The following is a 72,089-nucleotide window of genomic DNA, read 5'->3' as shown; positions in this document are numbered from 1 at the left end:
CTTAAAATTTACAGTTGAATCAATGAAAGTAACTAGAAATCAATGTTTTAATAATTTACGTGGCAACATTTTCGAGGTTAAATAACTGCCTTTAACATAGAATATGCAAACCGATTCATCACAACAGTAGACACTTCCATAATGTGATATCAATTCAATTTTGTCATGATTCATAAACTTAGATATTACTTATATATATATACTTAAACATATACTAGAGATATTGCAAGTCATTATATTGTTGTAACAACTCTACTTTAAACATCAGTCTTGAATTTAGTATGTAATGTTTCACTTAAATGCTTCCTAGAGAGATTCTGGGTTGCGTAAATCCAAGAATTTAAGTGACTACTTGACAGCCTGAAAATCAGATGAATATTTCTCAAGTCTTTCTTAAAAAGTGCAGTCATTGGTGCAGGACTTACTGCTGGAATAAAACATTACCTTTAGGATGCAATGAAGCCATGAAGGGATATAAGTGACCAGCTAGCACATCCTGACAAGCTTTTATGATCATTTTCTGATGCACTTTGGCAATGGCCTTCAAAGTGGGGTATGCAAAGTGACACTTGGGGGTGTGCCTAAAGAAGTATGCTCATGATCACTTGAGAGTGTATGATTGTACTACAGGTTTTTAGAAAAGGGATCATTATAAATATTTCCATCATTGTGTGATTTTGCTCCTGAAAATGATGTAAATGTAGTCTAGAACCAATTTACCAACCTTCCTAGTATTAAAACAGAGTTTTAATGGGCCATGAACCCATTTGCTGAAAATGTAAAAATAGATTATCTTTTAACTGCAGCTCAAAAACAGTTAATTGGCACGAGAAAGAACAATGTTACAGTCAGATTTTAAAGAAAAAATATCTTCCTAATTGGTGACGTGATTTTTTTGAAAACCTTGGTCCTAGATGTCTGTATGAAGTAGCATTTTTATCAGCTGACAACAATTTAAACCAAATACAGATCTAAATTAGAACCAAAACTGTATGCACGAAGGGCATGAAACCAGACTTTTCTGATATTACTAACAAATACAATCACATTGCTGACATTAAATATAATTTTAAATATAGATTTGTAATTTAATTTAAATGTTTGTATGTTGTTTAAAACTAATAAATAGATTTTTGACTACATTTACACACACACATACATTATATTTTGTTATATTACATGGGGTACAACTTATAATTATTTTCATCTTATTATTACACATTCAAAAAAGTTTAGAGATTGTTTCACTAAGGGTTTCATTAAAAGACTTCTCACATTATTGTAAAGCCATTACTATCTTGAAACAAAATCAGTCTGCAGAATGGATCCACAGCCTTATGTTATCACTGCCACAACTTGTTCCTTCTGTGACTCTGATGCAGTAGGAAACAGGATCTATCTGATCACATGACTCACACTGATTCACACCTTGAAGACATGGTATTTCTAGCACTATGCAGATGGGCCATTGGCAGTGGCATGATAGCCCATTGGCTAATGCTAGAAACATTAGCTTCTGTTATGTGGGGCCTCCAGTAAGTACTGTTCTTTTTATCTTTGGTATTGGATTTGGTTTAGTGTTGCACTTCATTTATTCTGTACCAGCCTGGACATTCTTCAGTCATCAGTGATGCGTGAACTGCTGTTATTTGTTGTTTGGACATCCATTAGCAGATACTTGTAGCAGACTCCTAATACAGTCCTCCTTTAGAATTTTAAATTTGTTGCCACCTCAGAGATATCTGTTTTATGGAAGTAATTTATTCATATCAAGACTTAACTTAGAGTACTTGATTAAATAATTTTTTTCAATTGTATTACTGTTTCAGAAAGTTCAGATGTTTATTTACTCTCACTTTTATTTGGTTTTGGGTATAACGTATGACTAAACTTATTTTTCTTAAAGGTTATTTTTTATCGACGGACCAGCTTCACTGCTTCGTTTTTAATTATTTTATTTAGAAAAACATCATATACAAATATTTACAGTGAAGCAAAATACAATTTAATTGTGAGCTTCGGTTACAAGTAATTGCTCACGTCAGACCGGTTAGATTTCTTCTTCAAGTCTGTTGCCTCAATCGTAGGAGGCGATGATTTGGCGAGATTCGTTGGCGTAAAAATGCGCCAACATCCCGCCCGGCCTTGCTATGTTCACATGCAAGAACTTAACATAAATTTAATTATGAAATACCAGTATTAAAGTTTCAGTTACTCATGTAAACAATAAAATATGTATAGAAAAATATAAAATAAGTAAACAAAACATGAATACAAAATTATTGAGAAAAATAATTTTCAATATAATTACTAACAACTGAGTAACATAATTCACAACTTGCTAAACTTCAATAGGCAATACAGCTATTTTATTAATTGTCCTTTTAAAGTTCCCTGTTTTGGTACGAACTTTTACAACACGGACTTTTCCATCAGAACCGTGGTACAATGATGTTATTCGCCCTAAAAGCCAATTGTTAATTGGCAGAAAATCTTCTTTAATCAAAACCATTTGGCCGATCATTAGATCATTTTTTTCAACCATCCATTTTGATCTAGATTGTAAAGTATTCAAGTAATCAGACTTCCATCTTTTCCAAATAAGTTGTATAGTTTTTGTAGTTTTTTGCCAACGACTTAAGCGGTTTTCCTTTAAATCCGTTAAAAACGGCTCAGAAATTGCTATTATAGGTCGCCCTATCAAGAAATGACCTGGCGTCAGAACTTCGAAACTTTCTGAATCACTAGAAAGAGGAGTAAGCGGTCGCGAATTTAATATTCCTTCTATCTGAATGACAATCGTTTCGAATTCTTCGTAAGTGAAATGAAAATTGCCAATCGTACGTTTAAGATGGTACTTCACCGATTTTATCCCAGCTTCCCAAAGTCCACCGAAGTGAGGCGATTTGGGTGGAATAAAATTCCAATCTATATTTTCTTGCGAAAAATGATTAGCTAATTCTTTGTCTGGGAAATTAATGAGCTTATAAAATTTTTTCAATTTTGAATTCGCTCCAACAAAGTTAGTAGCATTGTCGGTATAAATTTTGAAACATTTGCCACGTCTACTTGTAAAACGTTTAAGTGTTGCAATTAAAGCATCGGAAGTCAAATCTGTTAATGTCTCAAGATGGATGGCTTTTGTTGCGAAACATATAAAAATACAAATATACAATTTATTCAGAATACCTTTACGTTGATTTTTAAATTTCACTAAATAAGGGCCACATAAATCAATACCTGTAATAGAAAATGGAGCTGAAACATTAACTCTTTCACTAGGCAAATTACCCATAATTTGTGAAGAAAGAGTGGGCTTACATTTAAAGCACGTTACACATTGATGTACTGTTTTACGTGCGAGACTACGGCCACCTAAAGGCCAAAATTTCAAGCGCACTGCATTTAGCAGACCTTGTGGTCCAACATGAAATAATTTCCTGTGTAAACTTTCAAAATAAATTTTACTTAATCTTGAACCCTTAGGTAAAATAGGAGGATGTCTTTGAGAATATGGCACTGCAGCATTCTTCAGCCTTCCTCCTACACGTACTATTCCTTTGTCATCAAAAAACGGAAATAAATTCGAAATATTACTTGGCAGTTTCTTTCCTTCAAGGAGAACTCGTTGTTCATGCTTAATCAACACTTCTTCAGCTTCTCTTACCTCCTCCACTGACAGTGGTCCTGTGTTTTTTACCTTATTCCTGCAATTGAAAATAAACCTGAAAATATAAGACAAAACATGGTTAATTTTATAATAATTGTTTGAAAGTTCTAAGAGGTCGTCCACAATAAAATGTTGAGAGCTGTCATTTAGCAGGGCTGTCTCTTTACAAGTCTCATCTTCAAAAGGAATTTTCCTTTCTCGCCGCAAAGTTTCTTTTTCGACTTGTTCTATGGTTTCAATCTCAGGAATAAATGGTTGCAAGTTCTTGAAACTGTCAGGCTGCATCAAGAATTCTGGACCTGTCCACCATCTAGAATCTGTCACCAAGGGATCAGCATTCATTCCACGTGAGAGAAGATCGGCAGGATTTTCTTTACCTGCACAGTGATGAAAAGAGTTGGGATCTGTCAAGCTGGTGATTTCGTTCACTCGGTTTGCCACAAATTGCTTCCATCGGGTTTTTGCACCCTTTATCCAAAAAAGTGCAATCTTGGAATCTGTCCAATGGTATTCAACAGAAGATCTTTGCAGATTCACGATTCTCTTTACCTTAGAACTAAGACGAGCTGCAACTAAAGCACCCAATAGTTCTAATCTTGGTAAGGTTACACCGTTTAATGGAGCTACACGACTTTTTGAAGTTAGGAGTTTCACCGATATTCCACTGAGTGTCTTCACCTTCAAATATATGGCAGCGCCATATGCCTTTTTACTTGCGTCGCAAAAACTGTGTATTTCAACAGTATCTTCCTTTGATGCAGAATCATTGACCAACCTAGGTATTTTCAAATTTTCTAAGTGATGAAGTTCAGCACACCACTTCTTCCATTCCTTTTCAATTTCCTTTGGTAAAGGTTCATCCCACTGAATTTTTTCATTCCCGAGATCTTGGATGAGGCATTTAACTCGAATGGTGAAAGGCGAAATTAATCCTAAAGGATCAAATATCTTCCCTATTGCTTGAAGTAAGAAGCGTTTCGTATTTTTGTCCATAGAAAGAAATTCCAAAAGATTTTTAGTATCCATAGTTAAATAATCTTCGTGCGTCTTCCAAGAAAGTCCCAAGATTTTAGTTTGGTGTGCGCCCAAGCTGAGAGTAGCGTCTGCAGGATAGGTATCGACTTCTTCATTCTTCCATTGCTCCATTAATTCAGCATTATTGCTAATCAACTTCCTGAGGACCATTCCAGCCTCTTCCATAATTTTCTTGGCATTTTTAGATACTTCAAGTGCTTCTTCAAAATCCTCACTTCCAGAAATGAGATCATCTACATAAAAACACTGGTTTAAAATTTCAACAGTTTCGGGAAAATCTTCCTTGTATCTTTTAATATGATGTCTAATAGTAGCTGCTAACAGGAATGGGCTCGAACTGACCCCGAAATTTACTCGATTGAAACGGTAAATCTGTAAATTGGGCCTTTTATCAACACTTGGATCATCACTACTCCAAAGAAAACGAACTGCATCCTTATGTTCATCAGAGAGGCATATCTGCTGAAAAGCTTGTTTAACATCTGAACAAAATGCAATTTTGTTCAATTTGAAATTAATTAGTAAATCCAAAAGATTTGGATTTAAGTTAACCCCTGGCCACAAGCAGTCATTTAAAGAAAGTTCATTATTTTGATGACTACCCGCATCAAAGACGATCCTAGTTTTCGACGTTAAACTACTTTCTTTCCGCATAGCCTGATGAGGCAAATAATATATAGGCTTGTTTAAAGCATTTTCTTTTGTATCAGGATTTACGATGCTGATTATGCCTTCTTTTAAATAATCACAAATAATTTCACGGTATTGTTGATGTAACTCAGGATCATGACTAAATCTTCTCCACAAATTCTGAAAACGCTGCCGCGCCAAGGAATAATTATCAGATAATTCTTCATAATGTTTCCTAAAAGGTAGTTGTACTACATAACGTCCATTTTTAAATTCACCGGTGTCATTAAAAATTTCCATTGCCTGATCCTTTTCATGCAAAACTGGATCATCACGAATACCAAGTCCCTCTAAATCAAAGAAAAGTTTTAAAGTATTTTGAAGAGAGTCATTTTGCACAAGAAAACAATGTCCCTGATAAGAAGGTTGTATTTCGTTAAGCTTCCCGCATGCGATCCATCCGAATTCAGACTCTTTAAACAATAAATCATCATTTATTTTATACGTATTATTTTTCAAAACCTTAAAAAATAAATCAGCACTTATAAGGGCATGTACCTCTGAAGCTTCATAAAATGATTTATCAGCTAAATTTAAAAATTGTGGAATTTCTACTTTCGAAATATCTAACGTAGTACACGGAGTTAGTCCTGTTATCTTATTTACAATCAAGAATTCAACTGGTTCATGAAAGGTACATTCTTCATTTGAAATAAATGTATTCACTTTCCATTTAATATTTTGAATTGATCCATTAAGACATGTAACAGGCATTTTAATTTTCTCCCTTTTTATTCCTAAGCATTCACTTATTTTATCTGTAAGAACACATATATTAGATGCGCTGTCTAAAATCGCACGGATTTTTATTCTTCGATTATTGGCGTCACGGACATAAATCTCTGCAGTAGAAAAAAGTACACTTTTTCTTTTTTGTTTATTCTTGTTACTTAAAACACTCAACGCTTTCAATTCTGAGTCACCTTTTTCAGCGGCGGCATCGAGCTCAATTTTGTTTTGTCTAAGTGGCGTCACCGAGCGACAAGGAGTCTTCGAATGACCTTCATTATCCATGCATATTAATTTATTGTGTTTTTCCCCGCAAGCGCATTTAAATTTCGAGAGACACTGACTTTTCTTATGATTTTGCTTTAGACATAATTCGCAGAGTTTATGTGAACGAATTAATTTTAATCTTTCATGAACACTTAACTTTAAGAATGTATCGCAAAGGAAAATAGGATGAAGGCTCCTACACACAACACAGTTTTTACTTTTATTTTCATTTGTCAAAAGAACCTTCGATTTATGGGAAGGAGTGGAATTCTTATTTATATTAACCCTACTTCCGGGTGTAATATTTCTATTTATAGATAACAAAACTGATTCACGCTGTTCCAAAAATCTAATAAACTCGTCAAATGTTGGAACTACTTTCGATTTGTGAGATAATTCAAAATTTTTTCTAGATTCTTTATCTAGTTTTTGAAGAAGAATATTTATTAGAAAAACATCACATAACTTGTTCTGTTCATATTTTAATACTTTCAAAGCGCGTAAATTCTTTTGTATACAATCAATCATACTTCTGATATCTTTCGCATTTTCGGATTGAATCTTTTCAAAATTTAAAATATTCTGCACATGAATGTCAACAATCAGACGTTCATTATCATAGCGAGATTCTAAAGCATTGTACAAAGATTCAAAATTATCAAAGTTACTACCTAAATGCTTAGCATCATTAGTAAGACAAGATCTTAGATAATACAATTTCTGTGAATGACTCAGCTGAACATTATTTGTAATTAAATCATCAAATTGAGTTTTAAATGAACTAAATTCTTCATATTTTCCTGAAAATTCAGGCAAAACTAACGCTGGGATTTTAGTTTTAATTTGAAAATTTTCATCTACATTACTTTCAGTAACATTTACTGCTTTTGCAGAATTTAACTTATTGTAAGAATTAATGAGAATTTCAATTCTTACCTCCAATTTTTCCAGACGATCATCACATTGGTTTAAGTCGTCATCAATTTTGGTCAGATCATCATCTTTCATTTCACTTTGTGCGTAGCACGCACTTCGTAGTTCATCAACTTTCTTTTGAAGAACTTGAATGTTTTTTAGTTTAACTTTAAGTTCAACTAAGTCCACATCATTATTTGCAGTTTGCACAAAAGTTTCGAATCTAGTTATTTTCCCCTTTAGGGATGCTTTGCTTTTCATTAATATCCATATCGCTGAAGTAGGCTCCAGGGTCGACGGAGCCAGATGACTAAACTTATTTTTCTTAAAGGTTATTTTTTATCGACGGACCAGCTTCACTGCTTCGTTTTTAATTATTTTATTTAGAAAAACATCATATACAAATATTTACAGTGAAGCAAAATACAATTTAATTGTGAGCTTCGGTTACAAGTAATTGCTCACGTCAGACCGGTTAGATTTCTTCTTCAAGTCTGTTGCCTCAATCGTAGGAGGCGATGATTTGGCGAGATTCGTTGGCGTAAAAATGCGCCAACAACGTATTTAAGTTTGCTTTGTATCATATATATCCTAATGATAGGGTCATTCAGCATAATAAATTATATTGGTAAATTTGTGGTAATTAATAAAAATCTGTTAATGAGTTTTTGGCTTCATCTGTATTATACGAATTTGTTATTATAATTAGTAACATGATTATTACTATTTAGGAAGTCTTTTATGCATTTATGTTTTTACATGTTCATACTATTTTAACTTTTGATCTGCATGTTCAGTGATGCATTTAGATGGATTTAGGCGATTTTCTTAATTTAAAGATAAGTTATACAGTTCTGATACTGTGATTTAAATGTTTTCTGTATTGTTTTTTGTAAGAATACTGTAATTTTCTTTTTATGTCAATAATTTTTAAAATCTTAACTACAAAGTATCATTTTTAATTATATTAGTATGTCGAATTTGTAATTAATTTCTAAGCATCACTGATGTGCTATTGTTGTATTTTATTATCAGTTTATTTGTATTATAAATAATTAACTGTTTAAAGGTATATACTGTATATATGTATTAAAGAGTGCAGTAATTTTGTTTAAAGAGTATTTATTTGCATGTTGAGAAGTGAGAGGAAGAAAAATCAAAAGTTTAAATTTCACATACTATGTTAAAGTATACTATCAATATATTTAGCTTAGTTTAATTAACCAAAAGATATTGATAATGCATAATGTTGCTTAACTGAAATTTTTAACATATTTTAAATATGTTGAATTTTGTTGTCTTGAAAGGTTTTTGATGCTTGGTCTCTCATTTAATGTTTTAAAGTTAAGTTGACCCAATAAAAAGTCTGTTATTATAAATTGTAATAAGTTAAAATTTTTACTTTTTTTATGTATGGGATATGAAAAGTTTTAGTGATGCAGTAAGAACAATAGTAGAATGGTCTCTGTCGAGTTAGTCATCGTTACCATAACAATTTTTTTATGAAATCTATTGTTACTTTTAATATTTAGTAAGAGATTCATACCAACTTCAGTTAAAAAATTTATCAAATTTTTTTTAGTCTTAATATGGCTGCATAGGGCTTTTCATGTTTCTTTTCTTGCCAAAAATTTTTCCAACATACTTGCTTAAAAAAAAGGAAGTTATTGGAAGGTTAAAAAAAAAAAAAGGCTTATTTTATTACTGTTAAAGTAGATTGTAGTTCATTACTATCCTGTATAATCAGTTTAATGGAGAGATGTTCTAAAAGCCCTACATACTAGAGAGTTTGTGGATCCGTATAGGAAGTACACATTTATTACGATCCACTTTTTTTTATCTTCTAAAAAAAGAGGAGGGGAAGTTTGTTTGCCTTTTGTATACACAACCTGACAGAAAAAAAAAAAAAAAAAAAAAAAAAAAATGTCGCATAATAAAGATGTGAACACAGTGATGTATGCGTGCTAGTTGTGCAAAAGATTTATATTGCACTCAATTATCTCCTCTGGTTGGGCATTGTAATTGTAGCATACGACTTGAATGTTCCTCCTCGATCACCTATATTTGTTATTACACAAGAAAAACTTAGGCCATCACAACTTTTTGAAATATGTTTTCCTAAAGTTTTCTGCTGAAATTATGTAAAAAATTAAACCAAAATATGGTTTAAATGTTGAGATATTTAAAAAAAATATTAGTTGATGTAATTCAAAAGGGAGCATGCAAAGTATATTAACAGTGTAGTCTTAACGCCATTCAGAAGAAAGGAATAAAGCACATTTGCATGGGTAAATTTCCCTTCTGATGGTGGGTACTAGCCATTTCAGGCTTTGGTCATTATTAAGGCTAGAAGCTGTAGTCATTTTGTTATGGAGGCACCTAATAGGTGGCCACCATTACCTCCTATGAAGGACCAGACAATTTACATCCTTTGTATATGTAAAGGAGATTTGCTTGACTACTATGTAGGATATTGTATGGTTTGGAAAACTTGGTAAGCAAGTCTTGTGGCCTAAAGGATAAAGACCTTCAAAAATTGAATGTAGTTCATATTGAAGTATAGAACTGTATAGACTGAAATTTGCACCAAATTTTGTTCTTTGTGATAACTTTTATTTTGTAATTTTATATTTCATGATCAGTATTTTCCTAAACAAGTGCCTTCGATTTGAACACACTGTCACAGCTTCGAGGCGTATGTGTTTTTGCTTTCGCTGTGCGTGGAGATGAATAAAGTGTGTTAATGCTTTTAAGGTTTTGATGTCCGCAGTATCATCAAACGGATGTATTCGCGAGATTTTTCATCTCAGGTCGTCATCCCGTCGGTTGTTCCGTGCGCCGAAGGAAGGAAGTGCAATGCGGTCGGTCACAGTAGGAGACATTAGTCCCAGAAAAGAAATGTGGAATGTCATCCGAATGTCAGAAAAGAAATGTGGAATGTCATCTGTATGTCAGAAAAGAAATGTGTGTAACCAGAGTCGTAGACAGACATCAGAGTGCAAAGATCGTCCGATCAAATGCTATGCTGTAGCATAGCCACACTCCATGAATGGCAGTATTTTGAGAAGAGTACAGAGAGTTTTGGATGCTCCGATATCAACGCGGAAAATTTCGTGCCGATTGTTTATAGAGTGTTTGTAGTCCAACTGTCCATTGCGAAGGCTCATGCCATCGTTGTAATTGCTTGGATTGGTTTTGTACCAGAGCTGCGTGGAATGGAGTAGTGTAGTGTTAGCGACGAATCCCGTTTCTGTCCCACTGTTGATAATCATTGAGTGAAAGTGAAGGCAATACGCCACTGGATAAATTTCTCTGCCATTTTAAAGCACCTCGCAATCCATCATTATGAAATGATCGTTTAGGATGGTATTAGCGCTAATAGTTACTTAACTTTAATGCACATTAGGAGCACATGAAGACGACGTTGTCACATGCGATGATGAGGTACTATGGCTTGTGATACTACCAGATTTTCAAATCTTAAACGCAAACGTTTGGCTAATAACATCCAGTCACCTACATCTCAGCTTAAGATTTTTTCAAACTGTGCAATTAATTTCTTGGCTAGCCTGATCACCTGTTCTCTCAACCAACTGAGACTCAGTGGGGCACGATTGACCATTGTTTGAATACTCTTCCACTGACATGAAATAAAGATGAATTGCGATCTAGGATTAGCAATGCATGGTATGTGATGCCCCAAAATAATATCTTACACTTGTGGAATCAATGTTAGAAATGTATCAACTCAAAATGGAGGTTCCACTTCTAACTTATCACCCTATATTTGAGCCTTTGGAACTTGCTCTATATATGAAAACTATGTCGTATTCTAGACCTATCTGGCTATAAGTGGAGCCAGTTTTGTTTATTTATTTATTTTTCAAACATTTCTACATATTGTGGCATTTTCATTTGTCAGGTGGTGTGTATCTGCATGTATTTATGAGCGGAGGCATTTCTTGAGTTTGCACCTTTTCAAACAAAAATATGTATGGTTTGTTTGCTGTGATTTTTTTTAAAGAAATGTATCCTATTCACTACGATTCGAGACTAGAAGAACATTATTTTTTGAACAAATAAAGATGTAATATTTAGTGTTTAGTCTTTTCCTTTTTAACAAAATATGTTGATATATTTTTTGTTGAAGATCTTGTATATTTGTGGGATAAATGTTGTATAATATTAGTTCTATGAAATTTATTGTTAAGAAAAGGTAATTTATATATATTTACATATATATGTATTTGTTGTATTCTTATCACACTAGTCATCAAAGTTAAAGGATGATGTTGGAAATAAAACGTAACTGATACTTAATAAAAAATTATTAATAGAAATTTGTACCAAAGCATTAGTTAACAGAAATTTAAAATGTTTGACAGTGTATTATTCGAAAAAAAAAAAAAAAAAGAAAAGAAAAGAAATTAAAACCAAACTTATGCAAACTGGAAAAGGAAAATTAGGTCAGCTCTTGTGGAAAGCATTTTTCTTTATGGTGTATGGTCACCTCAGACAGATATGCATACTTTACATCTTGATTTTCAAAGACTTTACCGAAGTGTTGATCAAGTCTAATGGAATTGCACAAATGTTTTCTAAAAGTTCACTTTCCCACTTCTGAAGGGTCCGGGGAGGAATTTGGTGCGCTGGAATTCAGCGCCTTGAATCATTCCACAAATGCCCAATTGGGTTCAAGTCAGGCGAGCAAGGTAGCCAATCCATTCGAGTGATATCTTCTGTTTGCGAGTATTCTGATACTACGTATGCTCAGTGAAGCCATGCATTGTTATCCCTTAGCGAAAACTCTGGGCCAACAGCACCCCTAAACAATCTAAGTTGGGGGTTCCAATACCTCATCTAAATATCTCCAAGCGGTCACAGAACGTCCGTGAAAGATACGCAGCTGGTGCGGCCGTTTGTCATGATTCCTCCCCAAACCATTAAACCGCGATCGCGGAAAGGGGATATTTTTACTGATAAGGGAAGGCAAGTTGCGTGTTCATTCTTCTTTCCAAATCAAAACGTTCCTAAAATCACCCTTCAGATTATATCTGAACTCATCAGTAAACAATACTCGGGCCAAGTTCTCTTGAATCCATTGAGCATGACGACGGCACTAGTTTAAACGCGACCCTCTGGACGCTGGAGCGAGTGGCAGAGTCGTAGCTAAGGTTTTCAGCGCCCAGGGACAACTGAAGATTTCGCGCCCCCTACTGCTTGCCAAGGATGGAAAACATTTAATTCTAAAATGTCGTAACATCAGTTTGGCGCACCTTGGATTCTGCGCCTGGGGACAGATGCCCCCCTCTAGCAACGCCCCTGGCGAGTGGAGTATTCCATTGGTTTTCTCGCATGCAATCCAATCTCAATAAGCCTTCGTTTAACAGTAGAACGGCTAATTCGAGTTCCTGTGGCAGCCTAAAAGTCTAAAACCAAATCCCTTGTAGTCGCTTCGCGGTTTCTTCGAGCCGACAAAAGAAAACGGTCTTCTGATACAGTTGTTGCTCTTGATCGCCATTGACCAGGCTGTTTATTAACTGATCTAGAGCGTAGATCTAAGCGGCTCCAAACTCTTGATGTGACACTCTGAGGGATATTCAAATCTTGACCAACCTGCATTTGTGTTTGACCTCCCATGGTTCTACCAATTATTCGCCACTTTTGACCTTCACTTAACTGATGCCTTAGAGTCATAACTACTGAATACTGATCACTCTCAGAAATTACATTAACTTTAAACAACACTACAGACCGGAATTCCAGCATGCGCCCATTGCGCACCACATTTTCAGCCAGAGTTTAAATTTCTGGCGCTGACATATGTGCGGAAGTGCAGTTTTGTGTTCAATTGTATTTAATTAGCATAAATAATTACAACGTGGAACATCGGGTGCAACATTCAATTAGTGAGCATATTTTTTGTCATTATCTTTTAATTTTGATGGCCAATATAGAATTTTTAATAAGGTGCAGTTGTAGACAATTATGTGCCAAATAATTTTAGTACTTTTAAGAAAATTTTTCGATTTTAAAAATTGTTTTGAAATATAAAAAAGAGACTCATATTAGATTATGAGCATTTTTATTGCCTTTTGAACTTTTGAATTTATAATTATTCTCGCCATGTTCGTGTTAAATAATATATATATGTGTACCGTATGTACTGTGTGATCGGTATTTTTTGTACAATTCTCCATGAAAATGTTATTTATTACTGAAATCTTCTAATTCATGTTGTATTTGCGAACAAATGGAATAATGTTGTTTTAATTGCGAACCTTTCGGTACAGTAAAAACAAATCAAGTATATGTGTGTAAATGCTTCTAACCTAGTTTTATTTAAAAACAAGTAACTTTTGTCAAATTAACCATATTTAATTTTAATGTTAATTATAAATTCTTGTGACTGGAATCAGTAACAATTAGAAGTCTTAAATGTTAGCTTCAGTAAAATTAGAAGTTGTGATTGGAATTAGTAGCAGTTAGAAGAATTAAATGTTTCTGGTAAATAACTTGAAAAAATACAAATGTTTTACGTTATCAGTGATTACATTTTTGTATTCTGAGCCATGTTTTTGTGCCAAAGAAAACAAGAAAATTCTGAACTACAGAGCTTTCTTTGAGATATGTACAAATATCGTTAAATATTTGTGTTGCCATTTAATAAGAAGTATTAATGCATGATGAATTATATGTACCATTTCTATCTTATTTTCAATGTTGTGGAATACTTTTAAATAAAATGTTTAGTTTTTTATAAGTTTTGTGCAAGTTTTTTAGAGTTACATTCATAAGTTATATGTAACAAAATACATTTATTTTTTGACACTTTAATATTTCTTATTTTTATTTGAAAATATCAATTAGCAAAATTACTTTTTTTTGACATCATCTTTTATAAAACCTGCTTGTTTCGAAAAACGTATTCGAAACGTTTTTGGTAAATAATTATAATTAATTAAATTTTTGAACATAAATTTACATGAGTATTTGGACACTTAGAACAAGCAGTTTAATAAAAATGAAAATAACAGAGCATCCAATAGGTCGATAGATATCCTTTGGCTAATACTGTATTTTTAATCCGGTTTGACATAGATTAAACTAAACTTTCGGTCAAGAATGTACCGTTCTTCCATAACATTTGCATTTAATACAGCTTTCGAAAAAATGTTCTGTTATTAATTCTGTTTTCCAACTCATTCCACACATGCTCGTTAGGATTTAAGTTTGAAGAATAGGGAGCAATTTCGATAACTTTAGAACAACTGAATAAGAACCATGAACGAATATTTAGGGTTTGATCATTATCCTAGCAGAGCTTGAATGTATTTTGTATTCCAAGTTTTCTTGCTGGAAACTTCAGGTTTTCAAATAATGTTTATATATTTATGCTGATCTGCACTGTTTTCTATATAAATTTCTCATCTCACAGATGGCAGCGAAGCATGTTTGAACAATTATGCTTCTATCTTCATACTTAACAGTAGCAATAGGTTTATCGGATTCAGTTTTTCATTTGGCTTACATCTCACAGAATTCGTCCATCGGACCTAAATATGTTTTGTCTCGTCTGCATATATAACATTATTTCAATATGATAAATCTTTGCTTAATCTGGATTTTGCGAACGCCAGTCATTTATATTTTAACAACTTGTTTTCTTGAATAATTTTTTGCTGATCGCACATCGTATCCATGGGGCCTAAAGACTTTTCTAATAATTTCAGAGTGAACTTTTACAGCAAGCCATTTTTCTAAATGCGCTGCAAGTTTACAGCATTAAGTTTTTGGATTTTTCATAGGATAAATCTTGGATTCTTTTGTGGTAGCTTAAAATGTGGTCCAAATTTCAGTGCATTTCGAACAATTACATTCAATTTCCATCGTTTAATTACATCAAAGATAATGGAAGGCCTTGTTTCGAGGGCTTTTTGAATGCTTTTATGGTCTTAAGAATCGCAAATAGTTAAATTTCAAATAGAACTTATTCGTTAATTTGTAACGTCTTGCCATGTTTATATATTTTGCTAAACACCTATTTCCAAAAGCAGAATATAATTCTTGTGATGTATTTTTATTTAAAGCAAAAAAAAAAAAAAAAAAAAGAACGTGAAAGAAACATCTTGAAATACATATCAACTGAACTTTCAAGTGTCCAAATTATTACGTGAGTTCCTAATTAACACTTTTAGAGCAAATTATTTTATTGAAAAGAATATTTTGATGATATTTAATTTTTAATATGCAAGTCTAAAAAAAAAAGGGTTTACGTTTCAGTATTTAGTACATTATCGATGCAAAATAATTTCAAAAGCTATGAGTGTCCGAAAACAAATATGAGCCACTGTAACTTGTAGATTGTAAACGCATATCATCGGTAAGACGCAGAAACACCAAATTACCTCCATTAATCTTCCACATTATAATTAATTAAAGTTTTGAACATAAATTTACATGAGTATTTGGACACTTAGAACAAGCAGTTTAATAAAAATGAAAATAACAGAGCATCCAATAAGTCGATAGATATCCTTTGGCTAAAACTGTATTTTTAATCCGGTTTGACATGGATTAAACTAAACTTTCGGTCAAGAATGTACCGTTCTTCCATAACATTTGCATTTAATACAGCTTTCGAAAAAATGTTCTGTTATTAATTCTGTTTTCCAACTCATTCCACACATGCTCGTTAGGATTTAAGTTCGAAGAATAGGGAGCAATTTCGATAACTTTAGAACAACTGAATAAGAACCATGAACGAATATTTAGGGTTTGATCATTATCCTAGCAGAGCTTGAATGTATTTTGTATTCCAAGTTTTCTTGCTGGAAACTTCAGGTTTTCAAATAATGTTTATATATTTATGCTGATCTGCATTGTTTTCTATATAAATTTCTCATCTCAGAGATGGCAGCGAAGCATGTTTGAACAATTATGCTTCTAACTTCATACTTAACAGTAGCAATAGGTTTATCGGATTCAGTTTTTCATTTGGCTTACATCTCACAGAATTCGTCCATCGGACCTAAATATGTTTTGTCTCGTCTGCATATATAACATTATTTCAATATGATAAATCTTTGCTTAATCTGGATTTTGCGAACGCCAGTCATTTATATTTTATCAACTTGTTTTCTTGAATAATTTTTTGCTGATCGCACATCATATCCATGGGGCCTAAAGACTTTTCTAATAATTTCAGAGTGAACTTTTACAGCAAGCCATTTTTCTAAATGCGCTGCAAGTTTACAGCATTAAGTTTTTGGTTTTATTGGATTTTTCATAGGATAAATCTTGGATTCTTTTGTGGTAGCTTAAAATGTGGTCCAAATTTCAGTGAATTTCGAACAATTACATTCAATTTCCATCGTTTAATTACATCAAAGATAATGGAAGGCTTTGTTCGAGGACTTTTTGAATGCTTTTATGGTCTTAAGAATCGCAAATAGTTAAATTTCAAATAGAACTTATTCGTTAATTTGTAACGTCTTGCCATGTTTATATATTTTGCTAAACACCTATTTCCAAAAGCAGAATATAATTCTTGTGATGTATTTTTATTTAAATAAATAAAAAATAAAAAAAAAAAGTGAAAGAAACATCTTGAAATACAACTTTCAAGTGTCCAAATTATTATGTGAGTTCCTAATTAACACTTTTAGAGCAAATTATTTTATTGAAAAGAATATTTTGATGATATTTAATTTTTAATATGAAAGTCTTAAAAAAAAAGGAGTTTATGTTTCAGTGTTTCGTACATGATGTATGCAAAATAAATTAAAAAAAATATAAGTGTCCGAAAACAAATATGAGCCACTGTAACTTGCAGACTGTAAACGCATATCATCGGTAACACGCTGAAACACCAAATTACCTCCGTTAATCTCCACATTAAACGAATTGGTAGGCTTTAAAAATAAAAATATTTCGAGTTAGGATTTTTGCGCAACTATTCTCTTCTCGCGTAGCTGCTTTATGTCACGCGTAATGTGGACATGTGTCAGTTTCACTTAAAAATCCCTCTATAAGGTTTCCCTAGCCCTAAGTAGATAGCCCCCGTGTGCTTTGCCGTAATCTACATTACCTAAGCTAATTTCTCATTGTGATAACTCTTGAAATGTTCCCTTGATATGTTGTTGATCCTCTAGCATCTAGCGGCGAAGTTATTACCCACGTGTTTTCAGTCGAATATAAAGCAAATATTTCGAAGTGCTGAAGTTTTCTTTAGCCACTATTATATTTATAACATATTTCTAAAATGCCTGCGTTTAAAAATAAAGAAAAAAAAGCTCATTTTATATGTAACGGAAGCATGCCGACTTGAGTCTTAAAATAAAATGAATTTTAACTTACATCTGCTTTATTTAAATTTATTTTGATAACTAACCAATAATTTGGAAAACTTTCTCATGCTGAAATGATAATTAATGAAAAGGCTAGCATTTTGCTGGACCCGAGTTCGAGATTTACATGTTATTCTTGTTACTACATGTTTATAAATGCGCTAAAAATTGGCTTATGGTATGGATTATGGGTTATGAAAGAAAAGTAGGAATTATCAATACAAGTATTTTCCGTTTGTGCCGAGTCAAAAGTGGAATGTGTCCTTTTATTCATATCGATGTTTGTTGTTAGGTATCAACGGCAAATATCCATATGAATTTGACTATGGGTTTCTTCTGTTTTTGTTTTTGAGGGAATCTTTTTTGAGATACTATATCAAGAGTCTCCATATGGTAAAATTAAAGATGTACCTTTTAACATACTGGCAATAATTAATACGGCCTTCACTTGTAGTAGGCATTATTAAGTTACTTGTTGTTGTTACTAATCTCACATTTTGATTTTAAGTTATCTGTTAAATTATTTTCAAACCAACAAGCTCTTGAAAGAATTCTTGAATTAATGCCGATAGAAATTAATTGAAAAACTCAATACAAAACAAATCAAGAAATTGTCCGTTTATGCCAAAGATAGAAAAGGAAAATAATATAAATAGGTAGATAAACCCACCTGCTAATAAAACAGGCTTTTTATCTTCAGTCCTCTTCCTCTGTAACATAAATTTGATTTAAAACGCTTTCCAAAGTGCATTATTATTTTAGTCAAAAAAATAGTGTGAATGAAAATATATGAAAAATGAACGTGAATATAAATGTGAATGAAAATATAAATGATATATCTCTTTCCGTTTATGAAAAATCATGAAATAGAAAGAGATACTCGGTTTCGAGATTAGTTACCATCGCATTTAAATTATCAAATTATGGGATCTAAAATACCAATTGCAAAAGTTTATTAAAAGTATTTAAATTAATTTTACTTTAAATTTTATGTAATAATACCTCCTTATTGTTTAACTTGTACTTGAGTTTAACTGTCATTTAAAATAATTTGTTCTAGAAAATTATAATATATTTGTATTAATTACATATTGTAAACAGATATTTTCGAGAACTGCTAAGTTCTTTGAGATTTCTTGATTAGCTTAGTTTGCTGTGATTATCCCTACCTGAAGCCGAGTAAGAAAGTTACTGAACATTGGTAGTTCGACCCAGAATCAAATCTCTGTGAACAGACTGGCTGTGTAAGAGTTTTCGTGATTTTCTCACGTGTAACGTGAACACAAACCACTTTCCGTAAAAAAGTCCTTCCTGAAGACATCCCGCCACTCTGGCTGTTAGCTTTCGCATATTTAATTATGATCTAAATAACCCAGTTCTTTTAAATTTCACAACATGAAAAATAACTGAATTCAAGTTTTAGAATAATTATTTGATTAACTGCTTAGGTTTTTCATTAAAGAATTACTTAAAATAGATTTTTGAATGTAAATTACAAATCCATTCTTCAGTGAAAGAGCATGAACGAATAAATATTAAATATTCTGAGGCATAAAATACATAGAATTGTTTCATTTGTAGGAGTTAGAAGGTAATAGAAGAAGAGAGAAAAATATCAAAATTAGAACTGTAACTGAATATGCAGGATGTCCCTTAAATGTTGCGACAAACTTCTGTGGGAGGTAGGGCACATCGTAAGGATTAAGAATTGCATAGAAACCCATGACCAGAAACATCATTGTACGCCGTCAGGGGGTGCTGTACAGAAGTGTGCTAGTGAAAAGTGAGGATTGTCTCATTCGAGCAGTAGGCACTATACGAAGAACATGGAGCGCTATATGAACGGAGAGCTTGCAGACATGCACTTAGTATATGTAATAGCTGAGAGTAACGGACAGCCGTTGTCCCCATTTATCGAGAACGCTTCCCTGACAGACATCAACGACACCACAGTTTGTTTGCACGTCTGCATCAATATTTGTGCGACTACGGGCCATTAAGAAGTGGCAGGACAAGTGAGGGCAGGCCACGAGCGACTCACTTGGTCGTTAGAGAAGAAAGTGCGTTGGATACGGTGGAGACTAATCCAAGGACCAACAATGCCTCTCAATTAAGAGTGTCTCGTGCTAGAATCCAGCGTGTCTTTAACGCCGAGTTCTTCCACGCCTTTCGTTTCCAAAGGGTTCAGTTACTGTTCCTCGATAACCATCCTGAACGTGTGCGTTTTCCACACAGGTTTCTGCAAGAAAATGCCCGTGAAGTTAATTTTCTAGCTTATGTCTTGTTCACAGATGAGGCCACATTCAATAGGGATGGCTTATTCAATCACCACAATCAGCATTAAAAAAAAACCCATGGTGTGTGGCATCACGCGGCGCAGCAAAGCTTCAAAATTAATGCGTGGGCGGGTTTGGTCTGCGACTGCTCATTTGGGCTGTACCTTTTACCATCCAGGTTGAATGCCGCGAATTAACTGATCTTTCCGGAGCAGGTTTATCCCGGCTTTCCTGACAAGCCCTCAAGTGCGAGACGAAATATGTGGTTCCAACATGATGATGGGCCTGCTCATTTTGAACCGGATATTCCTAGCCATTTGAATATATCATTTCCGAATCGATGAACTAGGCGTGGTGAATCAGCTCCCTGGTCCACACGCATACCTTATTTATCGAGCCTTGGATTCGTTTTAATTCTTTTTGTGGGAAGCCATCAAAAGTGTCGTGTATCACGATCCTGTTGTGTCTGAAATGGATCTCGTGGCAAGACTCGCCTGAGCAGCAGCTACAATCAAAGAAACTCCCGCTGTGTTTGAACATGTCCGGCAGTCAATGGTCCATCGGTCTCAGGCATGTTTGGCGTCTGATGGGGCAAACTTCGAGCATCTGTTGTAACATTCAAGGTAGCGTACACCATTTGTATTCATGTCCAATGTTTCAAATTACTCACTCTCTGGTTTCTTTTCCCATCTTCTACCTCTTTTACCACTTACCCTTGACATTTCCGGGCATGGGTTTCCATGCAATTCGTAATCCTTATGATACGCCCTACCTCCCAAAGAAGTTTGTCACAACATTTACGGGTCACCTTGTAAAGAGTAAAACTTTAAAACTGTTAATAAGTTGATCTATGTTTACCAAATTTTACCTTATAAACCTATCTTTTCTTTATCCATTTAAGGTGTCCGACTACGTTCTAATAGTCAATTCGGATCAAATCTTTCAAAAAAAAAAAAAAAATTATTACTTGATTTTAAAAGAGTGTTAAGCCTCCCATACCTACATTTATTTTGTCTCTGCGGTCGTTAAAAGCAGAATCATGGCTGCTCTTCTACGCCGCGAACCGGAAGTTTCTGTCAAGAACCCGGAAATTGATGTCTAAAGGTATATAGACTATTCTAAATAACTTTAAAATGAGAATTTTACATTTTATTACTTTGATGATGTTCAAAAGATGATTTCGATTTTTTCTATTTGTTATTAAGTTATTTTGAACAAAATTAGTTTTGTAAATTTTTTTTCATACTTGGCAACACTTTCTTTTCCTTTCCCTTTTGCTCGTGTTTGCTTTATATTAAACCTACTTTTTTTTTTTTTTTTTTTTTGAAAAACTTGATTTTTTTTTTTAAACTTTTCTGTTGCGAAAAAAGCTAACGTATTACTATAGTAATTTTATGAAACTTTTCACAACCATTCTGTGAAATATTGTAAATTAAATGGACTAAAATTTTATTTTTATGTATATATCCATTATTTTTCAGACATCCATTACTTTCCTATAAATGAAAAGAGAAAAAGTTCTTGACAAAAGGCTAGTGCATGCATTCAGTCAGACATTTTACTTTATCTCTTAGTTTTAATACCTTAACAAATATAAGTGACAAAAAGTAAAATTAAAATATTGATAAATATTTTTTCGGGAACATATCTAGTGATCCTGAAATTTAACTGGTATTTAACGCAAAAATGTAAAAAAATAAAATAAATAAATAAATAAATAAAAATATATATTTTGATAGTATATTTATCACCCGTTTCTGTCATTTGAAATAGTACACTTTTAAATAACACGAATAATAGATTTTAAAGGTTGGGTTAGGTTAGGTTATTTAATTACGGCGAAGCCTCGAGGGCTATCTGCCTAAGGGAAGGAATGCCTTCGTCGAGAACTTTCTAAGGGAAACTGGCTCGTATACACGTTACACATGGGGAAAACCACGAAAACACCCATGCAGCCAGCCCGTTCGCCGGATTCGAACCTCGGTCCGAACTACCAGTGTTCAGCGACTTTACCGCTCGGTCGCTGGGGGGCAGATTTTAAAGACTTCATCGAATTTACTCCTTAATCGATTGTTTCTTTTATCTATGCAAATTTCATTTGTTTCTTTTCATGTTTCTTTCCCAAAATATAGTCAGTTTCCGATTTACCGCGGCTGGATTAGCTAGGCCTTATCTTAAAAAGGAGGAAAAATCAGGTTTTTTCTGCAGAAACATTAGCGTCAAACAAAACTGTCTATGGAAAATACTCACACACATGCATACACACTCACAAAATTGGGAAAAAGGGTAAAATGCATGGAATAACATCAGTGATAGCAGACGACCTCACAATATGTGGGAGTAATATAATTTAATTGTACATAATGCGGAATTCATAAATAAAATTTGTTTATTATATATTCCATATTTGTAAAGCTTAAAATTTGACGTTCTTACGCGAGTTTGTACTTAATTACACTATCCAATGTCTCTTGTAAATATTGCTCTTTACTATTTTCATATAATGGCGCGAATAATGAATTCATTAATGAATAACTTAATGACACGAAACTTAAAGTTTTCATCTGTTAATGATGTTTAATCTTCTGTTATTCACCCTGGGTTCTCTTTGTTTTGAATAGTGATTTAATTTATGTAACTAAATTAACTTCACCGGATTGAACTACTTGAAAATACAGTAATTTTGTTAATTATAAAAGTATGGGTTATTCCTCTTTTTTGTGGTTTTTTTTTAACTGCAGTCGAGTTAACCTTGCTTTTATGCTAACCTAAACTTTGTTTACGGCATTATCCCGTCAAATCGAAAGTTGGTTGTGCTTGACAAAGTGCACTGAATCAGTTGGAAATTCTGCAGTAGAAAAACCTCGATTCTTATGAAAAAGACAGCAAATCATTTATTGGAAAAAATCGCTTTGATTCATTCTTGCGAGTTTTAAGAAGGGAAGATTTCCTTTTCACCTTACTAATTTCAAACTATTTCCAACTGCTTACCGTTTTAAAGATAATGAGATACTTCATATCCGACTATCAGTGTGCGTCCGTACTTGTGCGCTTTTGGGGGGCGGAGTTTAATTGCCCGCGCTCCTCCCCATCATCTCACGTGACGTAATAGGCACCTGAATCCACAATATTGTCAGGTCTGTCCGAATTTAAATGCCCCATCCGCATCCTTTTGCTGTTGCACCTATGATGTCGTGCTGGACGCTGAGCTATGTATTTACTTTGTGACAGGTGAGAAGTGTATGGGTAAAAAGAGTACAACTAACTGACTGGGAAATAAATACTTCTTGAATGTCCATAATGTGAACAGTAGAAAACAGAGAAAGCTCCATCTCTAAGTGTCCCAGAGGGGAGTGAAGCTTAAGAAGAGTAGCAGGAAGAATCTTATGACAATTTTGTTTGCCACCAAGAGTTGTAAATAAGTTTCAGACAAGTGCTTCCATTTCAGGTGAGTTGATGTGTGAGAATAACTTGATCTTATAACGAAACATTTTAATGCGATGCAAAGGAACTAACGACGAATATAAAATCGGGGAATATGAGCGAAATATAAATAAGTAAACACATAAAGAACAAATAAAATTGTTTAAAACCCAGTGTGGTAAAAGGCACAATTTTTAACATGAGAAAGAAATATATGTATTTACCCCCATTTAATTCACTCCATTGCCCCCCCCCAAATCTTTTTAAGCTAAATCAGGGTTGATGCTTAATTTAGCAAGTGAATATCATGCAAGCATACAAGCATGAACGAAAAATGAAGTTAAAAATAAACATATTTTTAATTTTTGTTTTAAAACTCAATTACAATAATGCAAAACGAATGACAGGGAAAACAATCATAAATGTACATAAGATTCAAGGTAACAAAATTTAAAAAGTAAAAAGATTCTTATTTAAAAATAATGTTCAATAACATCAATTTGTAAACATTAATTAGTCAGAATTTTATTCATTATGAAATGTTATGCGCAGTAGAGTTAGCATGAATTAATTAAAATTATGATGATTATCTTTAACGTTGGCTAGAAAATAAATATTTTACTGTTTTTTTCAGGACTTTCATTAATGTTATAAAATAATTCTAAAGCTTAATTTTAAAAGCTTAAGAAAAAAATGTCTGCGTATAACTTTTTAAGCATTAATAAATGATATTTATGACAATATTTAACAACATAGATAAATTAATTGGTATTTAAGTTTTATAATTACTTTATAATTCTTTTTGTATATCTTTTTAGAAGTTAAAAAAAGAATTAAAGAAAATTGTGTTGACTTAGTTTTTAAAATTAAATTTTTTATAATATAGCATAGCCAATGTACTTTTAATTAAAATTTTGTCACGTGCGTTCGAGTAGTTCATATGATACATAAATTTATTTAATTCAGTTACAGTGCCTAACAGATGTATAACAAGTATGATGTATTTACTTTTTACCCTTTAAATATACTGAGAAATTTGAAATTATATTTAACCATCAAATATATTTCTAAGGGATACATACAAACACACATCTTTAATATGTGATGCACGCTGGTAAACTTAACAAAAGAAATAATATAATCAATTAAATTTATAAAATTCAAAATGTGCTACCTTTATTTCCTCTTTTTGTAGCTTGTAAACCTGTAGTTTAAGTTAAAATTAAAACCTTTTTTTTGTAACTTGTAGTTTAACTTAAGATTAAAACCTTTTTTGTAACCTGAGGTTTACGTTAAAATTTATATCTATTTCCAATAATTAAAGTTAAAAACAATATCATTGGATGAAGAGATTATAATATATTATAATAGAATATATTAACATGACGCTTTTGCAGCAAAATAAAAATAATTTAGTTCTTTTTTATTTACCAAACTTGAGAATGCTTCTGCCATTGATTTGAAGATTTTCGAAGCTTTATTTTTCTGCAAAATTTCGGTCTTCTGCTTAAAAGATTTCTAAAATTATTAAACACCATATTTTCGTCGTGCTCGTTTTTCCCAGATAAAGGAGTTGGTCTTGTAGATTTCATAAAAAATTACTCTTATAAGAGTTTTTCATGAGTTTTCTAAGTTTTCGTTTTCAAGATATAAATGGAAATCGTCTTGCAAAATTAAGTGCTTGAAAGATTCCTATAAAGTTGTTTATGTTTTCTCCGATTCAAATTAATCTACTAGATTATTTGTTTTTCATCACTCACTGTTCTGCACTGTGTTTATTTTCTTCTGTAATAAGAACCAGAACTGAAAACTCAGAAACAATTTTGTGTTGATGAGATTGGCATCGTTATCAATAAATTCGTACTGAATCTAATTCTTCATTTCTTATAAGAGATGCAAATGAAAGGTCTTGTGGCTTACCAATCCCTTTTTGAAGACAGCAGTGTAATTTTCTTCCTTAATTTATTGAAATCTGCAGTATTAATATTCCTTATTTTACAAGATATTTCTTATTTGTATCGAAATTTGTTTGCCCTTGCATTAATTCTTGAATTATTGTTTTATGCTGTAGATTAAAAAGTATGTTTCTAGAAAAACAAAATCTTAAGGCACAGTTACAATTCAAGATTTGTAATACGCAGATATAAAATATAGCATGCTAATTTATGCAATCGAAATTATATGCTGCAGATATTGTTATTACCATTTTAATGTTTGTCAGGTTTGCAATTTTTCTATGTCCATTAGGGCATTACTGGCGCTAAACCAGTATATATTGGAAGGAAAATACATAAACAGAAAGTCGGAGGGCTGATCGTTTCATCTCCGAAATCAGCAAACTCTCTTCGAACTCACAGACTTGGTTAATACTCATTACATTTATGTTCATTTATTGTCTAATTATCTGTTTGTGATTATACAATGCCATAATTTATTGAACTGATTAATCCAAGAGAGCTAATTGAGGTATATAAATTAACAACAAAGTTAATGAAAATCTACACATTTCTACAGTTACCAATAATTATAAATTTCAATATCTTTTTGTTTAATCTAAATTTTATTTTAAATCTAAATTTTATTTTAAATCCAGAAAACAATTATTTTACCATTTACTGTCAACTAAGTTACAAAGTTATTTCATATACTAAAAAGGCATTTCAGAAAGTCTCGAAATAGCATAACTTAGTTGGTTTCTTTAATTTCACATCATTATTAATTTTTTAAAAATTGTATAGTCATTTTCTAAATTTAAGAATTTGCCATTTTTATTTATCTACTTATATGCATGCTGACAAGAATATTTGAAAATATATCCACTTAACTTTCTTTAATGTGAGTAAATTATTCAAGTTTGTGGTCTTGGGTATATATGCATAATTTAAAATATGTGTTCAATTGACTGATTTGATATATCAAAATGCATTCAGTTATCAATCCTTCTGATTTCATATAAGCCATTCATGTGTTAAACTCGTAGTATAATAATTAGCAGCAATAAAACAAACTAGTTTTAAGATAAAATATGCCGAGAACACTATGTGTCTGTTACGACTAATCATTGTTAGGCTATATTATTACTTGGTATGTAGCAAATTACAGAAATAGTTTAATGTATAGTGCTTTATATTGTAAAAAATCATAAAAGAGAGTGCATGATGTTATTATAACAAGCTGAGTAGATGAAATTCAAATAATTAAAAAAAAAAAAGCATGCTTATGTAAACAGACTGATTAGATTATTCTATTTATTTATTATTCTGCTCATTAGATTACTCAAGTGGAAGTAGTCTGGTTGAACAAAGTCATTTGTTGATTGAAATAAGTAAAAGACAAAAGTGCTAAATTACTAAGACGTAAAATTACTAAAATGCAAACATTAACGAGTTAGAAGAACCGTTAGAAGCTATGGCAATGTTCGGATAATTATTTTTGGCCATCTTATTACTTCATTCAAGCTGTCAGGTGTAAAATAATGAGTATTAAGATTACGCGGAAACGCAAAATCGGTAGTATGTCGATTTTCTTAGGTTTAAGCACAAATTTCACCCCATAATAACATAGAATTTAATCTGAAGACGTTTCTGCAAGTCTTCGGGTTATTTGAAGAAACCAAAGAGCATGTTTGGCAACAAGAGAATCTCAGGGAGCTTTAGGTTTTACAGAAACAGTGATAGGCAATCATTTTATAGTAAAATTGCAATTGCAGAAAAAATGGGCACAATTTATCCAAATGGTTTAATATTTTTAAAAATTTATTCCGTAAAATGTGACGTGTTTTATTTTTTTTTTTTGCCAAATTTTCCAGAATGCATTTCTTCATCCCTCTTATATCATTTAGGATCATATATAATAGAACTAGATTTTAGTGCTGGTGCCGACTTTTAAACAAGCAAAGAGATCTTCTACAAGCTGTTTAACGAAATGTAGTATTAAATCCCAATAAAGAAAAGATTTAATCTTAAAACTGAGCATTAAAAAATATCTCAGCATAAAAAAAGTCATTCCTCGCATTGAAATAGCATTGCTACTACAGTAATGCTTGAAGATTTTTACTCCTTTCCTGTCAGAGGCATGAAAGAAACGTATTCCGAGATCCAACTGTCATCTGTCTCCCAAATATTACAACTTCTACATCAAACACTACAACTTCTACTGCATTCCACCACGGTAATAACAACGCTTTGAAGAAGTTGTATTAAGCTCTAACGAAAATGCAATCGAAGATAAATTTTCGCTTATTTGTACGAATTTTACGGTAGAAAGGTAAAGGTAATTTACGGTAAACATCTCAAATTCTTTTCTACTGAACTGCTATTGGTATTAATTTGCTTTCTGCCGTACAGTTATTAGTACGTATTAGTGCTACTTTTACTACAATTACTACTACTCTATGACTATGTGAATGTAAATTTCATTGTAAAGAATTTAAATATTTTATTACGCATTACTCTTATAATTGTTTGCTAAGAAGTAATACATGTTAAGCAAATTTTAACTTAACATGTTAATCAAGATTTTTAAAAATATAATTTATTACTTAATTAAATTAGTTTTTAATTAATAATATCACATTTAGTTAAATATAAGATATAAGAGCATAGGGCGGACCGTGAAAACCTGGTGATTTTGAAATTCAAACTAACAACATGAAATGTAACACAAAATTTAATTATTTAATATTTGTTATTCTATCAAACAGCAGGAAATATATGCTATTCATTATAATATTACCATACCTCTCTCTTTTCAGCTTCTAATTTTTTAAACAAAATGTTTTTCAAATATTCTTCCTCTATTCTCCCAATTTTTTCCCGTAATATAGATTGGCAGTATAGTTCACTTTTTGTAAGGCTATCCGAGAAGATGTGTAAAGTCTAAAAATATCAATATTGCTGAATACAAGGTAATATTACTTAATGTACGCTTATTAAGGGTATGCTCAACTGCAGCGATATTAATCAATCTGATTGAAAGAGCGATGCAAAACCTGTATTACAAAGCGGAAAATTGTTGCACAAAAGAAGGAAAAACATTTAAAACATGTTTTGTTAAAAATAGCCTGAACAGTAGAATGGCACTATAATAATAAATAGCAATGCACACCATGTTTTATGTAAAATGAGTAAATACTGAAGATACATTTCACGGTGCTGGTTTCGATTTTAAGGAGCACGGGGCCAGCTATGTAAGAGGGACGTTAAAATATAAGGTGTACCGTAAATATTGCGACAAACTTCTTCTAGGGGAGATAGGGCACATCATAAGGATTAAGAATTGCATAGGGACCCATGCCCAGAAATGTCAGGGGTAAGTGGCAGCAGAGGTAGAAGATTGGAAAAGAAGCAAGAGTGATTAATTTGAAACATTTATTGGACATGACTACAAAATGGTGTACGACAGCTTGAATGTTACAACAGATGCTCGAAGCTTGCACCATCAGACGCTAAACATGCCTGAGACGAACGGACCATTTGAATGCCACGAATTATTTGATCGTTATGGAGCCCGTTCTTCCCGACTTGCTTGACTATGTTCCACCATATGTGAGGCGCAATGTGTGATTCCAACATGATGGGACGTCTTCTCATTTTGGACTGGATATTCGTAGCCATTTGAACAGATCATTCCCTCATCAATGGTTTGGGCATGGTGGACCGGTTCCCTGGCCTCCACGCTCACCGGATTTATCGAGCCTTGATTTCTTTTTGTGGGGAGCCATCAAAAGTGTCATGTATAACGATCCTGTTGTGTCTTAAATGGATCTCGTGGCAAGACTCGCCTACGCAGCTGCTACAATCAAAGAAACTCCCGGTACATTTGAATATGTTTGGTAATCAATGGTACGTCGCAGGAGACACCATTTTCGAAACAAGTAGTGAGGGGGATGAAAAATAGATCCCTTTTAATAATGTTGAGCGAAAATGATTTTGGGGAAAGTGGAATGAACTACCTTTAGCAAATCCAAAAGTCGGTCGTCATCCAAAGAGGGTCACTCTCTGTGTCTGGTAAGATTGGAACAGGATACTGCATTATGAGCTTTTATCAAATAACAAGACGATAAATTCCGAGAAGAATTGTTCCTAATTAGAGGAATTAAAGACAGCAATTGAGCAAAAACGTCCAGAAATAGTGAAACAGAAGGGCATCGCGTTTCATCAGGACAATATATGGCCTCGTGTATATTTGATAACTCGACAAAAGTTGTAAGAGCTCTGTTGGGATGTTCTACTCCTTCCACCATATTCACCAGAACTCGTGCCCTCAGATTTACGTCTATTTAGACCATTACAAAATTCCTTTAATGGGAAACCTTCAACTCTTTTTATCGAAATAAAAAAATCATGCGGAAAAGGTTTTCGCTGAAGAACCTAATAGACTTTTCAAGTTGGACGAATTTTCAAGTTGTCTGAAAGATGGAAAAAGACTGTAAAACAGAATGGCACCCATATAATTTAATAAATATATATTAAAATTTAAATCTCCTGCGTTTCAATTTTCCTTCAAAATTGACATTAACTCTCCAGAAAACCCAGTACTATAATGGAAAACATTTAGCTAATGCCATTACAAATAGTCTGACTAGATTTGAAAACACGAGAAGTCAAGACTAAGACAATGCTTCATCTATGTCTGGATATTCAAAGAATGTAATTCAAAAGTATACAAACGAAAGTATGAGAACTATTTCCTTACTATTGCACTGTGCTTCTCATTTCCTCAATTTGGTTATTTCTGATGCGTATCACATTAAGTATACTTATAACCGCAAAAGAGTGATAGAAAAATATTATTGTTTTACCAAAACTTCAAGAAGTACCATTTTGCAACAAAGCATATCAAATTTGTACCCATCTCTAAGAAGAGAACTGAAAAACTTTGTACCACTCTTTGGATAAAGAGACACGAATCTATTATGATTGTGTTAGAATCGCCAAAACATTTGGTTCATGGGTTAGAAATGATGCAGAAATGGCATGATAAGGACTTATTTTCTGAGGCACGCTTGAATTGTTTCTGTTTTTGTGACTGCATTGTTTTCATATACGCTGCCATTAACTAAGATTATGTATCGATAGAGTTCACTGAAGTAATTCAATTATATGGGTGATATTTTAAGGGAACATTAAAAAACTCGTGAAAATCAAGAAAAGGTTTTCTACTCAAATTATTCAGACTCAGCTGCAGCTCTGAAGCAAGTAAACGAAGAAGAATTTGAAATTTCTCTTCTGCGACTGGCAATGGATTCGAATATAAATTTTTAATTAAATCTTAGATGCTGAGATCTTGTATTTAAAAGAAATGTTAAATTCGTTAAGTATTTTAATTTCACAAAAGAATAAATTTTCTTTAATTTGAATGGGAAGGAAAATGTTAGAATACTTTGAAATGCATATTCTTTTGGGCTGTGAGATTGTAGTATTAAATTCCAATTATCAATTTTGATAAAGAAAATTGCATCAAGCGCAAAATAGTTTAACTTTGATAGAAGCTTTAAATGTCTGCAGTAGAGGGATTGACCCTAATGTTTACAAACTTTTGAAAATCTTAGCAACATTACTAGTTACTACCTGCGTTGCAGAAAGATCGTTTTTTATGCTAAAATATCTAACATCTTAGAAGCTCGAATCCCGCGAACGGGCTGGCTGCATGGGCGTTTTTTTGTAGTTTTCCTCATGTGTAACGTGTGTACGAGCCATATTCCCCTAGAAAGTCCTCCATGAAGGCATCCCTCGAGGCTTTGCCGTAATCACACAAATCAAACCAATCTAACATATTATTTACAAAATATTTTAGTACATGTACGAAATATTTAGAAAGTACATGTGGAACAAGTAAATGGATTGCGTTTGTTGTAAGTGATAATACGATTTTCCCAAATCCATCTCAGTTTTGAAAGAGGGCACCCATGGAGGTAAGAAAGGAAGGAGTGGCCAAATCGGCATTAGAAGTGAAGCACTGCTCCGAAGCTTCGGTCACTAGATGGGGTGTTTTTTGTTTACATTCAGGAGCTCGCTTGACAGCGCTTTAATACTATTTCGACACACGACAGTTCAATACAAATTGAAAAACGGGACACTTCCGCATAAATGAAACATTCCTAGTATGATGGATAATAGCAATTTGTATAGTTTAGCGACATTTACGCAAAAATCACATATTGGTTATTTTTCGATAACTAACAATAGCGATTTTGATTATGAATTTGTTTCATAAAATTCTAAGCTGTTGAACTATAAAAATATAGATTTTAGCAAAAAAGTTATGCTTAAGGAATGAAAAATACCTCACCGTACTTTTAAAATTGTATAAATTTTTCGGTACCCTTAATACAGTATTCGCTACTTTTATTTTAAGTTCCAGACGCCAAAATCTTTTAAATAAAATTAATTTTTTTCACATTCACATATTATTGTAACATGTACTTTTTAAAATTAGTGTAAATTACTTTACTGGAAAAATATAGTGAATGCATAGAAATTAAAGATTTGCACATGCCGGAAATGAAAAATATGAAATATGTATGCGTATTTATGCATGTGCTTCCAAAAAGCATGTATCTGCTTTTAACAAAATACGTAACTATGTATTAAATTATTTATAAATGTATTTGAAATGAAGGCTTTATTCATTCATAAATAACTATGGAAGTTACGTAACTATGTATTAAATTATTTATAAATGTATTTGAAATGAAGGCTTTATTCATTCATAAATAACTATGGAAGTTACTGTGAAGAAATCTAATTATTAAATGTATCTAAATTTATAATGATTATAAAAATTATCTAAATATATAATAACCTTAACACTGAATTGTAAACATAAACTGACATCCTGTTGACAAATACATTATAAAACTATTTAAGCAAGAAGTGTTCGTACTGGAAAGTAATCTGTTAAAAGGTATTGTAAAGCAATTTCTATGAGATGCGTATTTAAGAAAGTAATAAAGAAGAGTTTTGGAATATGTATTGTTGAAATTAAGGGTAAAAAAATCTAATAAGTATAATTAAAAGAATTCTTCCCCTTACATTTTATAATAAGTCAGTTACAAGTTTTAAATAATATTTAAAAAATAATCCTTACTTTATTCTTTTTCAGAAATATACTGAGAGAAAGTTAAGTACTATTTAAAGTATTTCGCTATTCAATTAAAAGGTGCTCCAATTTGAAATGGACCGAATAGAGCAGTAATTATAAACTGACTTATAGTTTTCGATTTAAAAGATGCCTGAGAAGCTAAAAAATCATGTCATATTTGAGAAAGTATTTTAGGAAGAAGCTCTATAAATAGAAGAGAAATAATGCATAATTTTCATATTACAATAAACTTTGATCTTAATTTTTGTAATCCTTAACCGAATCAAATCGAATTACCTTAAATTTTTTTCCTAATGTAATTAACGAAAACTTGTGAAAATATTTCAAATTAAACCATTCTGAGCAAACTGTTCTGCGAAAAGTATAGCATTTAATTCCGTTCAGAATGAAATGTTGTTTAAAAATGTAGTCTTTTCATATACCAGGACTCTGAAGTATTGTAGAAAAATAAAATATATACATTTATATGCATATTTAGGACGTAATTATAAAATATTTACATCCGATCGTGTCCCGATCCATTGAACTCAATGGTAAATTACACAATGTTTTGGTCACCAAAGAAGAGATCGCCAGTGCTTCAAATCAGGGTATGGGGAAACCGCTTTAGGGCCACTCCATCTAACTTCCTCAACAACCTCGAGAGGACTTTCGGCTCGGAGTCGCTAACCACTATCGCGGTTGTGAGATCGAATGAACATTAGTAAATTAGTTGACGTAAATTAGAAAACTGGTTATAGGAATATTTTTGGTCTGATAAAGTAATGTTAAATATTTTTGTATTGTTGATTAGTTTTTTAAATTAAACTTTGATCATTAATAGCATAGTAATACAGATGCAATTGAATGAATGTCATGTATTATACTTAAATAACCTTATATAATTTCAAATATATGATTTTTAAATTGAATTACATTTTTAAAAGGCAAAATTATGAATGAGAAAAATTGCGAACGATAGTTTTGCTGTTATGATGGTTATTGCAGCCCCCAAAATTAAATTCTAAGTAACAAAATTAAATTCTTATTAAATTTTAAGCAAATTATATATTTAAAGTTGAATCTTTCACAGCAGAAAATTTATTATTGTTCTGAATTCTTCTACAACAGCGTGAGCCAATGTTTATGTTTATGATATTAGTAATTTTAAAGAGAGAGAGAGAGGAGTTATAAAAATATTTCAAACAAGGGACGATAACCCAAAAACGTTTCGAAAACAGTGGTTTATGCAAAATTTGAATCTTATGAAATTAAAAATAAATACAATCAGCTCCCATTTAATCGAGCTGTGAATGAACCATCTCTGTCTACGAAATGATAAAAAAGGTTTAGATTCTTTATTGTGAAACGAATGGAAAAAGTACTATCACAGATCATTAGCATAATAGACAACTGTCTATGGATGTAGTAAGAAACAGAAAAGTGCTAGGTATAAAAGCAGTGATAGCAGATGATGTCATAGTATTTGGAGTTACTTTTAATCGCAAGCCGTATATAATTTAACTATAAGTAATTTGGAATATATATACATTTATAAACTAAAGTAAACTCTACTCAAACATAAAATTCGGTCAAGTATATAATCATTAATCTTCTGTTATGTCTTGGCTTCTATTGAAATATAAGAGTAGCACCGAAGAAAACATTGTTCTTTTTTCCTTATACAGGTTTTAACTTAATTAACCAAATGAGCATATTCTACAGATTAAACTGCTTGCAAATACGAGTAAATTGTTAAAAGCGTTGCGATTTCTAGCAAATCGCTTAAAAATGCAAATAAAAACACTGCTGTTTTGTTTTGAATGCTGATTTTAATTTATTTAACCTATGGGTTCGTGCAGATGTCTTTAGTAACTGTTCCAGGTAGCAGAAGCTACCTGGAACAGTTACTAAACAGTCTAAGACTGAAAAGTATCTGTACATTAATTTATTAAGCAATTAAATTTTTTAATTTACTTTTCAATATTATTTTTAGAAAATTAGCAACTGAACATCTGTCTTGCATAAAACTTTTAGTAAATAAATAAATAAAATTACTCATTTTACATTTATGAGTTTCGACGTCAATGAGATCAGATCAGTAATCTTCAAACTTTGTCAACTCAGAAAACGAATAAAATTATAATGTGTTTTGCCATTTTTTTAAATACTTGTGTAGAACCCCTCCTATCTATAGTAAAGATATTAATTCTATCTATAGTTAAAGATTTAAAATAAAAAAAAAATTAAAAAAAACATTAAAGAGCATTAAATGAATTTATCAATGTTGAGTGCTTTTATTTCAGAAATGAAAGTCATAATTGATCATCTAAATTCTCGAATTCTATGAATGATTAAAAATTCGATTAATGCTATTTAAAAGACTCGCAGATTTTCCTCGTTCAGATCTTTCAAATTGTTACCTAAAAATCGCTAAACGTTTTAATCCGATACTTAAGGAAGATAAATTTTATTAACGTCCAATAAGTGTTTACTGAAAATTAAAAAAAAAAAAAAAAAAAAAAAAAAAAAAAAAAAATTTCAAATTTCAAATTTGGTTTTCCACATGCTCATATTCGTTGGAGGATTACGTTATTCAAAATTCGATGACTCTATGTACCGTTGTTTTATCACAATACGAGAAATATACATACATTTATGCAGATTTTTCATTATTTAATTTCTTCAAATATAATGCAGGACTCTAACATTTTGTGGCAACAGTTTGAAAAGTGAACCGACATTTATGAGTCCGACGCAAAATGCCAAAACGAAACTAATAGTCCTTCGGGATTCAAATCCCTTTGGACTAAAAATTAAAAAAAAAAAAAAAAAAAAAAAAAAAAAAAAAAAAAAAAACTGAAATGTTTCAGATTTTAAATTACGTCCAAAGGGGCGTTTTTTAACATTTTGTGTGTTACCTTTCTTTATTAAATATCATGTTCCTCGCACTTAAACCATATGATCCAGTGCAACAGCAATATCGCAAAATAGTTTTAAAACGAGCATATCTTTAGAATTTCCGATACAGAGACTCACGCGCTGGAGATAAAAATGTTTTTTCTGCACAACGTTGCCATTGCTCGCTTTGAAATCCTTGAGTTTGTTAATCAAAAATTCGTCAAAGTTTCAAAAAATAGGAAATCGATCATAAAACAAATTTTAAATTTCAAATTTGGTCTTCCACATGCTCATATTCGTTGGAGGATTACGTTATTCAAAATTCGATGACTCTATGTACCGTTGTTTTATCACAATACGAGAAATATACATACATTTATGCAGATTTTTCATTATTTAATTTCTTCAAATATAATGCAGGACTCTAACATTTTGTGGCAACAGTTTGAAAAGTGAACCGACATTTATGAGTCCGACGCAAAATGCCAAAACGAAACTAATAGTCCTTCGGGATTCAAATCCCTTTGGACTAATAATAATAATAATAATAATAATAATAATAATAATAATAATAATAATAATAATAATAATAAAAGCGTTTCTTGCAATTTTAGAAAACATTAATTAATAGTATGATCTCGTGGTGGCTTACAGTGCCAGATCTTTAAATTTGAGGAGAGAATTTGGTGTTCTATATTTATGGTCATTCAAATTAACTAAATGTTTATTCATTTAATTCTTGGTTTTGGAGAATATGAATCACTAGTATTACCTCGTGGCGGCTTACTGTGCCAGATTTTTAATTTTATGCACAAAATTTGACGTTCTGTATTTATGTTCATTTATATTAACACCTGAAATAATTTTCTCTTTTCCTCTGTAGTTGTTTAGATTCATATAGCTGTAATAAAACTTGAACTTTTTCCCTCATATTTTATTAAATTATATTGAGCAAATGAACCTCAAAATAGGAGAGCTTTAATTATGTATTTCATTTACTGAACTTCATTTGTGTTTTTTAATTAAATGTAGGTGCGTTTGTGAAAATTCTATTCAGTTTTTAATGTTAAGTCATTTTTCCTTCTTCGTTTTGTTCTTATTTGAAGGATTCAATAGATTTCGAGAAAATTCTAGTATTTTGATTCAGAAAATTTAGTTTTCATTCTATGTCTAATTATTTCGTTATAATTTTATTCATAAAATACATCCAGTTAAAATTATTTTATGAAACGATAGAAATGAAAAGATTATTTAATTAATTATTATGTTTTTCGTTTCAGATAGTATTAAAAAATTCTTTCGAATTTAGGCTTTAGAGTAAGGAACACATCGCAAAGCCTGAATGAATATGCATTTAGAACAGTCAACTGTGCTATGAACCAGTTGTTAAATTATTATCTGTGCTTAAAATTTATTTACATACGTAAAACAATCTCCATGGGTATAAAGAAGTTAAATTATTTGAGTCTTACCACTTGCTGCTAAACACAGTTGAAGCGTTAAACAGTAATTTTAAACGTATAAATCTGGTTGTGATCAATCTCAGTCATGATTTTAACAGTATGAGCATTTAAAATATTTCTATTAACATTTAATTTCTAAATTAAAACTGCATGTATATTTTGAATATTAAATAGATAACTTTCCTTTTATTTATCTCTTATGGTCTTTTTTTAACCATTTAAAGTTTTATGTTTCTGATATTCTCTTTGCAACTTCATTTGTTAAATACTACGAAATAATTTATGAGCTATTTTTATATTGATTTATGAGCTATTTTGATACTTTTCCGTTTTGCTGGCGCAGGCGATAAAGTCGCCAGTAATGGTACAATTGATGCCAAACAGAATATCCTAGCTGGTAACCTTTTACGCCTCACTTTCAAAATAATTCGCAGCCATTTCTTATTAGATTGATTGTTTCTTTCAATACTGGCATACAATTATATAGAATTTATACCAGATAGTTCAATTTCATACCCTAAGGTTATTCCCGGTAATTAAGTCAATTAGGATGCAATCACACCGCTCACCCGAAGGCGAAAATATAGAAAAGGCAAAGGGTTAAATTCATCAATTCCAATAAGAATGCACTAGTGAAGTAAAGCACTGCGGTTTTAAATAATGTCTCAGTAAGCTATTCGTACGAATTGAAATAATTCTTGCATTTAAACTTGTATTCCATAGGATTTAATTTGAAATTAATGTAGATAATTACGGAGAGAATTAAATTTTTGTAACGTAGTTTACGGGAGATAAGATCACTTGGGGTCACGTGATACGAACCGGCGAATCAGGATGTTGAACCAAGAAAGCATAGTAAATTCTTAAATTAATGTCTTTTTACAAATTTATTGTTTTTATTTATTAGCTTTTTACAAAATTTTAAACCATATTAAAATGTTTATGCCTTCAAAATAAAAAATTCTTAGAACCAACATGTGTTAACATTTTTTATGTGTATACTGTATGCTGCCGCCAACAAAGTCTTGACAAAATTTGCACCGGCGAAAGGGAAAAGTACCAAGTATTTTCACGAAAGCACCTTCTGAGTTCAAAGAGATACCCGCCTGCAAACTGATTTTAAGTCTCGGTCGAGTATGAGATGGAATAATACCTTCTTTGGTCTAAAGTTAGTTTAGTCTTGTAAACCTCTTGCTTCGACATGCTGATTACAACTAAAAAGAGAAAAAGGAAAGTGAAACTAGCACAGCCACTGACAGGTTCAAACATATATATGTACTCACCAATGGTTGAGTGTTAAGGTGCTAGACACTGGTATTTCGGTCGGGGTTTCAAATCCCGACGAACGGGCTTGGCTGCATGGGCGCTTTCGTGGTCTTCTCTATGTGTAACGTGGATACGACTCAGTTTCCCTTAAAAAGACCTCCATGCGGCATCCCTCTTTTTCCATGTACTGCCTAACAGAAGAGCACGTAATAAGTAAACGAAAAAAAAATAAATAAATAAATAAATCTGATGTGTACACCACATGATTTCCTTGTGTTGGAATATTAAATTATAGGCATTTTTTCTTGCATTTCATTTAAACTTATTGGATTGAATTAAATCTACTTCGCCAACAGCCCATAAACCACAATAGAATAAATGCATTCTTTAAAATTCACTCTAGTATTTCTTTACCATAGCGACACTTTGGCGCTAGATTCACTTAACAGTATTAATAATTATATAACAGTTAACTTATATAATAATTATATTACGGAAACTAAGTTAACTGTTATATAATCCAATAATTATATAACAGTTAACTTATATATTTCGTTCATATTATAACTCATAATGCAACAAATTTATATCATTTAAAGAATAGAATTATCGTTGCCACATGTTGTATTCAAATACTATAATAAAGCTAGAATGATGTATAAAAGAAATTAAGCAAACAAAACAAAAAAGAACCAGTTTTTCACAGACGATTGAGTATTTCTCATTTAATTAATTCAGTTCTCACTTCGAGAGAAGGCAAAAATACATAAAAACTCAAAATATCTATATTAAAAATTCCGAAGTAAATCTCAGACACTTATTTCCTCGAAAAAATTCCAGAAAGAATTAGGCATGATTTAATTGGCAATAATAAATGAAGGCGTTATCTTTGTTGTTGCGAAGCTAAATTTCTCTAGATTGGCAAAAAATCCACTAGTCTGCTGTTTCAAATGTAAACATTCAATGGTCGCCATCAAAAAAAAAAAAAAAATTATTAGGCTTAGCGGCACTTAAACAATTTTAAAATTCTTGATAATTCTAAAAATATTGCACACAGATTTACTAAAGGCATAAAAACCTTAAACGGAAGATAAAAACAACATAATACAATCATTTTTAAAGCAAAAAATGTACAATTGACAAACATATAAGAGTAAAGAAACTGAGGTCACTGAGCCGGGTAAGAGTGGATATATATATAAATATATTTATATACGTTTCGTGTGGCCGATTGCAACCAAAATACGAGGTGCACATCTATATGTTATAGCAGTCCTATATACAAAATTTCAACATTCTGAGGCTACTCGTTTTTGCGTTATGCGAGATACGTACGTACGCACGTACGTACATACGTTCGTACAGACGCCACGAAAAATCTCTTCAGAATTAATTCTAAAGCAGTTTTATAATTTTTTTGAAGGAAAAGAGTCTTTTATTCTGTCCTTAGGTACAGGTATCACGCAAAAACATCGTTAAATTGCATTCGATAGCGGTCAAAATGGATATTTTCGTTGAAATATGCTGCCTGAAACATTTCGCGATTACAATACTTCCTTTTTACTTCGTACAAGGAACTAAAAACATACATATGTTTACCCAATGAGTCATGGTTGCATTGATTTCTTTACATAAACTGAGTAGCAAAATTCCGTATTATATTTGAATATAGTTCTCGTATTTAATGAAAAATATTAGAGAAAATAAGAAGAAATTCTGATCTATTCATTTTGCCATGTTTGCGTTTCCTAATTAGGAAATCACTTTTCGTTTATAGATTTTTAAAAATTTTCCACCTGTATAATCATATTTTTTTTTTGAAAAATCATTTTACTTATTACTGAAAGTCAGAGTTTGAATATGATTTCATCCTTCTACTTATAAATGAAAATAATACTATTTAAGTACTATAAAAGTCAGTGTACGATAAATTTGACTTTGAGGAATAAATTGAAACGTATTTAATTTGAAATATTTAGTAGTAAGAAATTAAAAATTAAAACAAATTCAGAATATTTCGTTTTGGAAATAAATAGATTACTGAATGCTTCAGAATAAAATTCATAATAAAAACATGAACTCAATTAAAGGTCTTAATAAGAGTGTAACTGGAAAGTTGGCAAGAAATTTAATAAAATGAATTATCAGTATTAAAAGTATCAAATTTAACAGCTACTGCTTCATCTCAGTCAACGGGCAGTTTTCAAAAGTTTTCGTTGTAGACATTGGGAATTAATAAATATTTTTATTTTATTTTCTGATTATTTGTCATGTCTTATATAGATATATAATTTTTATTACTAGAAAAATTTTATACGTTTTCAGTTATCCTGTGTCAGTTTGTAAAAATGCTCGTCATCGTTTCTTTTGACATTAAAAAAAATCTTAAATGGAGTACTGACTTTTTTTATACGTATGCAAAAATATATTATGATTTTGCGTTAACCTGTTATTAACAACGCACTAAAGTACGGGTTACGTGAGATCTTTGAATTTACATTTCAAATTACAGCAATACTTTGCATTTATTAACAGAGTAAACAAGGCCAACCATTAAAAATAAAAGATAAAGTAATATTTTATTCCATTAGATGATCGCAAGATTATTAAAAGACTATATGGTCCAATTAAAAAGGTAAAGATCCCAATGTACAACTTAAAGTTAAGCAAAGAAAAGCAATCTTGATTTGGCGCAGATTTTTAAAGAAACTAAGAATTCTTTCAGGCCTAATTTAAAATTTTGCATAAATTTTACACAGGCCTGTTTCTCTTTCAATTTAATATTTTTCTATCAACCAATAGTTTCGGGGAATTTCTTAGTTTCATTGTTTGTTTTTGCGTCATGTTAGCAATTTTTACTTCCTTGTACGAAGTAAAAAGGAAGTATTGTAATCGCGAAAAGTTTCAGGCAGCATATTTCAACGAAAATATCCGTTTTGATCGCTATCGAATGCAATTTAATGATGTTTTTGCGTGATATCTGTACGTAAGGACAGTATAAAATACTCTTTTCCTCCAAAAAAAATCATAAAACAGCTTTAAATGAATTCTGAAGAGAATTTTTCGTCGCGTCTGTACGAACGAATGTGCGTACGTACGTACGTATCTCGCATAACTCAAAAACGAGTAGCCTCAGAACGTTGAAATTTTGTATATAAGACTGCTAATACGTGTAGATGTGCACCTCTTATTTTGGTTGCAATCGGCCACACCAAACGTATATAAATATATTTATATATATATCCACTCTGTTACCCGGCTCAGTGATCTCAGTTTCTTTACCCTTATATGTTTGTAAATTGTACATTTTGATTGAATGATTGAATTATGTTGTTCTTATCTTCCGGTTAAGGTTTTTATGCCTTTAGCAAATCTGTATGCAATATTTTTAGAATTATCAAGAATTTTAAAGTTGTTTAAGTACCGCTAAGCCTAATAATTTTTTTGATGGCGGCCATTGCTTGTTTACATTTGGAACAGCAGGACAGTGGATTTATTGCCAATCTAGAGAAACGTAGCTTCGCAACAATAAAGATAACGCCTTTATTTATTATTGCGAATTAAATTATGCTTAATCCTTTCTGGAATTTTTTCGAGGAAGTAAGTGTTTAAGGCTTACTTCGTCATTTTTAATCTAGATATTTTGAGTATTTTTGCCTTGTCGCGAAGTGAGAACTGAATTAATTGAATGAGAAATACTCAATCGTCTGTGAAAAACTGTTTCTTTTTTGTTTTCTTTGCTTAATTTCTTTTATACATCGTTCTAGATTTATTTATAGTATTTGAATAGAACATGTGGCAACGATTAGATAATTCTTCAAATGATATAAATTTTGTGCATTCTGAGTTTATAATATGAACGAAATATAACGCTGTTAAGTGAACCTAGCGCCAGAGTGTCGCTATCGTAAACAAATATAGTGAATTTTAAAAAGTGCATTTATTTATTCTATTGTGGTTTATGCGCTATGGACGAAGTAGATTTAATTCGATCCAATAAGTTTAAATGAAATGTAAGAAAAAATGCGTATAATTTAATATTCCGTACAAGGAAGTCGTGGTGAACACATCAGATTTTTTTTCTTGTGAAAAGAGGGATTTGTGTCTGCTCGCCATTTGAACCGATAGATTTTCATCCAAAAACAAGGTAAAACTAAGTAAACTCTTCGTTTAATTTTAAATACAATGAGAGATTCCTCCAGGCAGTTATTTTATTGTTATTTTTAAACGAAATGTTGAATTCTAGCTTTAATTCTAAAACATCTTTAGTGAGGAAATTGCAATGTTCTGGGCACAATACTGGACTCGTCTAATGGGTCATTAGTATTAGCAGTGACAAAATACGATCTCATTTCTTTCAGTTTCTATGCACATGTCAAACTAATATACGGTGTCGTTTGATTTTAAAGTCAATAAGAGATGCCTACAGCCTAATAAGTGAGGAAATTCCAATATTCGGAACACAATACAGGACTTGCGCAGGACTCGTAATCATTAGTAATACCAGTGACAAAATATATTATTTCTTTCATTTTCTATGAATTACTACTAGTGATAAAATCTGGTATTTTTGCTTTCATTTTCTCTGAATCATTAGTACTACAAGTGACAAAGTATGATATTATTTCCTTCATTTTCTATGTGCATGAAAATTTGTTAGATTTTTCAATTGTGCACTAGTCTCGGTACATAATACATATTTTAAATACAGTTTTCAGGAGCTATGAGTATAATAATAAAAAAACACGCATTAACCCTTTGCGGCACCTAAAAACTTCCTTCTGTATGCAGAGAAAAATTGAATGAAAAAGGATTTAGAGGTTACTATAGGTTACTCTGAAGCTTCTTTATTTATAGTAGATGGCACTCAACACAAACCAGTCCATATATTTTAGCCACGTTTAGTTTTTTAAGACCCTTATTTTTCAAAGAAATCTTTCAGATATTCATTAGGGTATAAAAGAAATTGTTTGAAAAGAAATTTCTATGTTATTTTTTGGCTGTATGCTAATCTCCTTATTATATATTAATTTTAATTTTTTTACGTTGAAATGTTGCCTAAAATCAAACGGCGAACTCTAGGTGTGCCCAGATCGGGCTCACCCATAGTTTAGGACAACTGAGAGTCTGTATTCTTTGTTTCTCCGCATCTCATCGGTCAGTTCATTGACAACAGAAAGGTGGGGCCACATTTGGAGTGTTTCATTTCCTGTTTCTCTCTTTCTTCTTTTCTGCCTCTCTCTCTCTCTCTCTTTTTTTTTTTTTTTTTTTTTTTTTTTTTTTTTTTTGAGTGGACGTTTGTTTATTAGCTAACAAATTTTTTGGGTGATTTCTGAAGCTCAAGGGTAATTTTATCAGCTAGCTGTTCGTTTTTTCACTAGAGCAGTTCTTTCTTCTCTTTCGGTTTGTTCAAAGTTTCGCTAGCGCTACGTCTAATAGTTTTGAGTTGTAGACGTTTATTTAATTTTTATTTTACAGTTTATAATTTCTAATTGTAGATATCATATTAGTTTATTTTTTCGGATTTTTAATTATTTTCCAGACGGATCGGAGAGGGCTGACCATTTCCGGAGCACTGAAAGTGCTACACAAATTGCTTCAGATAGTGAATCTGATACGGATCCCGGTACATGTGCAAAACATACAATATTGGGTTGTGCTTTTTCAAAGGTGGTGTCACTTTCTTCGAAAAGTACCACCATGAAAAAAATAGACTAAAGTGTAAATGTGAAATGTAAATAATGTAAATATCATATACCCAAGTTACGTTTTTTTTCATTCATACGCATGTAATCATCATATAACCAAAAAAGAGCCTTTTAGGAGGGGGGTGTAGAGTAGCAGGTTTCCCCGTGGCATACCCTAGGTAAATGCTAAATCTGTTACGATATTCAGATTCTAATTGTAGGCAAAATCTCTTATTCTTTTACGCGCTTCCCAGTAATGCTCGTTTCAGCACTCTTTTCGAAGCTCTATTTAATCAGTATGCCCGCTTTAGGCACACCCACAGAATTAAAACAGTAAGTGCTATCTTCACAAAATTTTACTTGCGCACTCCTCTACACCTACTCAGACTGCCTACCTTTTTTTTTTTGGTACTTTTCCGTTTTGCCGGCGCAAGCGATGAAGTCGCCAATAATGGTACAACCGATGCCAAACGGAATATTCTCGCTGGTAACCTTTTACGCCTCATTTTCAAAACAAGTCGCCGCTTTGTCTTATCAGATTGATTGTTTCTTTCAATACTAGCATATAATTACATAGAATTTTTATCAGATAGTTCAGTTTTATGTCTAAGGCCATTTTCGGTAATTAAGTCAATCAGGATGCAATCACAGCGCTTACCCGAAGCCGAAAATATAGAAAAGGTAAAGTCAAGGGTTAAATTAATCAATTCTAATGAGAATGCATTAACGAAGTAAAGCACTGCAGTTTTACATAATTTCTGTGTAAGCTATTCGTACGAATTGAAATATTTCTTGCACTTAAACTTGTGTTCCAAATTAAGATTTAACTTGAAATTAATGTAGATAATTGCTGAGAGCATTAGATTTTTGTAGAGTAGTTTACGTGAGATGAGATCGCTTGGGTTCACGTGATATGAACCGGCGAATCAGGATGTTGAACCATGAAAGCATAGTAAATTCTTAAATTAATGTCTTTTTACAAATTTATTGTCTTTATTTATTGGCTTTTTATAAAATTTTAAGCGATATTAAAATGTTTATGCCTTCAAAAAAAGAATTTTTAGAACTAACATTTTTTATGTGTATACCGTATGTTGTCGCCAATAAAGTCTGCTTGGCGAGATTTGCGCCGGCGAAACGGAAAAGTACCTTTTCTTTTTTTTTTTTTTTCTTTATCAAAATTCCAACTTTAAAAGGTAGCGTGCCGGAAAGGGTTAATAAGAGCTTAAGAAATTTTATTCTCCCCCCCCCACAAAGTTCATTGTGCCAACTTATTGTCAGCTTCTTTAATCAGAATGGACATTCATCTTTTCATTCAGATTCCTGGTTTTCGTATGGGGCAAATATAACCCTTATATTAAAATGCGTTCCTGTAACTTATTTATACACTCAATAATGTAACATGGTATGTAGTGAATTTAACAGATATGAGTTCATTGCAAACGTTTATTTATGTATGCGGTATTGTATTCATCTACGCATATAAGAACTGTTAAAACTGGAATAAATTAATTTTAACAGCTTGTTCATATACATATTTCCATGCAGAAATATTATCTGACCTACATCTCTTAAACATGCGAAGGGATAATTCGTTTTTTCATGCTTTTAATGTTTAACCTTATAAGGTATTTTTCTTTCCTTTCTGCATGTCTTCGTGGTGTAACAGTAGCACGCTTGACAGGTATTTGAGAGGTCCAGGTTGGAGTTCCAGAGAAGGCATTGCTCCTTTTTCTCGTCTCCCGCATCAAAAAAAATCTAATGACTCTACAGTGGCGCTCAAACTAAAAGGTGGTGGGTGATGATTCTTCACCAACAGGATTTGGCGATTAGGTCCCTTAATCCCCAGTCGCCTTTTAAAAGGGGAAGTATCTAAGATATTTTCTCCCTCCTTTCTGCATACCTTCTTGGCGTCTCCCTCCTTTCTGCATAACTTCTTGGAATACACACTCAGCGTGTATTCAAGAGGTCCAGGTTGCAGTCCTGGCGAGGGCGTTGCTCATTATTCGTGATTCCTACTTGAAAAAATTCCTAATGACTCCTACTTAAAAAAAAAAAAATCCTAAAACCTCTTAACTTCCAAATTATTTAAATCAAATTTAAAATAGGTTCTTTTACATTATAAAGGCATGGCTAAGGTATCTTTACCAAAATATCAATTATGATTAAAAATCATGCATATTTTCACAACTTTCCGTTTTGGGGGACATGGCTCTAATCAGTTATATTTTATGCAATTACTCAGAGTTATGTTTCTCGAGTTGATTCTTAACATTTGTTTTGAATAGAACGCAATATTTTTTTTTCTTTTCTTTATAAGTTGAAAGAAATCCTAAGCACACAAAATAATAGGGGGACTGGAAAGGAATGTCGCTTTCTTACGTTAAATTCAAACGAATAAATTTGTAACAAGTTTTTATTTTTAATCAATAATATAATCACCCTCGTTATCAGCAACCTTTTGCGATCTAGTATGCCGACTTCAATCCCAGACCGATAAAAATCAATTGGTTTTTGAGTAAAATATCTCGAGATGGCATTTTGGACATCATACAAATTTTCAAATTTTTTGTCTCTAAGAAAATGTTGTAGGGATCGGAATAAATGGAAATACGAGGGTGCGATATCGGGCGAATATGGTGAGTGAGGCAGTACCTCCCATCGCAATTCATTATATTTTCCCAGTGTTCGTCTTGCACAGTGCGGTCTTGCATTGTCGTGTTGCAGAATGACGCCTTTGACAAACGCCAGACATTTTTCGATTAAAAATTGGTTCACCAGATCCAATTGTTCACAATAAAGGTCTACATTAACAGTTTTTCCAGGTTTCAGCAATTCCATATCAACAATTCCGCGAATATTCCATCAAACACCTAGAACCACCTTTTCGGGATGTAAACCCTTTGTAACCTCTATTAAAACAGCCTTTTGAGTTTTGGATTATCATATAGGACTTATGTTTTTTGTCTCCACCAATCAAATGATCAAAAAACGGTTCTGTATGGTGCCGTTGAAGCAGTACGTTGCATGGGATGGATAGGTTGTCTTTGTTCGTTTCGGACAGATTATGGGGGACTCAAAAACCTGCTTTGCTTATTTTTCCATTCTGCTTTAAGTGTTCTTAGATGGTCGACCAAGGTTGGTTAAAAGTGTTTGACATGGATTTGCTTCCACTTCTGCCATTAGCATGTTGTTGTCGACAGGCGCAGAAACGACATTACTTTCCTGTCCCTCTATTAAATGATCAGTTCCTCGTGTCCCGAAAAGAAATAATGCACTAAAATCACCCGGATGAAATTAAATGTAAATAAACCACATACCGAAAAAAAAGTGCTTTATTGGTATTTTTACGAGAAAAGTTACGGTAGAAAAACATCAAGATGTATTTAATTTGCTCATTATCAGACAATATCAAATGCTGTACTTTGCAAATTATTTCAGTTATCTTTATACATAATCAAATATCTCCAAGCAAGCCTTAGAACAGGGGTGCCCAATCTTTGGCCTCACGCGAGCACATTTCCAAAACATCAACATTTTTGTTAAACATATTTCCAATCTTATGTGATGCAACTGAAATATCGAAATTTGAGATGAATAATAATATTGGTTGAAATTTGAGATGAATAATAATATTGGTTTGAGATGAATAATAATAAGGAAATCTGCTTCTCAGCAGAGTTCAAAATTATTTTTTAGTGAAATTAGGTTTTCAGAGTATTTTTATTTTCTGTTTCCGAGTATTTCTGCATTGTTTTATTAATATGGCTTGAAAAATTCTGAAAATGGGTGAAATTTGTTTTCTTTCATCTGATTTATCCACAAATTTCACTTTATCTGAAAAGCAGTTACAGTCCCAGTCAATTAAAAAAGGGTTTTTTTTTCTTTTCCCTGGAGATCTTCGTTCAGTTTAGCTGTTACATCCGTGAGAAAATACAAATCGGATAACCAATTATTATCATCCAATTCTTCATAACTTTCGTTTCCGGATTCCAAAAACTGCTTTATTGGCGAAAGAAGTTCTACAAATCGTTGAAGTACTTTTCCCCTGCTGAGCCATCTAACATTGGAATGAAGCAATAAGATTCCATGTTTGCTATCAAGTTCATCAATCAGCAATTAATTATTTATAAAGTCTTGCAAGATATCTCTTATGACTATAAATGTTTACCATATTTTAACAATTAAGAAATATAAATGAATGGTATTTTTAAAAATATTTTTTTTTTTCATAATACCTAATCGGGCTGGCAAGCACATACTAAACGATCGGCGAGCACAAGGTTGGACACCTACGCCTTAAAAATTCATTTGAATTTTTAAACCTTCCTGTAGAGGGAAGAAATACAGTAATTTCAAGCCTAGCAATAACAGTGCACTTAAACTAGCCTAGCAATAACAGTGCAACTTAAACTAGCCTAGCAATAACAATTCAAGCCTAGCAATAACAGTGCACTACACATTATGTAAATCACATAATGTGTAGTTCAAATAAGACATGAAGGTACTGATAATCTTATCGTGAATTTCTAATCTAATCGTTACAAACAATTGTAATGTTTGAATGATTAACTTAAAGCATTTTGCTTGCCTTATAAGTATAATATTTATATACTCGGGTCTGTTGCAAGCTATAGACAAATTCTGCGATATTTTCAATAAACTATTTTCTTTAATTGAAATCTCAATCAATGTATACGGATTGGATTTATACAATCTCCTGTCTGTCAGTTATAAATTTTCGCTTTAAGCTGATCGTTACACACAAATTATTATGTTCACAACTATTCCTTCATTTCTTTAAAACCGTAACCGTCTCTTTATTTCGTGCTTATGTCTATCAACAGAACCTATCAACATATTCTCGTTGTAGTCTACTAATAAGGAAATTTTAAACGTTTACTGAAATGTAATCGTCCTCATTCTGTTGAAAAAAGAAACACATTTTCGAATATTAGTGCATTTCAGTCAGATTGAGTTAACTAGAGGCTTAAAAGGATAATTCATTAAAAGAAAAAAAGTTCAGGAAAAATTAGAATTTAAAAAAAATCTCAAAGGCTTCAGGTTTTTAACAATCGCGCCAAAGGGCTCTTTTTAATTTTAATACTGTTTATCAATGAGATTACGGATAGAGATGACCCAGGAAAATAGCGAAACATTTTATAGGATGAATATGCATTTAGACTGACATGGGTACATCATAATAGCTTCCTGTACTTTTAAAAACGATACCTTCCATATCATTATATACCTTCGGTATAGTTATATACTTTTTGTACCGTTATATAGCTTCTGTACATTTAAAAGAAGTTATGGATAGAGTTAGCCTAGGTAGAATAGCGAAGCATTTTATAGGGTATGAAATGAATATGCATTTAGACTGTTATGGGAAGTTATAGATATTCTATATATTTATAAAGGATACCTTCTGTATCGTTATATACCTTGCATATACCTTCTGTATATTTAATAAAAATTAGGCTTAGAGATGGCCCAAGTAGAACAGTGAAACATGTTTTAGGGTATAAGATGAATATACATTTAGACTGACGCATCCCTCCCCTTAAGCAGATAGCCCTACTGGGCTTTGTCATAATTAAATACACACACCATTTAGACTGATATTGGTTTGTTAGATATCTTCTGCACATTTAAAAAGCGAAAAAATATATAAGGCAGTTAAAGACCCAAAATATATGTCTTTGGCTAATATGTAGAGATGTATGATAAGTAAAGCAATTAAAGACGTTTGATGTGTACTAATGCAGATTCGTTTTTGTTTTATGACAATTTCTTTTATTATACCACAACAGCGTCTTTCTCTGCGCAAATTTTAATGCCTGCACAGTACCACCTGCGTTCATACGTAATGCCAAAAAAAGCTTCTCATTACTAATAATTAATCAAGTTATTATGCTTAGTTATCTGTTTGATTATTTGATTATACAGAGCAAATCTTTCAATGGCGCGAGTAATTATAGCCGTTCAAATTAGTGCAGTGGTGTTAGGTTATAACTACTCTGTTATAACAACGTTTTGCAGAGCAAGACATGCAAAAAATCATTTGCCATTCCTAGGAGTCTAACCATAAATCTTCCAATTTTTGTCCGGGTGTGTTAATAATGAGGGCATACATGGAAGCGATACTGTAACTTTAACATGGCCAGATATTAAAAATTTTCTCATGGGTCTCATGGTTTAAACTTTACTTCCAGGCACTTGACAAATTTGAATAAGAGTATAAGCGATTCAAATGTTCAATCGTTTCCTTTTTATTTTAAAAATTTCTGGCTTTTATGTAGCGCTTATAGTTTACTTTGTGTTTAAACAAAAATCAGTTTATTTGAAAAAAAAAAAAAGATTCTAGATATTGAATTAAAATATTGCTCTTTTTCCTTTGTTACAGAAGCTGTGGACGGCAACTTCTTCCTAAATCACCTAAGATGTCATCTGGTAAGATGCCAGAATATACGATGCTTACTCCTCTATCTCTGACACCAGACGTTATGCCGCATGACTTCGAACAACTAGTCAATCTGGGTCTGACGCTTCCATGCGAATTAGTTCCTCATTATTCATTTGTTAATATGATGCCCCCCTTAGGCCCTACCGTAGTGCTGGAGAATGGATCTAGTGGAGATCCAGGATCAGATCCACCAGTCACTCCAAGAAACTTAACAAGCCCAGAAGTAGATGATCGCGATGAGGAAGAAGAAGAGGAAGAGGAAAAGGTTGGGACATCAAGTGCTAATAATTTGAGCAATGGGGAAGTGGACTCCGAGCAAACTGAGGGGAAAACAGGAAAAGACCCTTTCGCACCCCAGTGCAAAATACCTCTTCCAACGCCTTTCTCACCGTACGAATATTGGTTAGAACCATCTTTCATTCGCAGAAGGAACGAAAGAGAGAGGCAGAGAGTACGAAACGTCAATGATGGATTTGAAAGATTAAAAAGTCACCTTCCGATCAGTTCAAAAGACAAGGACAAAAGGCTGTCGAAAGTAGAAATATTGAGAATGGCTATCAGGTACATTCGAAATTTACAGGACATGCTTAGAAACGACGGAATGGATGATAGCAAAGAGAATATGGTTTGCATACACTCTGAATCAGAATAGCATCTAGAATAAATATCAGAATACCAGAGATGAACTCCTGTCCATACCTTTCAGAAAAGAATAAATACAAGAAGTGATCAAAACATTTGTATTAGAAAACTGCTTCATAATAGATTTAATCGGTTTGAAGGAAATTATCTCTTGCTTAGTGACGAATCAAATTAAAGACCTCTTTCGATAGAAATTCACTGCTTACTGCTCATTAATTGATGAAACAATCATCTTCATATCTTGATATGCCTGAAATTGACGTCCTTCAACGAAAGTTTCAGAGTGAAGAAGATAAAGAAGCAAAAAAGTTTTGGATATACGAAACGAAAGAATGATTAACAAAAGATTTGTACTGTAGGGCAAAGTCTTTTATTTCAGGACATCCAGCTTCTGATTCATGAGACTACCAACATAAGGACCCGTAATATAGTGTGGTAAGATGTATTTTACACAGTTTATGAAGATCCTTCGTTTAACCACATGTGGCGGACGAAAAATTAGAATAAAAAAATATGTCCACCAGTTTCAGCTCTATAGCAGGAAAAAAATAATAAGATGTATTCCATGGCAGCCAGGACATCAACCCTACTTGCTACACACATAAGTTTGAATGTAACGAATATCATGCTAACTACATATCTCGATTATGACCTGACTTATCTATACGGAATATATACATCGTGCATGCAAATACAATGCTAAGAGAGATTTTTGATTACTCCACGTGAATCCAGATTTTTTAATAAAACAAAAAAAGGAATGTTATTTTAAGCTTAAATCATAATTTATTCATCAGATTAATTTATGTGAGATTCATTAAAAGTACTGCATGTATAGATTTTGAAAATGTGTAAGCTCGAAAGAGCACGAAAATGTTCAATTACTGCTCATCCAAAGTAGTGGGTGAAAGGTTTCATTTCTTTACACATTTCATTTTATCTGCAAGTGTGAAAAATAGTCTTCAAAAGACGCTCATTAAAATGCATTTTCATTTCTCTGAATTTCTAACAACCGAATTTTTCGAATCCTTTCTGAGTTTATCATAAGTCACTCATACACTATACTGTTTATATATATTACTGGTTAATAATGTACTTTTTAGGCTTATTGTACTTAAAACTGTCTATTTTATATGCAAATAGGTTTTCCCTAAGTCCCCGATGTTATAATTTTCGCTATTTGAAAAATTCAGAAACATGATTGCCCTTGTGATATTTCTTCTGTCAAAGTGCAAAAATATTTTTGTGTAAATAACTTTGATGTGTTGCAATAAATATTACTTTATTATGACTCTTAGAAACGTTTTAGGTTTTTTTTTAACATGTAAAAAATTATTCTGGATTTGGTTGAAATAGCAGCCGTTTTTTACTTTCTAGTCTCATATTCTCCCATTTCTATCTGTAAGTTGTAGCATTCCTAGCCTTCCTCACGATGTGTATATCTATATATGTGTGTGAGAGTGAATAAATACAAAGTAAAAAACCTTTCAAAACCTATTACAGTTGCACGCTAACAGCAGCAATAAGTGTTGGGAATAATGCAAAATAAAATAAAACGTACATTTAAATTTTATCCCATATTCAATTCGGAATAAAACGCGTGAAAAAAAAATAAATTAAAAAAAAAAATAAATAAATAAAATAAAATAAAATTTAAAAATGATAATGAAATTTACATCTTTGGTCTACATCATCAGCAGTTAGATCGGTGTTTATTGCAGTTTGCCACTATGCTTTTTGTTTGTTTGTTTGTTTTTTGCCTGTGGTTTATTCCGAATTGAATATGGGAAGAATTTTAAAAGTATTTCTTATTAGTCCAAAGGGATTGAGGCCCGAAGGACTATTACTTTCGTTTTGGCATTTTGCGTCGGACTCCTATAAATGTCAGTTCACTTTTCAAACTGTTGCCACAAAATGATAGAGTCCTGTATTATATTTGAAGAAATTAAATAAAGAAAAATCTGCATAAATGAATGTATATTTCTCGCACTGTGATAAAACAACGGCATCTAGAGCCATCGAATTTTGAATGACGTTATCCTACTGCGAATATGGTCATCTAAAATCCCAAATTTCAAATTTGGAATTTGTTTTATTATGGATTTCATATTTTGTAAAACTTTAACAAATTTTTGAGTAACAAACTCAACGATTTAAAAGCGAGCAATAGCAACTTTCTACGGGGAAAAAAACCTTTTTATCTCCAGCGCGTCGAACTGTGTATCGGAAGGTCTAAAGATAGGCTCATTTTAAAATTATTTTACGACATTGCTATTGAACTAAATTTTATGTTTTAAGTGCAAAGCACATGATATTTAATAAATAAAGGTAACACACAAAACGTTAAAAAAACGCCACTTTGGACGTAATTTAAAATCTAAAATATTTCAGATTTTTTTTTTTTTCGTTTTATTCTGCATTATATATAGTATATAATGTAACAAGGTACTCACTGTAATGAAAGGAAACTTGGAAGTATTGAAACTGTCGAAAAATTAATTGCACAGATATATAGAATGTTGAATCCTTAATGAACAGCAAGAATTTTGATTTCGTAGAATGTTGATCCACAATGAATAGGAAACTGGCAGCCGAAGCAAATTATATCTTCATTTTTTTTTCAGTAAACATGTTGAGGCCACAAACAACTTGACATATATGCCTATTTCGAAACGTTTACATATTTGATAGCGTTGCAGTAAGAAGAGAGCAGCAAGCAACTGTTTAATTAAGCGGAAGGGTAGAAAGCAAGTGCCGTCGTGTTTAGGATGAAATCTTTTTTTTTTTTTTTTTTTTTTTTTTTTTTTTTTCAGAATGAGTTAGGTTTGATTTTCTATGCATTTCGATTGGTTAATTAATATTGTTGTAAAATTATGATTAGCGGTTTGAGTTTTAGTTCCAATTACATCATCAGAGTTAAGCAAGAGTCATATGATATGGATCAGTCTCGAAATGGTGAAAAGCAAAGTAGAAATTACTATTTTTAGAAGAGAGAGGGGAAATTAGTATAAGCAATGAAAAGTCGATTGCTAATTTAAATTGCACTTTATCTTTTACGTATTTTTTTATCTTACATATGGATATATATACTCGACATCACCCCGCCTACATGTAATAGTTTTCATTTCCAAATTTAATCACATCATAAAAGTGAGTAAATTATAAGCCTGTTTGTATATTTTATTTTCTTCTGATCTTCAGAACTATTTTTACCTCTAGCTTTCAATAGATTCTAAAATAAACTAAAGCTTATAAAATATCTTGAAAAATGTAAGAATAAAACCTTTTTCAACATTCAAAATATTTTTTACATAATGAAACTTTATTAGTAGCATTTTCCTTTTTTAACTTTTTATTAAAACTGGAGTAATAAAGTAAACAAATTAAGGTGTTCAAAATTATTAATCATAACAGCAAGAATAAAGGAGAGATGCTGGTATTTTACTATTGTAATATTTGATAATTATAGCAATTATATTCTAGGAAAATAATTAATAATTTTAATCCATTAAAGAAATAAAAATTAGTTTGCATATTATGTGTAAATAATGTAGTATCACACGAGTTTTTATTTTCTAAACTCTAATATTTGAAGTCTGGATAATACACCAGTCCCTTTTCCTAATGAGAAAACTTGAATATATTCGAAATGAGATTATACCTAATAAAATTCTTAAGATTCAAAAGAAAATGAATATAAATCCTACTGGCCGCAAGAACTACACATCATCATTAATAACTAATTCAGTTTAAAACTTTCGGGGCTTTTATTTTCAATATTTCGAATTAAATACATTTTGGAATTATGAACAAACTGAAATCTGAGAACCTGTAAAGAAAAAAAATACCTCCAGGGTTACTTATTTGAGAGGCACGTTTTAGAACGATTTTTTTAAAGCAAACTAGAATCCTACTTGAATTCTGTCAAGCATGCAATTATTTTTTTGCATATAAATTCTTTGTAAGTGTGTTATATACATTCTTTGTAAGTGTTAAATTCATTTTTTCCTTTATAACTCGAAACTATTTCTTCGGTTAAAATCTACACTGGATAAAAATTTCTTACTCTGTTAATAGCTCACATTCCTGTCTTAAGTATTCATCTGTTTTGTTTTTTTAATAGATACTTGTTTCTTAATTTATATCGCTTTACTTTTCCTTTCTCTTAAAATAATATTCGTCTTTACCAGTGGCGTAGCTAGGGTGGGGCAAAGGGGGATCATGTGTTCCCGGGCGCAGCATTCAAAGCGCGCAAAAATGATGTCACAAAATTTTAGAATGCAATGTTTTCCATTCATGGCACACAGAAAGGGGCGCAAAATCTTCAGTTGTCCCTAGGCGCTGAAAACCATAACTACGCTTCTGAAATCTCATCTTTTTTTATTGAAAGTTTTGTTGCCATATAAAAAAAGTTACTCAGGGAATAATTTTACGCTTAAGGACAAGGAAAGTAATATTAGGGTCAAAAGAAAAAGTTATCAGTTTCATGCGAAAAGACAGATTACAATTACAGCAACATTATTTGCAAAGGTATTTTTAGTCAACAGGATAAAAAAAATTATCTTTGGAGAGAATATTGGTTAAATATCAGTTTCTTGTTCTGAATAAGTACAGATTTAATGCTTGAAAAGCTTAAAATTGCTGTATGAAGTCGTTTAGAATTTTTCGGTGTCGTTATGAAGATAAATCTCAAGTGCTTTTTGCCGAGATTCGAAGTCCGGACCTCCCGAATACGCATCGAATGTACTTCCAGTTACACCTCGAAGGCATGCAGAAAGGAGGGAAAAGTACCTTATGTACTTCCCGCTCTAAAGAGCGACTAGGAGTTAGGGGATACAATTGCCAATTGCTAGTGGTAATGAATTATCATCCAGCACGTTTCTTAGTTCAGGGGCCGGTTATAGAGACTTAAAATGTTTCGAAGTCAGGAACTGAAAATCCGCCGCACCCACGCTGGGATTCGAACTCTGGACCGCTTGAATGTTATGTAATAATTCGGGTCTCAGGGGTTAACTGTGGATTTTTTGACAGGAAACTGATCGGCAAAATATCGGGTCGGGATACGAAGCAGGCGTCGGAAATATGAGATAAGAAGCAAAAAATAGGACCTTTTGGTTTTCTGTGTTAGTAGTAAAGTGAAGTTTTTTTCAATTTCTTTAATGAGAACTTGGCCATTGGGTTTTCTTTAATGGGAACTTGGTGCAGAAAGCAGAGTTTCGTTAAAGACTTGAAGCGAAAGTTAAGATTGTTTCTGTATGGGAGGCAGCTTTGTAAAATAAATTTTGACTCGAAAATTCATTATGTGGGTTCATTGTGTGTTATGCGAATGGAAGATGTACACAAATATATTGTGCATTGTAGGAGATGTTTTGTCGGGGCTTAATGTTTTTTGATATTTTTTATCAGGAAGAGGAAATTACCTTGAGGTTTTCTCATGCTATAGATAAAGAACGTTCTGTTGCGCCCAGTATAATTTATTTATTTATTTTTTATGTAATTGGCTGGGATAAGGTGTTGGCAGACTGCAATTCACCAACTAATTTGAAATGAGGCGTAGTTGAGTTGTTCGTTCCTGTATAATTAATAATTAGGTCAGGATTTAAAGGAAGAAGATTTGGTTGAAAATGTTATCAGGGTTTTCTTCGGCTACTAGTTTTGAGTTGGATGTAGAGTTAGCAAAAATGAAAAAGGGGAAAAAAGAAGGAAAAAAAAGGTAGATTTTGTGGAAAGAGGAGGGCTGAGAGTTTTTTTTTTTTTTTTCTCTTTTTTTTTCAGATATTGGTTTTCGAGTGGGATCCGGAGTTAGCAAAAAAAAAGGGGGTAGGTTTTGTTGAAAGTTGAGGCTCAGAGTTTTTTTTTTTTTATTATTCAGCGACTTCTTTGAGTTGGATGCAGAGTTTTTTCCGCCCCTTCAGGCCGTTTCGGGTTTGGCTAGATTTGGTTTATCTTTGGTACAGGCTTGAAGTTGATGAAAAATTTAAACAAAAAGTTATAGAACAGGCAGGATTGTACTGAGACGGAGATTGAACTTTTTATTGGCGACATCTAGAAATAAAGGGCGTAACAATGAAGAAGAGAAAGCAGAGTAATGCAATAATGACTCTTGGACGTGTGTGAGATAGAAGAAAACTCGACTCGTCTCGAAAGCAGTCTCGACGTCAAGGAAGATTACCAGCGGTGTGTAATGTAGGAGAAACATAGGAACTTATTACACCCCTCAAAATAAGATGCGACGAGCTGTGTGATGTTCTCGGCGGGTGTTCCAATTGTCGAAGCCTAAAGAGATGTTTCCGGACTCGGAATCGGTTTCTGTGATGTATGCTTCTATTTTCTGACGTACCATAAAGACACTATTAAAAGTGTACGCCATTCGGAAAAAACTTTAAAAAAATGAAATTGTAGAGACTCTTTCGAATTGATATTTAGCATAAGACGGCTGCACTCTGCGAATAATATCAAACTTTGTTATGTACTATAAGTGGTTGTGTTAAGGGCAGGTTTCATGTGTTCAAAAAAAATTTGCAGTCTGGCTGTTGAAAAGTTATCGTACTGGGGGGCTATATTTATTTTGTTTCTTGATTAGTGGGGAACCCTGATGTCAGCAGTTGTAAGTACCCTCCACTTTCTCTTAGTTGTAGAGTGATTATATAAGTCTGAATTTTATTTGAATGGTAAATATTTATTCAGGAGTTTGGGAAAAAGCTTTTATTTGCGTGTTTAATTATGTAACTAGTATATGTGCTTATTTAAGAACATATTTTTGTTCAAAAGAATTGTAAGTCATAGAATTATTCAGTTAAAGAATTATAAATAGAAATAGGTAAATCGAGTCTTCGATAAATTAATTGCGGTTGCATTGTGCTTAACTGTTAAAATATTCACTAGGAAATAAAATTAAAAATTTGTGGTTTATCGAATTTTGTATTTGATTATTTCGCATCAGAACTTATGACGCAACATGAATAGGCGTGGAAAGTGCTTCGGTTACCCCACGAAGACATGCGGAAAAGAAGGAGAAAATACCTTATAACCGCTCTCTTCCTTAGTTATGAATTGCTTCAAATTCTGTAATTCTTTCTTCACTAAGTTCCGAACATGCACATTTTATGCGAATGACATTAAATACTTGAAATCGACCAAAATAAATCAACTAAAAAAAATCTGAAACTTTTTCAGATTTCAATGTAGGAGTCACAGTCTATCAGTCTGCTATTACACTCACTCCTGCCCTTTTTTTATATTTTTAGCTTTATTAGTAAGCACTATTTGCTTTGTACTTACGCCATAGATAGTTCAACATACATAAAATTAGAAAAAAATTAAAAGCAGCATAGCAGTATATGTTTAGAATACCTATAGTGTCGATAGTTAATATCATCAACTAGAAAGGAAAAATACGTCAAATTGGAGCCTCAAGTGGGACACAAATTCCAAACAAGTATCCAAAGAAAAAACGGACATCTTCGACTATTGTAAAGGTACGTTGTTTAATGTTAAAAGAAAATCCTCCTAGTCAAAGGATAGTTGCAAAATCATTAAAATGCTCGGTGTCCACTGTAAACAAAATGATAAACGTTGATTTAAATCTTAAGAAAGCGAAAAAACGCAATGTGCAACGTCTTCTTCCGAAGCATATTACTCAACGCAGGACACGCTGCAGAATTCTATATGAGAAACACTTATCCAAAGAAAAATGGAAAACAATTGTCACAATAGATGAAGCATGGGCGTATTTAAATGATTGTAACAAAAATGAGCCATTTATTATCATAAAAGGGGAGGAAAAAATTTAAGTACATGGGTCAAAGAATCGAAAGAAAGTTTTTCTACGGGATTCATGATTGTTGCTGGTTTTCTTATAATGGCAAGTTGAAAATAAAGATAGTGCAAAAAAATGTCAAGATTAACTCTAAATACTATCAGGAATATATTTTATCGCCAATTTTTCTGAATGAAATATCATCGCTTTACCCACAGTGCCATCCATTTGTGAGACTGCATCAGGACAAAGCTAGCAGTCGCAATTCAAAATCCACTGTAAATTTCCTAAAAGAAATGGAACAAAAAATTGGTATCAAGGCCATACCCTTCACTGATATCCCTACTAAATCTCCCGATGTGTCACCTATGGATTTTTGTGCTTTCGGACTTTTAAAAACTGCATTATCCAAACGCTGTCCCAAAACCCTAACAGGACTCTGGAAAGTTGTTCGGGAGGAATGGGATAAAATACCTCTTCTGCCACTTCAAAAGGCATTATTATCTTGGAAATTGCGGTGTCGAAAGATAGTTCAGAATAAGGGATGTCAAATAGAGCATTTAAAACATAAGAATTTTATGTAATTTAGTTTTGTGAATACAATATACATCGTCTAAGAAATGTGTAAACAGCCTCTGTCAGTATTCTGTTTTCTTACTAAGATGGTTTTACAAAACTTTCTTTTGGTCTTTCTACTATTGATGTTTTGTGTGTTTACTTTATTTATGGTGTATTTTAATTATGGCAAAGCACACTAGGGCTATCTGCCTAAGCGCAGAGGAATGTTGAGCTCTAAGATCTTGTTGATTCACGACAACGCCCGGCCCCACACGGCAAATGTCACTCGTAAAGTTCTTGAATCTTTTAAGTGGGAGTTGTTTCCTCATCCGCCGTACAGTCCCGACCTGGCACCGAGCGACTTCCACCTATTCCCAGCAATGAAGAAGTGGCTGGCTATGCAGCGTTTTGATGACGACGCACAGCTGCAAGAAGAGGTAACGAAGTGGTTGAAGGCGCAGGCGGCCGAATTTTTCGACGAAGGAATTTCCAAGCTCGTACATCGCTACGATAAATGCCTTAATTTGTATGGTGACTATGTAGAAAAGTAGTATTTGAGTGTGGCTTTCATCTGTATATAATAAAATTTGTTTCCTATACTTTGTTTATTTTTTTATTCCAAAACGTAATCTACTTTCTGGATAGCCCTCGTACTTTTAAAAGGATATCTTTAGAATTTTCGATGGACAGTCTGGTGTGCTGGAGATAAAAATATTTTATGCCGCGCAGTGTTGCAACTTCTCGCTTTGAAATCGTCGATTGATTAAAAATTAAAAATTTGTTCATTAAAAATTCTCTAACGCTTTAAAAAGTCTGAAATAAATAATAAAACAACTTAGAAATTCAAAATTAGGGCTTCCAAGTGCCTATGTTCCGGTGGAGGACTAAATTATTTAAAATTTCATGGCTCTAGGTACCGTTGTTTTTCACAATGCGAGAAATATATATATGTTACCGTGAAAGACCGAAATTGGAGAATGTCGACTTTCACCGGAGAATGTCAACATTCACCAAATACGTCGGTGAAAGATCGAATATTTCTTTACATTCTTGTACATTCGGACCCTCACCGGTGTATGTCGACAATCACAGATATGCTCTGGTGTAGGTCGAAAAGAGAGGAGTATATGTACACGCTGCCATTCCAAAAGGAAGTGTTCCACAAATTAATGCCGTTGTAAAAGCAAGGGCCTCTTGTGCAATTCAAAGTGTCATAATAGTTTATGTTGTTGCAATAAATAAGATTTGAATCACATAATTTCGTAAGTTTATAAATTCTATTATTTTCCTTTCTCATTTTGAATGTACTGTGTGTTTTAAGTTCTTATATTCGTAAGTTCTTATTCTGAGTTTCAAGTGCGTTTTTTCGCGAATGAATTACGGAGAAGGAAATATAATATGCTCAACATTCACCATTAGTACATGGTGAATGTCGACATTCACCGGTGTAAGTCACCGGTGTATGAAACATTCACCGGTGTAAGAAATAAGAGTATTTGGAAAATATTTCGGACATGCACCAAGCGACTATGTGAATGTTGACATTCGCCGGTGAAAGTCGACATTTTCCAGATTTCGGTGTTTCACCGTAACATATAAATTCATACAAATTCTTCATTATTTAATTTCTTTAAACATAATACAGGGCAATAATATTTAGTGACAGCAATTTGAAAAATGATACAGCTAATGAAATAGTTTCAAAGCAAAGTGCCGTTTCGAGATTAATATCCCATTCAGCACTAACGTTCCTTTTGGCCTAATAATTCGAAATCGAATTACAAGTACCATATTGGTCCAACTGTACAATGGTACTTTATATAAGATGACCCTTGCAGTCGTTTTCCAAGAGAAAACAAAAAGAAATTTCCTACTAATTTGGTTAAAATCGGATTATTTGGGTTTACAACTAAATATTTTAATGTGAAATTTAAGGTTTGAAAGACAAATTATTTTAATATACTTCTTTAATGTTAGGCTGCTATTAAATGACGTGTATAATTACCAATGGCTTGTACATACGAATACCAAATCCTTACCAATGATGATAGGAACTCTGAGTGGATACAATATCGTAATATTTAAGATTGCGTACATAATCTAATAACTCTTTCAGCTTATCGCCTAATTCCTTTGTTTGTATTTAATTAAGGGAAATAAAATAAACATTTCAAGCCCATGTATAAATACAAGGGGTGAATTTAATTTACTGATTTTGTTAAAGAATGTGCTTAAAAATCACTCACGTAAAGATGCACTACGAATGTATATACACTCTACTAGGACCACCTAGTACAAATAAATACCATACTGAATACAACGAAAGAAGATAGAAGAAAGCGCATTGCTTAACCTAAAAAGCGGACTTATAATTTATTCAGCAATATTCAAGCAACAGAGAGAGCTTTTATGTAAGCGAACACAACCCGTCAATCTGTCCCAGAAAGAACAGTCTGGATAATACGAGAGCAATTCCACTTATTAATTATTCAGAGCAAATCTTAAGTTCTCGATTGATAGCCCGCCGCTTTCGGCGGAGATCTGATGAATCCTTTTAGAAGCCCAAGTGGATTCATTGTCCTGGTAGAAATGATTGTCGTTGTTCCGGGATCGTTTCTTTGACCATGGGTTGCTGCTCCATAGAAGCGGCACGTGCAGTTTATAGACTAAATGCCTCAGGTGGATTCTGTATTTTACTAGTATGGCATACAATCAATACTTGAAGCAGAGATTTCAGCTGATTGTTAGGATATTTATTATGTTTGGTAATTTATCCTTTGATTAGGATGAGTCTTTCAGATGAATGAAAACCGTATTTAAAATATATATTAAACATTTCCATATTTTAAAAAAATCTTATTACTTTACACTACCTCCTTTTATTTTATATGCATTTCGAGCAAAAGCCTAAAACAAACGGAAAATTTTGCAACATTTTAGATTAAATATATATTACAATTCAGACTTAAATAAAACGAAGTAACGCACCTCTTTTTAATTTAGCCCTTGTCGTTATCTCTTATAAATACAAGAATGTTAATTAGTAAGTATAAGATGCACTAATTAATCGTACGAGTTCCTAAGTAAATAAAAATATCTAACGAAAACTCGCCCATGCTTTCGTATTTGAAAACAGTTTCCGCTCTGTTGCACATTTTATACAAAAAGATTCACTTAAAAAAGGGGAATGCACAGAAAGAGAAAATGAGAATAGGCTGATGTCATACATGCAAGTTTTCACTTGTCTTGATGTTAAGAATGAAATTAAATTACGTTGCATCTTCAAATAACATTGATAATTTACTTTCTGAACTCTTGCAGTAAAAAATGATATACTTCAATTTACACAAAATGTAGTGAAAATTATACCATATGTGAAGCAAATGTTCTCTCGTTCAATCGAATTAATTTGGTTAAAGAGGAAGATTCGACCGCCCCCCCTTTTTTTTTTTTGCAAGTAAAATCTTATCACGTATGTGAAAGTGACCTAGAATCCACGTCAACTTGAATAAGCAGTAAAATTTTAAACCCCCGTTTTTAAAATATTTATTAGAAAAGGTCAGTAGTCTCCTTTCAAGAAAAATTATTCTCTTCTATTTAAAGAATGTCGATTCTATTTACTTTTCAAATAAATTAACATTTTTATTAAAATCAAAACACAACAATTATCGAAATTCAGCATCAAATGCCGAGCTAATTGCACATAATTGTAATTTATTGCAATTTATTTGTTTAACAATGTAACTTAACTTATTAAACTGTTAATTGAATTAATCATATTTAATGTTTATTTGTCGTGTTAAACTTAATTTTGGAAATTATATTTTAAATTGTTGTATTTTTACTAGATAATGTAACATGTAAAGCTGAGAGATACGAAGCTCTACCGGGAAAAGTAAGAATAAAATGGCAAGTCTGTTTAACGTTAAGTGAATGGCTATCTCGCAAATTTGGCGAGATATCGCCAAGTTGGCGACTGTTTAATTAACAGTTTTGCCAAATTTGGCGATAAATACCAAAAGTCACCAAACTTGGCGAGCATTTGGCGACATTTGTGTCCGGTTCCTGTACTACCGTAATAGGCACAGTAATTGAATAACTGTAATTGATGTTCCTTGTAGCTGTAACTGTAATTTGGCCCACCTATGCCTTCCAGTAATTTCCAGAAGCAGAAATTACCAGAAACATCTCGGCGGCCGGGTGAAAATTATACAAAACCGGAGAGAGAGCTTCTGTTGTTAGTTCAGCGTGAGTTGGAGCATTGAGATATCTCCTAGTTAGCTTCGCTCTTTAGATGCGCTTTGCATTGCCTTGTGTCTAACTCCCACAACAGTTTGAAGTGTAAATACTGATTGTTCCCTATGATATTGTGAAGAGTCGTACGACTATTTTTGTGGAAAGTGTCAACTGTCTGAAGTGTTTCTTTTGATAAAATAAATTTTATTAATCTATCATCGGAGTTGTGTGCATTCAATCTATTATGATACTGTAAGCACGAAACATTATTATTAATCACAGAAACTCACTACGTTTAACTCTTTCACAATCAATCCGCCCTACACGGCCCTACATTTAAACAACCAGAACCGCCCGAAAACGGCCGAGATTGTAATCTTGTTTGCTTCCCTCTCCCTAAGGTATGCAGTAGCAAGTGCAGTTTCCCCAATTGCAGTCAAAGGCTAATGGAATATTTGTTAGAAAGTACAAAGAATGTCATTCGAAATCTTCAAACTTATTTTCTGCGTTAAATGAATCATTTGTAATGCTTTGCTCTTTTTTTAAATTCGCCTCTGTGCATGTAAAATGAAATATAACAAATTAAAAGAAAGGAAATGTTTGAGATTTTGACTGCGAATCGTTTTTTTTTTTTAAAGAACTCTGATCAAATAACTCTGAATAAATAGTCTATATACAGGGAGATCTCTTTTAAAGTGACAGTGTTTGGAGCACACTGTAGCGCGATCTAATAGCCGAATTGGCACCAAACTTGGTATTTAGACTAATCAAGACATGGGAAAAAGGATTCCGTGAAAAAAAAAATTAGTCCCAAAAATCGCCGCTAGGGCATTTTATGGCGCTGCTGTAGCTTACAATAACGAGAATTAGCATAAAACACGGGTATCAAAAAAAAAAAAAAAAAAAATGCAAATGTTGTGCGATGACAGCGCCAGTAATAGAGGCTTTAAAAGCAAGCAGTAGACAGCTCCGACAAATAATCTCAGCTGAAGTAAACGAGCTTCAGTGGACATGCCTATTACGTTACCGGAACGTGCGGTTACTGGTAAAGCTGTATTACATGAATCAATGTAATGCCTCCGCAGCTCTTCGGGAATTTCGAACCAGAAAAAAATTACGAAAGGGGGCCTTTATCGCTGAATGGTCTTAAGAAAATGATTAAGAAGTTCGAGGAAACAGGGACACTTATAGAACGTGCTTTTTAATTTTTTTACAAATTATCCTTTATATTTGTAAGAATCAGCCGAAGAAACTATTTCTTTAATTTGAAGGCTAATAAGCATATAATACTATTACCTTTTACAATGCTATCAGTTCAAACCGGAGATGAACCCTTTTAGTACATTATGATTTACATTACCAGTACATGAAAATAGACTTAGAGTTAACAGATGCTGTACAGTAACAAATATTGTACTTAGAGTTAACAGATGCTGTACAGTAACAAATATTGTGCTTAGAGTTAACAGATGCTGTACAGTAACAAATATTGTACTTAGAGTTAGTAACAAATATTGTACTTAGAGTTAACAGATGTTGCTTAGAGTTAACATTCTACGCTACTCTAAATGCCAAATTTTAAAGACGCTAAGACAGACAGAATATGTATTTTCCCATCATACTCCTAGAGTACAATAAATACAAACTCAGATGGAGGTTTAACTAAGCATGTTTTCTTACACGTCAGCCCGAAGGTTACCATCCAATAATCATAGGAAGTCATACTGTAGCATAAAAGTAAAAGCCGTTACATGCAGAAAACTTTTAGCAAATATTCCAATGAAATCGAAATGTTAAATGCAAAGTTATATATGCCTAAATAAGCTTTAGCTCAGGCTTCAGCACATTCATGAAGCAACTGCGGCTAGCAAAGCTAAGTCGACTAAGCAGTTCAGCTGCAGTAGAAATAATACAATAACTGGTCAGCGATCGCTATCAAAGGCTCCTTCTCAGATTCAGGAAATCTGCACTTAAATATATTAACTAATAGTTCGCATCCTAGTGGGTTATGACGAAAGCAAAGATAAAATAATAAAATAACTTGTTAACAAGACTTGTTAAATGGTAACAAAGACCCCACAACGTAAACATTTGATGCAATAGTTTATAATAGGCACAAAAATTTTGAAGTCTGTTTTTTCTTTTGAGTTTAGTTCAACTTTGTTTTTTATGTTCTTCCACGTTTAAAAAATAATTTATGTCCTATAGAACACATAAAATAAAGCTTTTTTTTTCTCTTAACTTTTTAATGATTTTTTCCCTTTTTTCAAGTGAATAAAAATTAGCAATTAATTAAAGTATGGAATAATATCCATCTAATGAGAAGCTTAATTTATCAATTAATGAAAATAAGCAAACTTGAGCTAACAGACTAGCATTTTTTTATAATATAATATTAATACTGTACCATAAAAGAAGACAGATTTGAAATGGGACAAGATTCACATAAAGAGACAGATGGTTTTGTTTTTCATTAATTTTAATAATATGAATGTGCCTATAATTGACTTCTAATTTCTTCAATTTTCAGGTCAGCTTTCTGTATGAAATCCCTAATTCTTAAGCATTTTTTCCTGTGGCAACATAATTCTTAGGCTAAATAAGACGAATCTTTCGTTAATTTCGCTAAATGAGGAGTGTCTTTTACGATAAACAAAGATATTCAATACTATTTTGACGATTAATTGCTATACTAAATTGTTTATGATATTCAAGTTACTGATACCTAAAAGAATATAGATTTAGCCGACATATAATTTTGAGCATTTCGTTAATTTGAAATGTTTCTACATTTGGACAAAATATTTTCTTATTAAATTACTTCTAGTAAGAAGGCAATTCATCATAGAAAACGCAGAAGAGCTTGAAAACGATTTCTTCATGGATTATTTTCTGTAGATGATGAGCTGTATTATCACTATGGAAAGAAAAAACACAAAACACGCACCATTTCTGTAAATTCCTTCTGTATATGAAAACTAAAGTCGAAAGGAAACTGCACAGAGTGGCTTCCGACAGTGTTCGTATACTTAAATGTTTCAGTGAAATATTGCTTTATTCATTAACAAAAATGAATATTTGAGCATGAGAAGTTTTTCGTAACATCTATAAATTTCTCTTAGCAAAACTACATTGCTTAACTTATGAATATAGGTAAATTGTTTGGGGGGAAATCAAAATCAAAAGGATTAAAAATATAACAAAACGCTACCTCACAAAAGTCTTAGTACACTTTAAAAGGAATCTGCACATAATAGTAAATATTATAGTACTTCTATCAGTCAGTATTTTGTGCGACATCCTTGCAGCATATATGATAGCTTTCAAACATCTGGGCATAGAGTTCACAATTTTTTTTATAATATCTGGCTCGATGTTCTTAGTTCTTCCATTATTTAGTTAGTTTTTTGTTTTAATGTTGTGTCTTCGTACTCTACCTCTAATTCTCTCAAAATGTGTTCTATCTAGTTTAAGTCTTGAGACTGAGGTGGTGTTTTCAGAACCTGTGGACAATTACAGACACACGGACAGACACCTTTGTTGTCCTGATAAAAAATAAGGTTGTTTCCAATAAACGAATTTTGGGCGGATAATTTAAATATATCTTTGAAAATATTTAAATAAAAAAGCATGGTTCTTGATGCCATCAGTAAATATGAAATTACCTAATCCTGACGCTAACTTGCACCTCGCACAAGGACACATCCATCACTATGCTTTGCTGTTCCAACCACGGTCTTGAGATTGAATTCCGCATTTTTATTCTCCGTATAATTATACGCCCATCGGAAAGACGAATGTTAAATTTACTTTCATATACAAATAAGACATGATTCCAATACTCTTCGGGCTTATTTACCACTGATTTTGCAAAAGAAAGCCTAAGCCTTCTACTTTTTTGCCACTTACAAAACACTTTTTTCGAGCTGAGCGCCGATATATATAGCGGTATCCTGAATCGATTTTTCATCCTTATGAAAAAATGATCAATTTTCAAATGCTATTTGTTGTTTTACTTACGACTACGAGCCATTTTAAAATATTAAATAAAATATAACGAATTAAGCAAGCAAAGAATAAATCCAAACGATTTTTTAAATGTTACCAAAGTGCAAAAGTAAAAAAAAATGGCGAATGATAATTTTATTAGGAAATTTTGCCAAAGTGTTTCGGTGTATGATCACTTTTGTGGCTTGTATAATGTCTGCCTTCTTACATTTTCAATTTCAGAAAATGAAGGTAAGTCAATATTATATAAAGAAAGTTTGGTTTATTCAAATTCACATGGAGATGCTATGAAAAACTATTCTGCTTTATATTTCTATATAGAATGCTATGTAAACATATTGGGCTTATGAATTAATTCCGGGCTACAACGCTTTTTCTACAAATATTTAAAGTGTGCCATCACTTTTGGGAGTCAATGTAAACTGTTCTTTTTCAGTTCTCTAGTGAGGCGTTAATGATATCGTTTGGTCTATAAGAAAATATAACTGGAAAATAACGCATTAAAAATAATATTTAAAACATCATTGACATTACATGCTAAGTGTCGTATTTGCTACATAATTTGTGATATCTTAAAGGTGTGTTCTAAAAATTAATGTAAAGGAAGTGATTAAATTAAAAATGTTTCATAATATATAATCTCAATATCATTGAGGAAACACATGTTATTATAATAAACAACAATAGCCAAAAGTATAATGTTCTCAACAACAATATTTCCTAAGAGCTTTCTTGAATAATTTCTTTCAATAATGGCTAAGAGCACATTGTCAAAAGATCTGATACGCAATAATGCTTGGCATTTTCTTTCCAGTTGCAAACGCAAATGAAAATTTTAAGGCATATTAAATATTTACCACAAAGAATTAGATGCAGGGAGCCATGCATAAAAGGTAATATAAAATTTTCGATGTTAATAATAATTAATGCTTTATTTTTTGTCTGAGCATTTTATTCTTTCTTAGTAAAATGGTTATTTAACATGCTATTGTGCATCGGAAGATAGGCAGTCAGATATGAAATCTTATGTTTAATTTCGGTTAAATGATTATTTAACATGCTATTGTGCATCGGAAGATAGGCAGTCAGATATGAAATCTTATGTTTAATTTCTGCTTCATGTTTCTCCTTCATACTTTTACCTATTACGTTAACTTATGACTAGAAAATACATAAAGGAGCTTATACGAAAGATGTACTGATAATGTATGCATGTAATTTGTAAATTTGCGCATCTTATGCTGCCATTGTCTTGTATACCCAAGAAAGATCTAGTATGAAATTTTTTAAGATCTGCTGTTGAAAATAATTTATATTAATCTATTTAAAAAATAGTTAATGATAATTTTAATTATTATTTGAGTAGAGTTCATTTTCAGTAAAAGAAGTTGGTTCTATGATTTAGGTGTTTTTATGGCACAGTATGTTTATAGTTAGAAACTGTGATTGTCTTCACTGAAGTATACAGGGGTTGGACAAAAATATGGAAACACCTTTAAAAAAACATGTTTCTTTGCTTAATATGGTGTAGGAAACCCGTTGGCATCCAAAACAGCTTGCAGTCTTCTCGGAATGGATAAATACAGTTCCTGTATGTTTGCCAAGGGAATATTATACCATTCTTCCTGCAAAACGGTGGCAAGTTCAGATAACGATGTTGGCGGTGGATAACGAGAACGCACTTTCCGTTCCAATGTAGACCACAAAGGTTCGATAATATTCAGGTCTGGTGACTGTGGTGGCCAGGGGAGATGGGACAACTCATCCTCGTGCTCAGAAAACCAGTCCTGGACAATGTGAGCTATGTGAACAGGGGATTTGTCGTCTTGGAAGACACCATCACCATCGGGGAACAAAGTTTGTACCATGGGATGAACTTGATCGGCCAAAATTTTCGCATAAGTCTTGGCAGTCATGTGCCCTGACACAGTTATCTTGGGGTTAGCAGAGAACCACGATATGGCTGCCCAAACCATAACAGAAACCCGCCATGTTTCACTCTTGGCAACAAGCAGTCTGTATTATAGGCTCGAGATGGCATTCTCCAGACGTAAACTCGGCCAGAAGTGGGAAACAATGTGAAAGAAGACTCGTCAGACCATATTACTCGCTTCCACTGCTCTATAGTCCAGGCTTTATGACTTAAACACCACCTTTTCTTGTTACGGGCATTACCATCACTGATGAGTGGCTTCTCAATTGCAGCACGGCCAGTTTATGTCAATTCCCTGTTTATGAAGCTCCCTTCTAATTGTTTTGGTACTCACAGGGTTCGGTAACACAACATTCATTTCAGCAGTAACTTTTGCAGCTGTGGTCTTATTTTTCGTCACAATTGCCCTTAATGATCGTCTGTCACGATCACTCAGGACACACTTTCGTCCGCGCTGTGATTTAGCAGATAATGTTTTTCCACTTTTCAAATATGCGGAATAAATCTTCGATACAGTACCTCTTGAAACACTAAGCACCTCGGCTACCCTGCTTACGGAAGCACCTACCTTACGTGCTCCAACAATTTGCCCACGTTCGAATTCTGTTAACTCTGACATAATGCAATGACAACCTCACATAACAGTACTCCGACAAACAACTGAACTGTTTAGCACATTTACGAAGTTGTATAGGTGGCATCAGTAGTCAAAAACGCCAGCGCCACCTACATATTTCATTAAAATCAATCTTTCTTTTCAAACATGCATTTCACAAGGTGTTTCCATATTTTTGTCCATCCACTGTAGTTCGATCGCCTTATCCGCGACCATGAGCGCAAACACGCATGCGCCATTCAGACCGAATTATTCTTAAAATAGGGTGGAAGTATGGCGACTTACTTTCCTCGTAGTTGCTGATGACAGATTCTGTAGTTGATGCGAATGCTTCATGTATAAATTAGAGATATATGTGTTACTTTTGCACTGAAGCAATTTTCGTTACTTTAAACAATTCAAACCTTTCTTCAGATCCGGCTGCTTCATGTCATGAAAATTGCTTTCCTTATGGTGCTGATAATACTTTCGCTCTCATTACCTACGTCTATGTCGTCATACCTGGAAAGAGTTATGCGTGGTACACTTAAGAAGATTATGGCATGCCCAGAAAAAGCAGATTCAGATGACAGCAACCAGTTTGTCGCCGCTTTCTCTCCAGCTAGGTATATGCAGTTGGTGGCAATAGTCCGCAAAGATTCACAAGGTAAGGTTTGTTGCAATTCTAATTATTTGTAAATATCATAATCAGTTAATATATATTTGTTTCTGGGTTAAAATTCCATAATCGGGGTGAGCGCTAAACTTGGCGAGAGTTTTTTGTTTGGCGCGATTTTAATTTGGTTGTGGTTTCCGGCTGTATGTTTTCTTGTGTCAAACCTAGAGCTTTATTTCGGTAACTGTAAGAGCGCGAATTTAGTGTAGCCAGATTTTTTTTTTTTAAATTTAATTTTGAAATACTGTGTTTGTTTTTAAAAGTTTTACTGTTTAATATTATTGTTATATATATGTTTAATATTATATTTATATAAATATTTGCAGAAGGTTAAGCTGTTGTTGGTGGGAGAATATTGGATTTCATATGACATGAAATTTATAATTTATGAATGTTTTTATTTAATTTTATTTATTTAATTTTTATTTTCAGTTATGTTTCTTGCATGTGGCAATCGAAAGATGTGGAGTATTTAAAGCTTTGAACGAAAGTTGTTTAGTGTGTTGAATTCCACGACGATAGTAACTTGAATATTTTAGTTAGTTTATGATGCTGAATACGCATTTGCTATTCTGCTTACGTTTAAAACTGACTTCGCAGTGCTCTGATCTGATAAGTGTATACATTTATTTACTCAATAATTATTTACAAGAATTGTTCATTCTACTATTTTATGATGAATTACATATATATAGGACTATGCTTTTACTTGCAAAGCTGTTGGACTTTGTTTTACTCATTACATTTTATCATCTCATTTTACTATTCTGTTTACACAAAATAACGGCGTTTCACTACTGCAAAACTTAGAAGTTACTATTCTGTTTACGTTTAAAAATCACATTTTAGTGCTTTCATTTAGTGCGCCTAAAAAATTCGCCAAATTTTGAAGGCCAAAATAGTTTGCCGCCAACTTACCCCGCTTATGGAATTTTAGCCGGTTTCTGTTATAAATATTTAGAAAATAAGAGTTTATAAAAATTAGTTATTACATTATTCTGCAAACTAATCATTATATATTGCAGCTGCTCTCAAATAAGTTAAACTGTTTATTAGAAATACAATTTTACTTTTAAGGAAACTACGAGTTTTATTGCTCTCAGTAGTAACCGGCAACACAAATTGAATCTTCTTGATTTGTTTTACTCTCTTTTTTTAGAAAAATAAATAAATAAATGTTTCTTTCAGAATTTGGATGTGGGTTCGATAGTGGAGCTCCGTTTCAGCTTAGTGATTCAAGAACGTGGAGCTTTTGCGACATGGGTGTTTGTGCATCAGAAGTAAGTGTCTCAATTCACATTTTGTACTTCAATTGCAATTTGAAAGTTTGCAATGGTGTTATGAAATTCTCCATTTATTCATATTGAGAATTTTGAAATAGGAAACATTTGTCTAAACTAATGCCGCACACGTAAGCCCGTAACAAATTTGAAATTTAAAAGAAAAAAATTGATTTTGGTC

The 72,089-nt window shown here is 32.5% G+C and overlaps 2 protein-coding genes across 2 annotated transcripts in view; both read left to right on the top strand.

Annotated features, from left to right (window-relative positions):
- Nucleotides 1-23,200: 23,200 nt before the first annotated feature.
- Nucleotides 23,201-52,164, top strand: LOC118188812 (uncharacterized). The gene is made up of 2 exons (XM_085824275.1): nucleotides 23,201-23,379; nucleotides 50,162-52,164. Exon 2 carries the CDS (start codon nucleotides 50,199-50,201, stop codon nucleotides 50,871-50,873), a length of 675 nt encoding a protein of 224 aa, XP_085680401.1. The 5' UTR covers nucleotides 23,201-23,379; nucleotides 50,162-50,198; the 3' UTR covers nucleotides 50,874-52,164.
- A 16,063-nt stretch (nucleotides 52,165-68,227) lies between these two features.
- LOC118188826 (uncharacterized) overlaps nucleotides 68,228-72,089 on the top strand; it is a 23,401-nt gene continuing 19,539 nt past the window's right edge. The window contains exons 1-3 of the mRNA XM_035359346.2: nucleotides 68,228-68,317; nucleotides 70,388-70,619; nucleotides 71,817-71,908. Of these exons, the coding sequence (XP_035215237.1) occupies nucleotides 70,406-70,619; nucleotides 71,817-71,908 (306 nt within the window). The 5' untranslated portion in view covers nucleotides 68,228-68,317; nucleotides 70,388-70,405. The remainder of the gene's footprint in view (nucleotides 68,318-70,387; nucleotides 70,620-71,816; nucleotides 71,909-72,089) is intronic.

This window comes from Stegodyphus dumicola, chromosome 9 (genome assembly GCF_044657685.1).
Source record: "Stegodyphus dumicola isolate Sdum_Otavi_A_Nest chromosome 9, ASM4465768v1".
In the NCBI taxonomy this organism is placed as follows: Eukaryota; Metazoa; Arthropoda; class Arachnida; order Araneae; family Eresidae; genus Stegodyphus; species Stegodyphus dumicola.
This window is presented reverse-complemented; position numbering and strand designations above follow the sequence as displayed.

Bases quoted from the DNA above. Each gene is read 5' to 3' on its own strand.
- LOC118188812 (XM_085824275.1), top strand. From the start codon at position 50,199: ATGTCATCTGGTAAGATGCCAGAATATACGATGCTTACTCCTCTATCT.